The sequence below is a fragment of the Zootoca vivipara genome, chromosome 9 (genome assembly GCF_963506605.1).
Source record: "Zootoca vivipara chromosome 9, rZooViv1.1, whole genome shotgun sequence".
Lineage (NCBI taxonomy): Eukaryota > Metazoa > Chordata > Lepidosauria > Squamata > Lacertidae > Zootoca > Zootoca vivipara.
The window spans coordinates 59,982,365-60,054,453 of NC_083284.1; the positions used below are offsets into that span (position 1 = coordinate 59,982,365).

The 72,089-nt window shown below is 42.2% G+C and overlaps 1 protein-coding gene across 1 annotated transcript; it reads right to left on the reverse strand.

The window, feature by feature from the left end:
• Window positions 1-6,322: 6,322 nt before the first annotated feature.
• KCTD8 (potassium channel tetramerization domain containing 8) lies at window positions 6,323-53,951 on the reverse strand. Its single transcript, XM_035112412.2, has 2 exons — window positions 53,054-53,951; window positions 6,323-7,518 (listed from the first exon to the last, which is right to left on the reverse strand). Exons 1-2 carry the CDS (start codon window positions 53,949-53,951, stop codon window positions 7,058-7,060), a joined length of 1,359 nt encoding a protein of 452 aa, XP_034968303.1. The 3' UTR covers window positions 6,323-7,057.
• Window positions 53,952-72,089: the final 18,138 nt, after the last annotated feature.

Below are 72,089 nucleotides of genomic sequence, written 5' to 3' on the forward strand. Positions count from 1 at the left end.
GCTATAACCGCAGGAGGCAATGGCCTTGCGCAGGACCATGGCGAATTGGTGGCGGGTAAGCCTAGCCTTGTCCAAATGAATAAGCAGGGGACCCAGGCCAGCCGGACGCAGGTAGAGGAACCTCCTGGTATCTTTTACTGGACATGGACCTGCAGTGCCTGTTGCCGGGAGGCGTATAATAATGCCTTTTCCTTTCTGGTCAGTCTTAGAGCATCGGATGTGCACCATAGCTTGGGAGTCGGACAGTGGCACATCCCCTATTATAATGCCCCGTGTGATGCCATCAGGGTGGTCCTCGCAGACCACTTCACCTACTCTGAGCGCCCTAAAGTAGGCTATCGAGAACGCTGCTGAAAATAAACGCGCTTTGAACTTTGTCCAGCAAAGGGTCCTCAGCTGCTTGTGTATCTGAACCAACATGTCAAACGTAATAGGCCGCCTAGTATCACTGGCAGGTGGCTGGAGCCGACGCCAGCCCTCCATAGCACTGCGTAAGTGGAAGTTATCACGCGGGTCTGTGAAATAGAGTGATTTAGAGAAAAAGGTTATGGCTGCTGGGTGGATGTTAAGGGTCTTTGCGGCTCGCCCAAGATTCCTTAAATGCACTATGTATTGCATGACCTCTTCCTGAGTAGGCAGGCCAGGGACGAGTCAGCAGCTCCTTTTTTCTGAAGTTAGTGAAATCCGACCAAGCCCGTTTATAAGAGCTAAGGGTGGAAGGGGCAACCGACGCAAATACTCCCTTTAGGATTTCATGCTCCCAAGGCTCCATAGGTGTTCCAGGAACGGCTCTGGCCACTGGCGCGCCTCTGGTGCCAACAAGCGGAAGTGGTCCATCTGGAAGCGAGACAAAGCATCTGCGATGTTATTATTAAACCCCAGCACAAATTTGGTCGAAAAATGCATGTTGAATTGCAAGCTCAGTAAGACAAAATGGCGTAAGAGGGTGACACTCTTGCAGATCTTGAAGATTGCAGAGTTAGGACGCTGACCACCGCTCGATTGTCGGTTCTGAAGCAGACTCGTTGATTCCTGAATTCCTCGGACCACAAATGCACGGTTACCACTATAGGGAAGAATTCTAAGAATGTTAAGTCGCGTGTAATGTCTGTACCCTCCTAGCTGGCCGGCCAACGCTGTGCACACCATTTTTCTTTGAAATAGACTCCAAAACCCAACGTACTTGCCGCGTCCGACTGCACCTGAAAGTCGGAACGCAAGACCACGTTGTCCTGCCACAGAGATACCCCATTGTAATTTGCCAGGATTCTAGGTCGGCCTTTACCCCGTGAGGGAGTCGCTTCCTGTGGAACGGTTTAGTTAGACCTACCGTGAGTCTGGCTAATCGCAGGCAGAAAGGGCGGCCCAGTGATATTACCCTACAAGCGAAATTCAGGTGACCCAGGAGTGATTGGATTTGTCTAAGGGTGAGTTTTTTACAGGGGATGAGCTGTCTAATAGTCTCCTTGAGGCCGTTAAGTTTGTCCACAGGCAAACGTCAGCACATGCTCCAGGAAGCCATACTAGCCATCAACACTTCATTGTTTTGGAACATCGTATGGTAGTAGCAGCCAGGCTCTATTTTTTTTTTTTTTTTTGGAACTCAAATGTTTCCTGATTAATCTGGTATGCATGTGCATGAAATGGCATACAGGCATTCTAGCCATCAACTGGGTGCCATAAGAATGATGCATAATAGCCTACTATGCTAACCTAATCAGGGATCTCATACTGATAAGCTGGAGAGGTCGTACCGTATAACCGAGGCCAATACCTGACTCTTTCAGGAAACCCCAGAGATTGAAAATACCTAAGAGTTGAAGTATTATTATAATTATTATAGCAGTTATTATCATTATAGTTAATATTATACTTGTTGTATATATTATTCTTATTATTGCTATTATTATTAGTGTGGGGGGGGGAAATAAAGCCCCCTGCCACCTTGAAAGGACTGCTTACCCCTGAAACAAGAGGACGCCGGATGGTTCCCTAAATGCTTCTCACAATCATGCACATTCTGATATACTATACAAGATAAATTTCATACCTCAATAAGCTGCTAGTGGTACCGGAACCTTTATAACTGATACCTCTGGTCACCTAGCTTTTGAAGCAGCATGAAATATGATGTCCCAGTTACAAATATATACTGTTAGAGAGCACTTAGAAACAAAAGGCATAGCTTGGAAACAAAAAACAAAAAACATTAGACCCCCTAGGATATGCAGCTGCCCCGCATGGGGATCAAATTGCAACCTTGGCATTATAGGCACCATGCAACAGAGCATTCAAGATGGGGGGGGGGTCTGGTACAGTACAGTGTACACTGGCCTAGGCAAGCCTGACTGAGGGCCTTCTCGGTAGTGGCACCCGCCCTGTGGAACGCCCTCGCAGCAGATGTCAAGGCAATAAGCAATTATTATACTTTTGGAGTGGAAGACAGGAGTGCCTGGCGCGCTATGGTCCATGGGGTCACGAAGAGTCGGACACGACTAAACGACTAAACAACAACAACATACTTTTGGAAGACAACTGAAGGCGGCCCTGTTTAGGGAAGTTTGTAATGTTTGATGCTGTACTGTTTTTAATATTTGGTCGGAAGCCGCCCAGAGTGGCTGGGGAAACCCGGACAGATGGGCGGGGTATAAATAATAAATTATTAATATTATTATTATATAAATTATGCAAATATTACCACAATAGCAATGCATTAAAGGGCGGCGCCCTAACTCAGTATTGTTTATACTGAACCGCAGCCGAAAATAGGGAAGCGTACATATAAGCAAAAGAGAACGTATGATTAAAATTAATGCCATTAGGACAATTAAGCTAAAGTGAATTTCATTTAAATATTCATTTATTATTATTATTATATGTCAATATGGATAGTAGTGGATCCGAAAATGTATCCCACAGGAGCAACAAACGCTTAAATAAATTCAGTTATTTTAAAGAAAGCGACACTAATGAATGCAATGAGAGTGTCAGGCTTAATGCTAAAACAGGCCGAAACAGTTAATGCAATTAGGACAATTTAAACTAGAGTGAGTTTTATTTAAGTATTCATTCATTTATTTTATTTTATTATTATTGTTATTATTGTTGTTGTTATTATTATTATTATTATTATTATTATTATTATTATTATGTCAGGAACAATATAGGTAGTAGTGGATCCGAAAAATGTATCCCACCGAAGCAATGAAAGCTTAAATTCAGTTATTTGAAAAAGCAAATAAATAGCCTTCAACTGAACGTAATGAATTCCATGTAAATTAAGTTGTGGAAAATTGGTTCCACCAGCCCCTTTCAAAATGTCTATTAACTTATAGTAACTGCAGAAAAATCAAACGGAATAATGCCCACTGTGTGAACAGGCAACACCAATTAGCCAAAACATAATTGAAGTAATAAAGGTATTTATCCCAAGGTCATGAGTTCGGATAGGCAGCAGGTGAACAGGATGACTCAAGATTAAATGGCATGGTCACCAGTAGAATAGAATATTTTACTCACGCACCTCCTGCGCTGGCTAGGCTAGCCCTTAAGTGTTAAAAATTAAAAAACCCTGACCCTGTACCATTAAATTCTTTCACCAAAAATATATTTCTTTAATTACAAAGAGGACAATACAGACCTCCAGCATAGTTCAGTATTGTTTATATTCCCTATAATCAGGACTGAAATGATTTCAGAGTGTCCTACTTAAAGACACAGTTACAGTTATTTAGTTTCCACATAAAGACAATCCAATAAATTAAATACACCTATTATAAATCTGGTTATTGTAAGATCAAATTATGTTAGTTTAATCTTAAGGTTGGCAGATCTAGGCTACATGTGCAGGTCACCGTGGTAAAGCAGCACCAATAAATGCAATATTTAAATCTTATGAAGTAAATTTGAAGGTATCCCCCCCCTTTTTTTAATGCAAGGGACAACTAAAGATAATGAATGGTTATACGTAAGGATGCTAGCTATAAATCTATAGCAGCCTGCTGTCTACGTTTCACAACCACAGCTTGCAAACTTTCAGCAACATAACACTTGTAGCAGTCACAGATAAGAGAAACACAAAGTAGCAATGAAGTAGCCTGCTGAGTTACGGGGACAATGTAACATTGTTACAACTACCGCTGCTGGCTCGGAAAATGCCCAGAGAGAAAAGGCATCCTCTGGTGCAGCAACAAGGTTGCAGCCCTCGAAAATAGAGCAATTAAAGGCTCACGAAGCCACCAGAAAGGCAGAGTGGAAAGTGCCGGTCCTAACGACCCCTCTGCCTCAAAGTTATAGCTGCAGAAAATGCGGGGGTGGGGGTTGTGAGATAAGTGTAAAGATAGTAAAGGGGAACATGAAAATAAATCCCTTCTTACTTCCAACGGGCATGCAAAACTTGCCAATAAGCAAATGAACTGAAGGCAAAGCCCGCTTGTAGATTGCAGCTTCTTTAATTGCAATTTGTTATTAGTAATCCCCAAACAGCCCTGCAGTACTGGAGGGACAGTGCGTGCCTCTCCTAAGATGGCCGCTGCTGCCAGGCCACGTGGCCACACTTAAAATGGAGACCGGCAAGGAGTTGTAACCATGACAACGATACAAACGCCAGGAACCATGCTCCAGCGCCCGGGAGTAAATAAACTGAACGCAGGAATTAAAGGAAACGATGGGGGAATTAAGAAGAGGGCTCCCAAAGAGGCTGAAAGGCAGCAGCGGATGAATGAGTTGGGGGGAAAGGTGGGTTAGGAAGGGAAGCTATGGGCAGCAAGCACAGGCAGGAGCTAGCTGCAGCGCTCAGTAATGCTGAAAAAATATAAACCAAGCATTAAAGATAATCAAGCACAATCATGCAATTAAAGGGAGCTTGGGGGGAGGGAAAGAAGCTGAAATCTCAGCAGCCCAGTCAGACACTCTGCAGGAAAGGGAAGGGGAGCACTGTCGGAGGGGATTAACAGCCGATCGGAAAGGTTAGATAAGAGAACGAGCCTGTAAACAACAGAACTTTTACCCGAGCACTGCAATATAAAAAAGGGGCAGCCACCAAGCCTGCACACCCACAGAGGGGAGAGCTCTGAAATTCGCCCCCCACGCACGCTCCATGCAGAACACGCTCCCCTACAGTAACGAGCACCCGCCTCCCAGCTGATTGGGGGTAACCATCGCGGCCCTTTTAAAAACCCAGCAAAAATGCCCCTTTTCCAAAACTTTGCAACCCGTTTCCCAGGTGGGCAGTGGAGAGCGCACAGCCACATAACAATACGATACCGCGAATTGTTCGCTCCGGCGAAGAGGGACGAAAGAGGGAGCTTTTCCCGCCTGCAGAGTGCTTAAAGTTGGTGGCCCCGCCCCGACCGACCTCATTGGCTGGTCGGGGGGTGACGCAGTCGGGAACCTACCATTGCGTAGGGGCTGAGCTTGCAGCCCCTACGCGATGGTACAGTCGGGCAGCCCACAACCCCACCTCCGTCGCAGGCGCGGAAGTGGCTAAACAATTCATTGACCAACAAACATGTTCCTGAAATAAGCACATGGGAGTCACTGTGATGTGTGAACTGACCCAAATAGAAACAGCATGCTTTGAAACAAGTTTATTCAGTGAACGAATCGAGCTACAAGATTTGAATGCCTGAATATTATTCAGTATAGACGTGGGGCACCAAGCAATCCTTACAGATGTGATCCACTTTGTCAAATTAGCTGAGATGCTGTTACTACTGTAAAGAAAAGCATCAGACAAAAGAAGACAAATTGCTGGTGTGTATAAAAATCTAATAATCAACAATATTTCATAAGTCTCTGCAAATTCTTCATTCATCTCAAGCGTGCCTGTTTTTGATCAGATTATTTTTGTGTCATTACGGATGAATATTAGCTTTTGTGTACTGGGAAAATAGTTCCTTTGGTCTGGTGTACCTTGTTAACGACATCTTAAATTTAGTATTTTAACAGTAATTTCACAACAGTTGTCAGAAGTATTATTTTCCTTGTCAACTCAAATTCTCATTGTGCGCTCTTGGCTGAGATTTTATCGCTACTGTACTGAGTAGTAATCAATAACATTGTTCTCCCCCCCCCCCAATCACATTGAATCTCTATTGAACATTTTAATTAAAACTCCCATACCCCAAGCATTATTCATTTTCAGCTGGAATGTGTTGCTTGCAATTTGGAAGCAGAGTAGGAGCATAATGAGAACACTGCAGAAGCTCTCCTTAAAATTACTAGAAGATGCAGACAAAAGACTAATAATAATGTAAGAGCAATAAATAAATAAAAAATCTTAACAGTAGGCCCCTTTTAATAAATATGTTTAGGTCTTTTTTATTTTTCCAGCTTTGTTGGCTAACATGAAAACAGAAACTTTTCAGACTATGAAACCAGTTTTCACAATCTGGTGTTGCATTTCACAGAAATAGTCCTGACAAACATTAATAGATGAGTGTTGGTGCAATCATAAAACAGTATAAGGCATATTTACACCATCCTTACAAAACGAACACACAGCCACACACAAATCCTCACAAAGTTCAATTCCAAAGACATTTTACATTGATTGTCTTGGCATTGAACAAAATATTTATCCAAGCAGACAAACCTCTTGCTCTTTTGTGATCTACTTGTCAACTATTGTGCTCATGCAAAATAGACATTTGCTTTATTGCATTAACATTTTAAATAGTGTTCATGTTTAATTCTGTTATCATAAGCCCCATCCAGTGGAATTTTGTATCACTGCTATTGTGGATGATGAATGATGATCTCATGATATATCTCTTTCACAAATGAGAAGTTTGAAAACCAAAATTTCCTGATCATGCACGTTTTAATCTATTAAAAAAGAATCCATAATGCTTTAGTTTCGTTTTATTACTTCCTTTTTGAAAAAGGGAAGGGAAAAAAAGGGTCAACCCATGTCCTACCCAACATCCAGTTCACAGCAAGAAATAAGCAGCAGGAATCACTCCAATGAGTAGATCAAAAAGAACTACATCAGTAGAAACTGGCAACTTAATATACATCAAATGCACCACCGACAAGTCATAAAATACTGAAAAAACTATAGCCCATATTTTTGCAACAGTTCAGATTGCCATGGGCGTTTCCGTTCAGGAAAATAATCCGGAATATGGATTTCTTTAAAATCCTGAATACACTTTTTCATCTCTTCTTCAACACTTAGCTTCTCACATACCTTCCTTTTGGACAGGTTTGTTTCTCTGGACTTGCTAATGAGGGTCTGAAAAAGTTCGCTGTTCCTGCGTTTGTCTGGTGGAGGCATCCACTGTGCTGGGCCTTTCTTAGAGGGCCGATCCAATGTTAGAGTATTTGGCTGGTGCCCTGTAGATTGCTGAGCGCTGGCAGCATTTTCTTGGGGAGTGCTGCCCCCAGAGTGGCTGTCGCAACTAGAGGTGGACAACTCATTGCAGGAAGTCCCACTCTCACTTCCTTTGTCCGCAGCTTTTTCGTGCTTCTTATCTTCGTGGTCTTGTTTGGGAGACGCTGTCCTCTGTGGTGGTCCTAATAAAAGGAGGGGCGGGGAGAGAAAAAGTATGAGTAGGCAATGAATTAACTAAATAAATAATCCATAAACAACAGGACTGTTTACAGACTGATTTGTGTTTTCTTACTGTGAGCTAATTTGTAGGCTTGTTAGGCCAAAAAGAAGGGTGAAAATTTATGGGGGGGGACCCATACCTTCCAACTCCCGGTTAGAAAAATCCGGGATCAGCAGCGCTGGCACCAGAAGTCGCTTCCAGACATGGGTAGAAGCAACTTCCGGTGCCGGCGCTGCCCGATTTCTGGTGCCCAGACATGGGCAGAGCGGCACCGGAAGTCGCTTCTACGCATGTCCAGACATGCTCAGAAGCGGCTTCCGGTGCCGCTGTGCCCAATTTCTGGTGCCCAGATATGGGCAGAGAACCCGAAATTGGTTCTGCGCATGTCCAGATTTTTTCCAATCCAGGCTGCCAGCGAGAAATGGTTTAAAATACGGGGGTTTCCCGCGAAAAACGGGAGACTTGGCAGCTATGGGGAAAACCATACTCCTTAATATTACAGTACATTGAGCAGTATTCACAGTATACCCACTGAAATTCATGGGCCTAACTCAGCCAGTTGATTAATTTCGATCTGTCTACTCTGGGTAAAATGTAACGTTGACTACCCATTATATATTTTTAAAAATTCCTGCCTTTAGCCAAAGAGTTCAGAGTGAACACTGTTCTCCTTCCAATCAGGGATTTTTTTTCCAGCCAGAAATCACCGGAACAGAGTTCCGGCACCTCTCAGGTGGGCGCCATTGCCATTATAAGAGAACAAGAGAGGTGTTCGTGGTGAGTTCCGGCACCTATTTTTCTAGAAAAATGGCACTGCTCCCAATGTTACTTTTATAGCAACTCTGAAAGTGTTTAGTCACCCATTGAGCTCTGTGACCGTGAGGCTTTGAATATTCATCTCTCTGGTCCTTCCTTGAACTAATACCTCTCTCTGGTAACAAGTTCTACAGGTCCTCAGTGCATCAAGGCCCCTTTGGCTCTGAATTTAGGCCTGAAGTCAGACTGAAATGGGTCCAGATAATCATTTTCCTCCAACAACATCTGAAACGGACCACTAGCTACTAGGGATGTGTGATAAATCACCATATTGTTGAATACTGCTATTGAAATAGCATCCTTATACAGCTTCCCAGGGGGTAGCTCAGTGGAACCGATACTTTACAGGTAATTTGCAGGTAATTTGCAGGCACTGTATTTCCAGCTTTGTTTGCTCTCACCCTCCTCCCTCCTAACCAATAAGAAATCATGATAAGCCCTAGCACAGGGGTCCCCAAACTACGGCCCCCGGGCCGGATGCGGCCCAATCGGCCTTCCAATCCGGCCCGCGACGACCCCCGCCGCCCGCTGCCGCCGCCCGCTCTCACGGCGCGCGGCGCAGCGGCGATCTGAAAAATCGGCAAAAAATCGCCGAAAATCCTTTGTGCGCATGCGTACGGGCCTCTCCCGACCCGGAAGAGGTCATTTCTGGTGCACTTCCGGGTCGGGGGAGGCCCATACGCATGCGCACAAGCGATTTTCGCCGATTTTTTCCGCCCGTGTGCGTGTGCGCATGCGCACGGGTGCGCACTCCCCCGCCCTCCGGCCCGCTGCGCGCGCACTCCCCTGCAGTCCGGCCCACCGCGCGGTCGGCGCGGCGGGCACCGGCCCGCCGCTCGGTAAGTCTGGGGACCCCTGCCCTAGCACAAACCAGCACACTCTTTCAGTTTCACCAGTATCTTTCCACTTAGAGCCTGCTAACAATCCAGGAGGATAGGGAAGCAAAGAAAAGTAAACAAAGTGGAAAGCACTTCTTTCTTTCCTCTCACACACACCCCCCCACCAGTGAAAAAAGAGGGGGAAGAGTTTTTGTTTTTGTTTTCAGGTGGTGTTTATGTTGTTGGTTCCCCCTAAATACCTTTCCTCCATATCAAAAAAGAAGGGTGGGTTGTTTGGTTATTTATTTGAGACTATCTTTTTGCTTGCTTGCTTGCCCTTGCTCCCTCGCTTTGATAAAAAGGGAGAGACTGGTGGGATGAAGGCTTTGCTTGGGGGGGGGGGGGGTTGGAGGTGAGAAGACTTGCTGGCTACCTTATGCTGAAATGGGAGGTTGGGTACTATGTGAGAATGATGGGAAGGGTGTTTTTTTGGTAAGCAGTGCAAGCAAATGCATGTATACTCACAAGCAAGCCCTACTGAAGTCAACGAAGCTTACTCCCAGGAAAGTAGAAGTACAGTACTAAGTTTAGTACTTAGTACAGTACTAAGTTTAGTTGAACTTTATGCATGCACAGATTCCGTTTAGACCTCTGGGTGGGGAAGCAGATGCAACTTGACTAGTAAATCACTTAAACTACTCTTAAATTAGTTGAAAATATATTAAATATATTATATGGAAGTTTATTTAATATTTTTATTAAATCTACTACTTCCTTACATTTTAAGGCCCTCTCCACTGCCACAGGGACAAGGCCCTATGCTGCAGTGGGGAAGTGCTGCACACCCTCCACCGCCACGGGGAGTTATGGCAGGACCCTCTGCCACTGCAGGGAGACCCAGCAAGGCCCTCCACCGCAGATATATATCATGATATATCAAGATATCCAAGATATGATATTTAGCTAGTGATATATCATGATGTTGAAAACCAGATCTCGCCCAGCCCTACTAGCTACTACTGACTCAAAGGCGTTACAAAAATGGTTTTGTAAATGTATAGTTCTGTGTGTCTGTAGTTCACATACAGGGAATGCACCTTCCATCCATTGTGCTGTTGCAAAACAATGCATTTAATAACTGACAAGACACAGCTAATCCATTTTTTGTTGTTCTGGAATAAGGTTCCATGCGATTAGGAAGTTTTCTGGCAATACTCTGAGTTGCTATGCCTTTATTGAATTGTGTTCCTTGTTTTGATGGATTTGTTGTTGCCTGCTTTATTTATATGCTGTTGTGTGTAATATTATAGCGATTGCAATGTTTGCTGTTATTAATGCTATTGTGATTATTGCAAGCCGCTTTGAGCAGTGGTTGGAAAAGTGTACAAATATTATATCTTGAATCAAATCAAGATCACTGCACCACAATGACTGACTGAGACAGGATTGTACATAGACATGATCTCATGTAATCCAAATTATGCAAATAGTATAAGCATTTAGTGTAATAATTAAGCAAACAATGAGGACATAAACCTGCTTCTTTACACAAGCACAACACCCACAGAGATCCCTATAAGGCTCAAAAGAGGCCAGTTTCTTCTCTCTCCCTACCTCAGCCTGTGCAGAAGCATCGTGAGGAAGAACATTCCAGGAACTGGAAGGTCTACGCATGCTTTCTGTATTTCCACCCAGTCTGCCTTCTCTGTAGGAGAAGTGCAGAGCTGCTGCGATCTAGATCTTGAGCAACTTGAGCAACACAGAGGGGGAGAGCTGGATGAGGACATGGGTGGCCAGTACAGACCTCCTGTTACCTGCCAAGTCCTTCTGCGTGATTTGACTGGAGAGTGGGAAGAAGTGGCAGTACACGGAGCCCTATGGAGATGGATTCAAACTACAAGAAAGAAGATTCCACCTAAACATTAGGAAGAACTACCTGACAGTAAGAGCTGTTCGGCAGTGGAATTTGCTGCCAAGAAGTGTGGTGGAGTCTCCTTCTTTGAAGGTCTTTAAGCAGAGGCTTGACAGCCATATGTCAAGAATGCTTTGATGGTGTTTCCTGCTCGGCAGCGGGTTGGACTAGATGGCCCTTGTGGTCTCTTCCAACTCTACGATTCTATGATTCTATGATCCTTCTACAGGGAACAAGAGTGTCCTAAATACCTGGGCATTCGCTACATCTTTGAAACATGTTCAACTCTGGATGAACATGCAGGTGTTTCCACTCGGAAGGCCTATGGCTGAAAGAGGATTGCACAGAATAACTGGGAGTTGTAAGAGAAACCTCAAAGTAACCCTATCTATAATGTAGGTCACAAGACAAATGTTGCTGTAGTGATAATTAGCTCTTTAATAGGTTTGAGAACAAAAACAAAGGGAAACTGAGAAAACATAGTGATGAGTCTGTCCAGGCAGGGCTGACAAAGGCAAAATACTGTCTTGATTTATTTCATTAGGTTTGACTACAAATAATGTTAAGTGGGCAACAAACAAACAAACAAACAAAAGCTGTTTCTCAGAATAATTACAGTTCTCTGGTGGTATTAGCACTGGTGGTGGTGCCGTCTCACTTGCTTGAGTGGAAAACAGATGACTTTCATAATTAGATTTGGCAGTTTTGTGTAAATGCTAAAGTTTTTCAGGCACATGATTATGTTCTTGGGATTGTGGGCATTTTAAAATGAGGGCCAGCTGTGTGATTGCAGTTGAAACTGGAAGATGCATTTGATTTTAAATTCTACTTGGGGATAAAAGGACGTTGCTGTGCAGAATTCTGTTGTGGTGAGTGCAATTCCCATAAGGGAAATTACTCTTTAATAGCATTGAGCTCAATGGTGTGTGACTGGTTATGTAGTGACTTGAAATGAATGAAGCAATTTATCATTCAGAACAGGACTCCATGTCTCTAAGTGATAAGCCATTCAACTAAAGCAATGCTTCCAAACTTCTGGGAGTCGTGGATTCTTCCTGGTTTAACAAGGGAACTGAGCTAGACTAACCCACACAACTTTTATGATAAGTGAGAGGAATTTCCCAGTTGTGGTGCAGTGATTACAGTTTTAGACTTAGACTTGAGAGACTAGGGACCTTTCCAGACTGGTGTTTTATTGTGGATGTACAGTATTCTGCCACAATAATAGTGCATTTGTGGTGGATTTATTCTGCTTTATTTTCTGTGATGCTTCCCAATGCTACTACATGATTGCTGTCTGGAGGGGCTCTAATAGTAATACAATAAAAGCAGGACAAAAATAAATCAGAACATTTGTGGCATAAAAAGTTACGGAATTCCAGCAGGAAGTTGCAGGATATGAACTGATTGGGAGTGAAGCTGTGTGACCACCCCAAAACCTTTGCAGGTCCAAATGGTAGGATCACATATGACTGCACAAACAGTATAATAAGCAGAAATCACCACAAATGTCGGTGTGTGTGTGTGTGTCTGTGGGAGCCCTAGAGTTCAAATTATCACTCAGCCACAAAGGCTGAGCTTCATTCAGCCTCAACCACGAAAATGCCTCACAGGGCTCTGAAGGGCAAGGAGAATAATGTGACCCTGAGCTCTTTGGAGGAAGAGATAAAAATATAATAAATGAGCACTCCTTTTTGGCATTCCACATGGTGGTCATCACCAATCTTGGTTACAAATCAAATGAAGTATGTTCCCAATTTGAAGAACGCAGCTTTAAATCAGGCTTTAATCCATCAGCTCGACCCCCTCCCCCAATTTACTGTATCATAGCTCTGCTGTAAAGGTAAAGAGAACCCTGACCATTAGGTCCAGTTGTGACCGGCTCTGGGGTTGCACGCTCATCTCACATTATTGGCCGAGGGAGCCGGCATATAGCTTCCGGGTCATGTGGCCAGGATGACAAAGCCGCTTCCGGCAAACCAGAGCAGCACATGGAAACGCTGTTTACCTTCCTGCTGTAGCGGTTCCTATTTATCTACTTGCATTTTGACGTGCTTTCGAACCGCTAGGTTGGCAGGAGCTGGGACCAAGCAACGGGAGCTCACCCCGTCACAGGGATTCGAACCGCCGACCTTCTGATCAGCAAGCCCTAGGCTCAGTGGTTTAACCACAGTGCCACCTGGGTCTATATTATGTATAGCTCTGCTGTACATAATATAAACCCTGTTCACATATATATGTGGGGATTTCAGTGCCCGGATGTAGGAGTAGAATCATGAACGCTGTCACTACCCCCAACTGCATCACCAAAGGTCTGAACAGAACTCATATCCATACAGCAGGCTCCTAGACACCAGGGTCACTAATACTGTAATATCAGGAAGTAAAATCTACCATGCCTTTTGGAGTATTGCTTGTCTCTTTGTCTGATCTCTATGCATTTGGGCACCTCTTGTGATACCATAAACAATTTTTGCATGCTGGCTTCTGAGATGAAGGAGCAGGTTCCTGTCTATCTTTGGATACTACTGGACACCATTCCGAATCAAAATGGTGGGTTGAACCTTTCAAAACTGCATGGATTTTAACCGCAGTTTTCAAAAACTGCACTGATTTTTTTTGTTTTGTAGAATTCCTGAGCAACACCAGACACTTTCTGCTAGTGACAGAAGTAAAGAATGCTAAGCGAAAATAGGATTGTTGTGTTTGTTTGTTTTTTAAAAAAGATACCGTACTAAGCCATTATATTGTGCTGTGGCAAATAAAGAGAAAGGAAACTGAGTTGAAATTGTGATGAAAATGCCTTCATGAGGTTAAAGGAGCAATTGAGCTAGTAAATATAAATGTGGACCTGAGTGATTTGACTTGGGCACACCTGGTCTATGAAGTTAATGCTCTACTGTGGGCTCAAAATGAAGGGCTAAGCACAGCTATCGCTGGCAAGTTGTGATAAGGAGGGGGACAGTTGGTTGAGAGAATGTTTTGCACAGCAGCAGTTCTGAATAACCTTGTAAATAAATCTCTATTGCTTTCAGCATAAGACATCCCCTTTGCTCCTGAATTTCTCCTCTCCCTATCTACACAACAGCACTCACCTACTGACACAACTTACACCATAAGAATTCAATAGAAACTCTTACTATGGAGAAAAATCCCTAGTTTCTCTTCACTTCCTATTTATCAGTTTTCCGGATAGGAGCCCGGTCCAAGGATTGGAGCACACATTATAGCCCCTGTAGAGACATTGGCACTGGAAACTATCTCTCCATGGTGACTGATCACCACCCAGGCCATCGTGTTCAGAAGCATTTACTGCATGGCAGTCAACCATCACTTCATGTGTCTCCAAACTCTCATTCCACATTCCTCGCAGCTGCTCACTCATGGCAAACTCAAAAGCAGATCCACTGCCTTGAGGGGAGGCGGTGGAAGAGGGCTTGGACTTGCAACTTAAAATGGCAGAATAAAGCTCTTTTCAGCAATGGACTAGCTCCAGAAGGCATGGGCAATATTCGTTGTGGCGTCTCTTCCAACATCACAGGGAGAAAGCAAATACCCTTTGGCTGTCCCAGAACAAAACTATTAATTGGAGCACTAATCAGGGATGTGATCCTGACAGCGTTAGCTCCCCCCCCACACACACACTCAAGATGTAGCCTAGAAAACACACCCTTGGAGACACATTCTAGTTGATTTAACAGCAGCATGCTCAAGTGAACCACATTAAGCTCAATATGGGGCACATTTCATATTCAACATGAGCACTGAACACATAATCAGATATAAATAAGGGTGGGGTGGGGTAGGAACTGGTTCAGCCTGAGGTGCAGTCACTCAGCACCTGAAAACACAGTTGCGTAAAAATAAAAAAATTCTCCTTTTTATAAAAAAAGGGTTTGTGAATGTTTGTTTTCCCATGAGCTGAAAAAAAAATCAGATGTATAATTGTGCATGAGAAGGCACAGATATAGCATTATTTATAGTAGCAGATTCCATGGGCATTGGATGAAAATAACAGGCCAAAATAGGGGAAGCAGCGGAAATCCAATCCTTAAAGAACACAGCACATTCCAATAGAACTTGTATATGAGTATCTCAGAACTCCATACACAAAGAGAACCAGCTTTTTTCTCCCTCCAACAACCACATTTAATCCTTGAAACTACTGAAAACAGATTGAATGGTTATTGCTACTGCTTTAATTATCCCAAGCAAATTTGACTAAAAGAAACAGGCAAAAACTGACTTCACTCTAGTTTTGTTAAGTCAGATTCCATTTACTTGGCCTTATTTTCCTCTCACAGCTTGGACAGTCACACTGGAGGTCAGGCCAGTGGAAAGTTATAATTGCCTGGGAATACTGCCACAGATATACTGCCAGGGCAGTAAACCAGCACTCCTCAGCTGAGTACTTCTAAGCAGCCATTTAGAATTAATGGAAACTCATTCAGGAAAACATTACTTCTTCTCGAAAGGATCTTCATTCCATACCATTTGGGTATGATTTTTTTTCTTCCTTTTTAAGTTTTAGCTCTACAATAAACTGAAAATTCTAAATAAAAAAAAAATCCTTCCAGTAGCACCTTAGAGACCAACTAAGTTTGTCATAGGTATGAGCTTTCGTGTGCATGCACACTTCTTCAGATACACTGGGTCTGATGACTTCTGTTTCAGTGTATCTGAAGAAGTGTGCATGCACACAAAGCTCATACCTATGACAAACTTAGCTGGTCTCTAAGGTGCTACTGGAAGGATTTTTTTAATTTAATTTTGTTTTGTTTTGACTATGTCAGACCAACATGGCTACCTACCTGAAAATTCTAAAACAGCCTGAAGATGTAAACAATTGTCATTGAGAAAAAGTAACCTTATCTTGATTTTAAAATAGTGAAGAATACTGGTGTTGCCATAAGGTACAGAGATACCAAGAATATTTGTATTTAACCATATATGGAGAAAAGCTGGCTGTAAAGACAACCACCCTGATTCAGCAAAGGACAAGTGAATGGCAAACTCCGTAAGTGCATTATGTTGCTGCTACTGACATGTTCTCCATATTCGGTCTCAAGTCTACTCTTGTTGGTGAACCAAGGACCATGCCATTGTGAGGTCTCTTGTGATTTTCTTCTGATCTAATTGAAAGAAGGAAGTTTGCCTCCTTTCTACTTCCTCCTTTCTACTTCCTGAATAATCTGTTCACCCTTAATTTTGATGTATTAGAGAAACAAAGTGGGTATCATCATCAGCATACTAATAACATTGGGTTTTTTAATCACCTAATGGCCACTCGCACTGGATTCATATAGAAGTTCTTCAAAGTTTCAGACATGTTGTGCCAGCTATAGCAAAAGTCAAATTATCTTAAAATTGCCATCTGAACTCATATAAACAAAGATGGAGTAGGCAATTAAAGCTGTTTCAAGTTCCAATACTTGTCTTTAGCCTGATCTAGCCACACGGGTGATCACATAGTCAAATTAATTTGGGACAGCATGACTGGTGCTGTATGCTTGAGTGATCCTCCTTTGAAACAAAGGGGCAGGCAGATACTGAAATATAGGCCAATCAGGAAGGATATGTTCAAACTCTCCTCATTGATACCTTGTTTTCTACATAGTGGAACGCTGAGTAATATATCCTTCACGTGTAATGTGAAGTGGTGCAGACCAGGTTTTTGTCCGGGTGTACAAAGTCCATGATGGTGACCAACCGACGGCCCATCAATAGTTCAGTGGGTGACTTGCCCGTGACAGTGCAGGGCGTGGCATGCTGCAAAAATAGCATCCAGGCAATTCGGGCTGCCCAGTCCCCCTCCAGCAGGCGAGCGATAGCCTCTTTTGCCGTCCATACCATCCGCTCTGCCTGTCCATTAGACAATGGGTGGAACGGTGCCGACGTTGCTCCCCTAATGAAGTTGTCTGCCAGGAATGCCTTAAACTCCTGAGACACAAACTCCTGAGTCAAGTATAACAAGAACAGTCTTCTTTATTGCAGTAGGAATCTTGACTGACTGGAGGGAAAGGGTGAGCTCCTTTTATACTCTCAGGAGCAGGGGTTGGGGAAAGGATACATTTAGATTTCGGTGGGAACCTATCAGAGTGAGGATCCAAATTGTGTTAACAAGTTAACCAATAGCAACTGTCACCGCACCCATTTGAATCGCCCAAGAGCGGGAAAGGTAGTTACAGGACTAGCAGAGAAACTCATGTACACAAATTAAACCAATACATAACACTTAGCATTTACTAGACCTATATTTTAAATCTGGGATATCCAGAGTGGTAGTTTTCAGATGGCTATTCCTGTCAGCCCCTCCCTGCATGTCTAGTGGACAAGGATGAGGGGAGTTGTAGTCTAACAACATCTGGAGGGAACCACATTGGCAAACCCTGCCTTTAAATGCTTCACATGTCCAACATCTCGTTCTAAGGTTAAATATTCCTTCTTTTATGCATGCTTTCCCTGCCTCCCTGCCCCCCTCTCTCTCCAAACCACACACACACACACAAAATACCGGAGAAAACTTCATCCATCCAATATGGTAAAGTGATTTTAAAAAGTGAAGCTAACAGGATAATGAGATGAGGAACACAGTCTAATTGGTGATAAAACATCAATATCCCAATAAACGTGTACCAGAAGTCCATTTGATTTAATAGGCTCCCTCCCTCTCTCCCAGCCATAAATCAGGAAAGAGACAAATTGCAATGGAAATCATCTGATTGATGTGAAACAAATACATTGCTGGAGGCAGGGTGGGGTGCTATCTCCAGAAGGTGTTAGACCCAAAGTCTCATCAGCACCAGTCAGCATGATTCCCAATTAATCAGTGAATAACACATTCAGGAGATGTATAGGAAACATACGAAGCATCTTCATTTGATGGAATAGTTATATGTAATACTACGTGTGATTGTTTAGTTAAACTGCCCAGTTCTTATTAGTTCAATGATAATGTGAATTGAGTTTTTAGATATGATTTCATTTAGTAAGGCTTCTGGAAAACAATATTAAATTGCTTTTGAAGAGAAACTGAACTCAAAAGTGGAAAATGAACTAGTATATTAGATTGGTAATGTCCCAATGTGAGCTGTTTTTCATGATACAGTAAGCCAAACTATGGCTTAGCAAGAACAGAAAAACACATGGGCTGCTAAAGAGAAGTTGCTACTGGCCTTTTGCTTAACCTGGAAAATACCTGGCTTAACCAGAGAGACTTTGGAGGGTCTGCCCAGGCTTGGCTCCAATGAGCCCCAAATACCAGTCATCCAATAAGCAGGACATTTAGGAATACACTCTGAAATCCTTTTCGTTTAGTTGCAAGCTTCAAGCCACATCTTGAACTATCCTGCACCTGATGCCAGGCCAGGGAAAGGTTAGTCCACAATGGGTGGATCAATCTCGAAGACCTGGCAGACCTTATTAAACTCATGGGCCAAAGGTTCCCCACTCCTACTTAGGTCTATCTATTGATTAAAGCTTGCAGTACACATATTCTATTTCATTTATGTAGCGGACAGGGAATCAAACTGTTATATTTTAAAGCTTGAATTATATGGCCTTGATTATAGGTACAACAAAGTGTGTTAAAGGCCTTTAGATACTGTAAAAGCTGAACAGCACACACAATGATGTTCACCCATTCACTTAAACCTCTTTGGTACCACTTCCCCCACACTCAACAGTAAGTAGAAACAGGGACAAGTAGCGTATCATATTCCTTTGCTAAACACTCATGAGTCCACAATATCACTGAGAACAAATTGCACTTTATGGTAGAAGTCAGAAGTGATTCAAACCACTCTTACTCTCTGCTGCTAGAGAGGTGTTAAAAGCATTTTAAAGAGGCTGTGCAGAATTCAGTAGATGGTAGACTGTCTCAAGACTAAGGATAGGAAGCAGCTCTGTGCAACAACCAGCAGGAGAAGCAAAAATGGAGCTTTACACTTATCTTCATTTCGGACTGCTGAGAGCCTGGGGCGGGGGGGAACACCAGCCTCAAGAGTCATCAAAGCATTTTTATTTATGATAGACCCCACTATGAGTACAGGCACATTGTATAAAGCCAGTCCAAACCAACTTCATATTAAGACAAGGAAATGCCTATTAGAGCCTTACATTTTGCATCTTATGGCCTTTGAAAGAAAGGAAGATGCTTAAAAGGGCATATGAAAGTACCGTAATTCTACCTTTTAAACATATGGGATGGAATTCAGCCTAGAGCTAAGGAGCACATCAGCACCAGCATTTTGGCTTGCCCAATGGAATGATCTCCCCTCCCTGCCCCCTGTGCTGTTCTGCTGCTCCTACCCATGTAATTACTAAATTAATAAACTAAATTAAATAAACTAAAATTAACATATTAAGCATATATGAAGATCCCCTTTTCCTGGCATGATTCCAAAGCTTTTAACAGCTGTGTGAAACAGTTTCGAAATTTATTTCTAAAAGTATCCCAGTTCTAAATGTCTTTCTGGTATCCTGTTGTTAAAGGTTCATAAGCCTTATGAGAAAAAAAGGTGACAACTTTGATTCCAATATTATTATTATTATTTATTTCACAAAATGTACGGTAGATACCATCTGAATGAAATAAAACTTCCAGGCAAAATATTTCCAAGCAGCATACGTAATTTTAGTGAAAGAAATCTGGGAGTTGCTGTTGATAAATTTGTGTACCAATGCAATGGACAACAACAACAAACAACAACAACATCTTTTTAAAGTACAAAGTACCCACTGGATTCATCAGTTGCACTGTACTAAGAACTAGGCTACTGCAAGCAGATATTTATATAGATGTTCCTTCTGATAAAGAACCATTTCTTCTTTATTCCAAAGGCATGGGAGCTCTGTGTAGTTGCAGTTCTATACAGTATGTACATGTCTTTTCAGAAGTCAGTCCCACTAAGTTCAGTGGGGCTTACTTCCAAGTAAATATGCATATGATTGCACATTGAATAGGAATAATGTTTTATCTGACGATACTACTGGGGAGAGGCAAGCCTTCCTCCAAACATAAAAACCTTCTAAGGAAACAACTGCTCTAAATGAATAATATTTGTTTTCAAGCCTAAGAATGAATATACTGTAACCCATAGCCATATGCACAGAAAACAATGGGGGATTACAATATAACACTCCCCCCCCCCAAAAAATACCACTTCTTGCTTTAAAACATCTGTATTTCTGATGAATATTTCTCACTAATACTATGAATTACACTACCCTTTTACACCCCCTTGCAGGAGACTGGAGAACCTAATACTTTTTAAACTTACAAATACTGCAGATATATTACACTGAGTTTTGGTCTAAGCATACAAGTGAAATTTCTGGACTTGAAAATGAAATTAAATATTTCAGTTTCAAATGCTCACCTATATACGAAAGTCTCAGAGGCTAGGGAACCTTTTTACCAGTCTAGAACAAATTCCCCATTAAATCAGTAAGCTGAACCACAAACATTTCATTTCCTGAATGTAAAAGAATGTATTGCTTGTGCTGGAATGTCGAAAGAGTATTTTCAGCAGAGCAGATCAAGAGAAAAAGGCATCTTGATTGTAGAAACAGCTGACATATAAAAGCTTATAGAAGTTTATATTAATAGAGTTCCTTTGCATTTTACAAAGGAAAATGTATGAATTGCCCTTGAAAAATCAGAATTATTTTGAGCCAGCCTATGTCGCTATCTACGGAAAACAAAATTGGTTATAGAAGCCTAATTGCAAAGGAGGGACAAGTCTTGACATGTACAATGAAAATCAGGGAGACAAGAAGCAGATGGCCTGAAATGGAATCTCTTAAGCCTTAAAATGAAATGAAAATGTAGCCTCTAAAAGGATTCTGCCTTTGGTGTTGATGTTCTTTAAATGTGTTAAGTACTTATCAATGATTCATTGATACACACACACACACACACATGTATTTATGTATGTATGTATGTACGGTATGTATGTATGTTGTATGAGACAGTGTGGTATAGTGGTTAAGAGCGGTAGTCTCATAAGCTGGTGAACCGGGTTCGAGTCTCCGCTCCTCCACATGCAGCTGCTGGGTGACCTTGGGCTAGTCACACTTCTCTGAAGTCTCTCAGCCTCACAGTGTTTGTTATGGGGGAGGAGGGGAAAGGAGAATGTTAGCCACTTTGAGACTCCTTAGGGTAGTGATAAAGCGGGATATCAAATCCAAACTCTTCTTCTTCTATGTAGGACAAAAACAGAAAGTAGAATTCAAGGTAGTGCTAAATGGCATATTCATATGGGGAACGAGGTCTGCTAGCACAATGAGACTTTCCTCACCCCACATGCCCTCTAAACCTGTTCTCTGTTTCCCCCCAACTCTCCAGAACAGATTTAGTGAGTGTAGGTGGAAGAGAGTGAGGGGTGGGTCCCATTGAGCAAGTGAGCCTCATTCTGTGCATGAATCTTAGTTGAATCTCACCCATAGTTCCACATAATAATTATAAAGGTTGATACTCCTTTGCATCCTTTGTGGGACCCAGGTGGCGCTGTGGTTAAACCACTGAGCCTAGGGCTTGCTGATCAGAAGGTCGGCGGTTCGAATCCCTGTGACGAGGTGAGCTCCCGTTGCTTGGTCCCAGCTCCTGCCAACCTAGCAGTTCGAAAGCACATCAAAATGCAAGTAGATAAATAGGAACCGCTACAGCGGGAAGGTAAACGGCGTTTCCATGTGCTGCTCTGGATTGCCAGAAGCGGCTTTGTCATGCTGGCCACATGACCTGGAAGCTATACGCCGGCTCCCTCGGCCAATAATGCGAGATGAGCGCGCAACCCCAGAGTCGGTCACGACTGGACCTAATGGTCAGGGGTCCCTTTACCTTTACCTTACTCCTTTGCATCACACTCAGGATATACCCACTGAAATTATTGGGCTTAAATTACTTAGTTGTAGGAGGTGATAGGATTGCTCCTCTAGTCTTAATTCCCATCTGGTGATAGTGGGGCTGAATGGAGCAGTGGGTGGGCCACCTCCACCTCCAAAGTTCTGCTCCTCATGCTGGCCAGGGTGGAAAGTGGTTATTCTCCCTTGTGGATCAGTCACACTGCCAGTAGCTGGATCCCATGGATCCTTGGCTGGCCAGCTCCACCTCTGCTGCAGAGCCAAATGGAAGGAGATCTCTGCCACAAAGAGAGAAGCATGGCAGACTGGGCGTATGGATTGCTCTGCAATAGGCAGTTCCCGGTGAAAGTTCTCCCTTGTTTCCAGTGTTGCATACCTACCACACATGTGCAGAGGGCATGTAGGTGTGGATTTTGAGTTACAGTGGTACTTCAGGCTACAAACACCTCGGGTTACAAACACTTCGGGTTACAGACTCCGCTAACCCGGAAGTAGTACCTCGGGTTAAGAACTTTACCTCAGGATGAGAAGAGAAATTGCACGGCGGCCGCAGCGCGAGGCCCCATTAGCTAAAGTGGTACCTCAGGTTAAGAACGGACCTCTGGAACGAATTAAGTTCATAACCAGAGGTACCACTGTATAGCATTGCAGACCAAATTGAAGCCTATGGGATGGAGATTCCTTACTGCTATGCTTCAGGCTTGCAGGACTCAAGTTTAGAATAATCTTTGCCCTGTTTGGGGACAACAATAACTTTGACCTCTTCTTATGTTTTACGGAACACATTTTGATAAATGTCATCTTTTTTAATAGTGAGGAAGCTACAGAGTAAAATATGATTGTATAATTAATTTTAATCCGTAAATACTTCCAAGACCTGGAGTTTTATTGTCCTTTTTTCTTTTCTTTTTTAGCTAATTCAGTGTTTGTTCCATTGCTATCAGAGCTTCAAGACTCTCAGCTTTGTCCTTCAATGAATGAGGTAAATATACCTTCTGCATAAAAGATTCAATACTTTCCTCACAAGCGCTCTCAGATGAATAAAGTTTAATGAAAATCTTTTTGAATTCACTTACTGTATCTCTTGGGTGTACAACTATAATCTACGTACCTCACGAAATGTTGCAGTTGCTTCTTTCTTAATTATGCTGCTAATAATCTATCCAGTTTGTTGCCTTTTTCAACTACACACAGTTTTAGAAAACATAAGAGTTGTTGTTTTTTACCTGGAAGCAATTTAGATATATCTAATTGGTTCCACACTGCTTCCAATTTTCTATATACAGCCTTTTAGCATATCCTTTTATGTTCTTCCTCCAACTGGCCTATTTGCAAAGTAATATCTTTCACCTTTTTCTTTCTGTTCTTCCTTAATAAAGAAGTCTATTGTATTAATACCTCTTTGATCACAGCCTTCAATGCTCCCTAGATTAATTAAAATTTGGAGAATTATTGTACTGAAAGTATTAATCTATATTTATTGTTATATTGTACTAATTCTTCAAAGGCTTACATTTCTTTGAATTTTTGATGGCTCCTGTAATTCTGTTATTGACTATTCTTTTCATTTTTTGTGAAAGAGTCCTTCTGTTTCCACCATACTCTTCCAGCCATGTCTTCACCAAGTAACAATTTCTTGTCTAGATTGGATTTTAAAATTTCATCTATTTTTTGACGGGTGAGAATGAAAGCACAATTCCTTAAAACGACCAAACTCAGAGAGTTTGGTTTATTCAAACTGAAGTTAGTTTAAGCTGATGTTTCCCAGACTTTGGATCTCCAGCTGTTTTTGGACTACAATTCCCATCATCCCTGACCACTGGTCCTGCTAGTTAGAGATGATGGGAGTTGTACTCCAGCAACAGCTGGAAACCCAAGTTTGGGAAACCCTGGTTTAAGCAAAGCAGTGTCGTAAAATACACTTTGATCCTGGTTTGTTTATATTAACTTTCCCATGTAATCACATCATTGCAACCCATCACTCCCGGGGGAATTGCAGTTCCACTTTCAATTATCATGGCAGCGATCGATGTTTTCTACCCACTTCCTACCAATCTGGCTTTGATCCGATTCTTCAGTTATGTGGTTATATCCAGGGCTTGACTGTAGACAGTGGAATTTGTGATGTTTCTGGGTGGAAGCTGGAAGCACGTAGTTATGATTACCTTCCAGCAACTGCATCCATTCAGATTCACCAGACAGAGACTCACACTTAAAAGAAATTACATCAAGCATTCTTTAGATTACTATACTTACCCAACAAAGTGGAGAAAACCAGAAGGAAAGGCCCATAACAATGTACTACAAGGACAGCACTAGATAAGAAAAGGACAGCACTAGATAAGAAAAGGACAGGCCACTCTCACTTAAAACCATATCCTCTATTATCTACAGTCCATCCTGGACAAAGACACTTCTCTCTGCACTTGCTTACAGACACACACACACACACACAAACCCAACAAGGATACAGGCACAGGGAATAGACCCTGGAGCAGGCCCAGATGCTAACTCTGTCCCCATATTTACTCTGACAGCAGTATTACAGGACTTAAAAATGCCATCCAAAGCATCCGGGGTTCATTCACGTCCTTCCAATGTGATATATGTCATCATCAACCAACAATACACATTTCTCAAGGTGCCCCTATGCCACCACCCGCTATTAATGCCCTCTGCATTCTACATAGGGCAAACAGGTCAGTCACAACTCTGGCAACATAGAGAAGCTATAGATAAATGTTTCACCCTCCAAGAACTTAAAGCTGCCATCCTTAAACAAAGGAACTTCAAAGGGAGCATGCACTCTGAAACCACTGAATTAGAATATATGCAGAGGTTCAATACAGGTTGAATTGGCACAATGGATTTTATCACACTGCATGTGTTAATTGGCTTTATCGATAGCAGCAAGTCTGTGTCATGGAATATTCTGGTCTGAGGGAATAATCACATGCCGAACTTTTCTGCATTTTGTTTCCAACCGGCCTCACTGTTTGCCCACCCACCCACAAAAATAACAATTAACTCAAAAGCTTATGCCATAATAATTTGTCAGTGGTTAACATGCCACAAGACTGTTACTTTTACAAGAAACAAAAAGTTTTGAAACAACAACAACAACCTGCAAACAGAATGCACGAATGCAAAGTAAAATTAATGAGTGGAGTAAGGTGGAAACAAAATTTTACTTGGTTCAGGCAGCCCCCTCCCCCCAATTTTAGGTCTTTCTTGGAGGGGGGCATACAAGAAAGAAAGCATTATTAACATCATCTAACTTTTTCCTAATTCTATAAAATCTGGTTTTACAGCAGACAGGAGATGAATTTTTTTATCAGATTCTACACTTCACTTGACTTCACGTGGTGAGATTCTTATTTTCAGGGGAATAATCCAGATAGTTTGGTTTGAAACCCATCAGCGTTAAGAGTTCTAGCTGATCTGAGCTGCATTTACCAATTTGCATTATGCTTCTCCATGCTCAGCAGTTTTGAAACAGTATTACAAATTAATTCATAGGGGAAAGTGAAGGAAATCCACCCAGAAAAATTTAAATAGATTACGTATGACATAAAACAATGCATGATATAAAGAACAGCAGGGTTTAAGCAGAGCAAACTAAGAAATAAAAACAGGCAAAAGCAAATTTATGATGACTCAAGAATGCCTAGAATATGTTATTTTGTAGTATTAGCTTGCAGTGAAAGAAAGGACCATGAAGGAACATGAAAATGGTAAAAACAGTTGACAGAGTAATTTAATCAGTCTACACTGCATTGCTGTTTGCTTTGTGGTTTTTGTTCTTGTTTTTATCATGTATTTTTATATTGTATTTGATGTTGTGATGTGAACTGCCCTAAGATCTACAGATGAAGGGCAGTATACAAGAAAGGAGCAACGCATGTTGTTGATTCCTCTCCAGGAGCCCATACATTTCTGTAGTTAGAGAAAGCTAGAGTTTGGCTTACTGTGCTGTGCAAACTAGGAATGACCAATTTCATACCTAATGCTTAACCATGGTTTAGCATAGTGTGCATGAGCCTCCATGAGCCCAAGCAGTGCCAGCTCACCCCCACTTCTGCCTCCTTTCATCTTGGAGAGAGAGGACCTCTTGCAAGTTCAGTTTTGCTTTTAACCATGACAATTCTTTCAAGGAACTTTTTTTTGTTAATATTTTTAGTTTGAAATAGCAGTATTTCCTACATGTTTTTTAAAGGCTAAAATTTTATGACTTGGGAGTCTGCATCAGTTCAAGAGACTAATCTCACAATTATAAATCTCTTCTTTAAGTCTACTTCAATAAGGAGATGTTTAGACTTTAAAATTCCATTAATTTAAATGGGCATGTTAAGCATGTGCATAACTGTCTCCAGACTTGCTTAACTCTGTATTTCATCTCTGGATAATGTGTTATACACATAAAAAGTATAAAAGTTATCATGTGAAATGTGAATTCGTGTGAAATTATATATTAATCTTGCCTGATTTATCTTTTTTTCACTTTTCAGCTTTGAGGCAACTAGTAAATAGGTCTATGGAAAGAACTAACTTTACACCAGACAGAATTTGCAAATTAAATTCATTGTTGTGGAGCCTTAGAATTGAAAATTCACATTCTGTACCTGCATAGGAATGAATAACAAGATCATCATGAATTGTTTATATAATACTGCTGAAACTGGGAAAATTTAGGTACATGTAACACCTGATGAGGCATCTGGAAGTTTGCCACTGACATCCAAGGTTAAATTTTCAAATACTTACACCAAAAATAAATATATTATTATCCTAAAAGAAAATTACGAGCAGTATGAATTTTTCATATGCACTGAAATTACTAATGCTTAGTTTTTATTCTTCAAGGTCTTGTTTGCGGGTGGGTAAGACACTTTCTTGTGCTGCTGCTTATGCACAAGTTCCTATGGAAAAAATATGCAGAGTGTATATTAAAATATACAGAACAAATGAATTTATCAGAAGTTTCCGGTTCTGTCTATATCCCAGGTGGTTTCATTTTTACATTGCTCTATCCGTAGAGTTCAAAACAAAAGGATGTGGGCGATTCATGCCATTCCTCTCTGAACTAATTGCTGGACAAGGCAGGGGGCAAGGGTGGGTGTGTATAGTTCATCATCGTCATCAAACCTTTTATTGGCATCACATACAAACATCCAAAACAAATCAATACAGAATTACCACTTCCCCAGTGGCACAAAACATTTGCTAAAAGAAAGGAGGCAGAGAGGTCTATCGTCACATCTCTAGGTCTCCAGGGAGATCAGACATCTGCAGTGTATTTCGATGACAAAAAACCAAATAAGGTAGAGATATTTAGCCACTAACTTGGTGAGCTTCTGATCATTCCCCAGTAATAGAAAATGTATGACCTCCAACTCTGGTTTCCATTTGGGGATGCAGAGTTGATCTAGAAATTGTTGATTAAGGGTTTCCACCAGGTGGTCTTCACATGGGCTTCCACCATACTCTGGTTTCACCTCAGATCGTGTGTATAGTTGCTGCGCATGTATGCATGATTGTGGGGTGTGTGCATGGTTACAGTGCCCACAACAGTTTCACCAAGTTGCAAATGTGTCAACAGGTCCCAAAAGCTTGGTGGCCCCTGATCTAGTGAATCCACTTTAGGCATAGAAAGGAAGAAGTGTATGCAACATTGCTCACTTCACTTGGGAGGCATGATGATGCCTCTGGAGTAGCCAGGATTACTATAACTCATACAAGGTTGGCTTTCTGCCCTTGTCTGATCCACAGAGATGTGCTATGCTTCAAGTTTCAACATAGCCTTTATTTGGGCTCCAGCTAAGATACCTCTCTAGCTCCGATTCCTTCCAGCTCAATATATCTGCTGTGGAATGAACTCAGGGACACTAGGTAAGAGAACAGAACCTCCAGGGTTCTGGCAAAAACAAACTGGTCATTGGCCACTGTCTCATAGCTTTTGAGGCTATCCTGCTGCCTTGTGAGTGAATCTGGTAAACTGTGCATTGCCATCTAATCACACAAAATTTACTGAAGTATGTTAGTCAGTATACCTGAAGGAGCGTCTCCACCTCCAACGCTCTGAGGTCCAGTGCCGAGGGCCTTCTGGCGGCTCCCTCACTGCGAGAAGCCAAGTTACAGGGAACCAGGCAGAGGGCCTTCTTGGTAGTGGCGCCCACCCTATGGAACGCCCTCCCACCAGATGTCAAAAAGAAAATTAAGTACCAGACTTTTAGAGGACATCTGAAGGCAGCCCTGTTTAGGGAAGCTTTTAATCTTTAAGAAGTTAGTGTATTCTGATATTTCTGTTGGAGGCTGCCTAGAGTGGCTGGGGAAACCCAGCCAGATGGGCGGGGTATAAATAATATATTATTATTATTATTATTATTATTATTATTATTATTATTATTATTGTCTAAGTTATCATCATGTAGCTCTTGCACATATTATTAGTCTTGTGGGCAAGCTGACTTGAACAAGTGAGAAGGATTTAAAATGGAAGCTTGCCATGTGTCTAGGGGAAGGTGTCGGGGAGCTGTTAATGGCTCCCTGATTCACTGTCTTCCACAATTCCAAGCAATGTCCATAGTTTTGACTCATGCTGCAACAACCTGAAACCCCCAATGAGCTAAACGCCAGCTTGGAACTGGCAGAGCAACCTTAGTGTTGCTTTTTAAATTTCTGGCACACTCTCACGACACATGGGAGGCACTGAAATGAATAACTAACTAGCCCACCAACAGACGCAAACATCCCAATGGGGAAATTATTTTTACACTCTCATTAGTCCATGAATACTCTCAATTTTTATTTTATTTTTAAAAAAACCTCAATTCCACGCAGTGACTACAGCTCAAACATACACTGTATAGAAGTCTTATACATTCTTTTCCATGACCACATATTATAAAATGCTGAATATAAACCTTATTGTTCTGGATCCAATACATAAAGCTGTTGGATATTAATATTTCTCTACCTTTGCTTTCAGCTACCTAAAACTGTCAGTGTTTTTCAACCAGAAGGTTTCTAGCTGCAAGAAAGAAAGCTATAAATAATTGATTCACAACAGTTTATTTCCTATTTTATCCTCACTTCTTCCATTCTGTCTTTTATTTCAGTTGTGGGATTCCTCACGCTGCCTCAGTTGTTTCTTTTTCGTGTGAATACAGTTTTAGCCAGCATTTTTTTAAAAATAGTATTATTTCTGTGTTTTAGCTGTAGCAAATTGTCAAGGGTGTGAGGCTATTTTGTGCTGAAAACTGGATGCAGAAAGTCTGGCTCGAGTTTAGGCAGCTTCTACAGTGAAGTGTTGCTTCACTGAATGAAATTACTGAATGAAATTAAGCCATTCACAGTTGCATTTCTGTACCACACATCACATTCAGAGTGATTTCCAACCACATAAAAAGCATTCAATGTTTTGCAAACATTAATAATAAAAAACACCCTGGTTTGAGGGAAATTGTTCCTGGATGGCACTAGTTATCTGTATCCACTTCAGTCTGGGTTCAGGCCTGGTTTCGGGACTGAAATAGCTTTAGTCGCCCTGATGGAGGACCTATATCAGGAGACAAAAGGGGGAGTGTGACGCTGCTTCTACTACAGAATCTCTCAGTGACTTTCCCCCCCAAAAAATAATTTTTATTGATTTTACAAATAAACACAACAATTTAAACACTACAAACAGAAATAACAATAAAAAACAATAAAAAATCAAAATACCATAATCGTTTTCCATTAACATTGTAAAAGGGGGACTTCCTCGAGATCCCCCTATCTGCGGTTCATTTCTCATTCATCTTTAGCAATTTCCAATTCATTGTTTAAAACTCCTTCCTATTTCAAATCTCACATACATCAATTTATTTAACATAATTCTCATATCCGCAGTTTCTATGAACTTCTAGATCTAAACTCAATATGCAATTTTACCATATATATTTTTAATAAACTTTAAAATCTTTCCAATCTTCTTCTGTCGCTTCTTCTCCCCGGTCACATAGTCTCCTGGTCATTTCAGCTAGTTCCATGTACTCCATCATTTTCATTTGCCAATCTTCCATTGTTGGTAATTCTTGAGTCTTCCAGTTCTTAGCTAATAATACTCTTGCCGCCGTTGTAGCATACAGAAAAAAAAGTTACGGTACATCTTTCTTGGGAATCAGAATCTCTCAGTGACTTTTGACACCATAGAGCATGGTATCCTTCAAAGTTAACTGTGTGGGATGGTATTGGAAGCATTGTACTGCATCCTGCCTGCATGGTCCAGAGAACAGCACTGGGAGAGTGATCTTTGACTCCCTTGCACCTATGCTATGGCGTTCAGAAGAGCTGATATACAAAGCCCTGAACATTTTGGGTCCAGGATATCTTAAGGACCACCTGAGCTTTAATATCCCAGCTTATATCATATGGAGGAATGTTGTTAGTTGTCCCTTTGTAACCAAGGCCCAACTGACCTCAGCCAGAAGTTTGGCATTTAGTGCTACTGCTCCAAAGTTGTGGAACATTTCCAGCAAAGATCTGGAAGGCACCCTTGCTTTTGACTTTCACGAGACTTCTTTTTGTGAACAGGCCTATGCAGTTGTATAAAATGTCTCCAGTCATTTCAACTATTTTTTAAAAATTGCTTTTAAATGTTTTATGTACGGTACATTGCCCTGAAGTTTTGCAAGAGGGTGGTATGCAAATCAATCAATCAATAAATAAAAAAAATCTATTGCTAAGATCTAACAATGACAGAAATGTTTCCTAGCTTGCTATGGAAAGATCCGTAGCTACTTTTTCTTTGAGAACAAAATTTGATAAGCTAGGATTTAGGTAACAACAAATCGCCAAATAGGAGAGTAAAGCACTGCTGAGTGGAACAGGAATGTGGAAACCAGAAGTTTCTTATGCTGTTTTGCCACTGTAAATATGCTATCTGTATGCCACGGTTGTATTATTGCTTTTTCTGTTTTATGTAAACTTCTATGGCAATTTCTTTTTCCAAGAGTGGAATAACAATCCTTAAATTAAATAAATAATTGAAAATTGTTCTTGATTATTAAACGATGTCCAAAAGAGTACATATTTCAATACACTTGAGAGTTATTTATAACACTGGAATATTTTGTAAATTTCTAAACCTCTTTGCACTAAACATGGCTCCCCAAAACCACTCTCTAGTTATGTTGTCAACTATAGCTACTACAGTCGTACCTTGGTTGTTGAATGCCCTGGGACTTGGACGTTTTGGCTCCCAAACACCTCAAACCCGGAAGTGATTGTTCCAGTTTGCAAACATTCTTCCGTGGCTTCTGACTGGCTGCAGGAGCTTCCTAAGATCTAACAATGACAGCAGAAATCTCAATGCCCCTCAGCTGCTGAATTGCTTGTTTCTAGGTAGGTTGAGTCTGTATCTATGGATGGAGTATTACCTATGCTTACTGCTTAAAACCACATAGCCCTACTCTATTCCGCCAGAAGTAGAAAACTTTATACAGCAACTAAGGTAAAGGTAAAGGGACCCCTGACCATTAGGTCCAGTCGTGACCGACTCTGGGGTTGCGGTGCTCATCTCGCATTATTGGCCGAGGGAGCCGGCGTACAGCTTCCAGGTCATGTGGCCAGCATGACAAAGCCGCTTCTGGAGAACCAGAGCAGCACACGGAAACGCTGTTTACCTTCCCGCTATTTATCTACTTGCACTTTGACATGCTTTCGAACTGCTAGGTTGGCAGGAGCAGGGACCGAGCAACGAAAGCTCACCCCGTCACGGGGATTTGAACCGCCGACCTTCTGATCAACAAGCCCTAGGCTCTGTGGTTTAACCCACAGCGCCACCCGCGTCCCTATACAGCAAATAGGCTGGGGTAATTTTATAATTTTACTTATTATATAGAATATGCATCACACCCTTTCTCTAAGGAGTATCTGGAGTGTATCTGATCTTATTCATTTCTTCCCCCACCCCCAATCCCCACATAACCCTGCAGGGTGAGAGAAATAAAGGAACTGTCCCGAAGCCTCCAGAGTCCAAATCCGGCATTCTAACCACTTTGAGAACATAACTCTCATCCTGCCCTGCCAAACTTTCCTGATAAAACCAAAACCCAAGAACTTGGATTCAGAGGGCAACATTTCAGATGGCAATTTACCAATATATACATGTAATCAACTGCTCATCTGTATCGTACTGCCGATTGGCGAGGAATATTTTCTTGGCCTTCCTTCCTTGTTGCTTTTCCAACATAATTTCTCCATGCCAAAAAAAGAGGAAGTTTGCTTCTGCTTCCTGAATGTAGTCATCTCCTTAACGTATAGAATTTATTATACAAGGAGCAACATCAATTCAGGACAACTGCTCAGGACTTTCAACTTGTGTGCCAGTATCATTTTATAGCACCCATTAATACTTAGCTGAGGAAGGCATCTTGTAAAAAGGTGTGAAATCAAAAAGCTCATGCTTCTTCTTGTGCACTGCAAAGTGAAGTTTTTCTGCATGGCATTCTGAAATACACTTCCTTATCCATTTCCTACAGAATTACTTTACAGTAATAATTTAAATTCACTTTGCTCCAAAAGACCCCAGGCAAGCAAGCAAAATTTCCAAGATAGTAGCAAAAGAGACTTTTTGTTACTAACACACCGCTGCAGTCCTAATTCTGGATACAAATGAAAGCTAGCAGCTGCTTTTAAAAAACAAGTTCAGGAATGAGGAAAGATGAAAAGTTTTCTCAACAAAATAATTTTTACCATATATATAAATTAAAAGGTGGGCATGGTCCAGTTTACAAATATTTTGAATGAATATTTACACTCTCACTGTTCGATCTTGATAGAAGGAAAGTTGTAGCTTTCTCCTTCAGTTTTAATGAAAACAGGTTCCCATTAATTACAAATTTGTGTAACTGTTGCATATTGTAACCCCAGTTTTTTTGTGGGCGGACAAAACAGTATCAAATTAGAAAAGAGAATAGTACTACCACGCAGAGTTAAAAGATGCAACTTGAATTTTCCTAGTCTTAGATTATATTATCACATCAATTGTTTACCCTGGATTATAGAGTGGGTTGATGAATCACTTAAAACTGGGTGTTACAAAAAGTTCGAACATTGTACTTCAAAAGTTACAAGACATTTTATGACTAAATAATAAAGGTAGAAAGAAGAATTATAAGGCCCCAAATTTTATGAAATCATTGCTAGAAAGATATAAGGAAAGAATAAATCTGAGTAAATCACCTAGAGGGTCTGTAAAAGGTGATCCAGAATTTTATTTAAATAATATATAGGAGCACTTTAGTCATGCAAACCAGTGCTTTTTCATACTTATTAAGTATTGTTAAGCCATGAACATTTTGTTTAACTTTAGATCTAAAAATATTGCCAGATAACATTAGTCTTTCATGATCTGAATATGTAATCAAACTAAAGCATCAGGGTTTTCAAGTGAGAGTTTTGAAAAGTTTTACTTGTCCAATGTAAGAGAATAGTATGTGTTAAGAATTAACATTCTGTGAGTATTTTTTGTGAAGAAAAATGAAGTACATGCTGAAATGGGGGCATTTGTTTTTATATTCAAAATGAATAGTTAGATGCAACTCTATACAGGTTGGCCCAAAAGTAAGTCCTATTAAATTACATGGGGCATATTCCCAGATTACATTGCAAGTACAAAGTAAGTACGTAGTAGTGAAAGAATGTGTGTGCCTGAACGAGAGATTGCATGGCCTTCTTGGACAGGAGCAGTTTCCTACTCAGGTACCTAAATCTCATTTAAGGGCACTTGCTACTTGCCCAAGCCAAACACCCAGTTGCAAGACTGACTTAGAATGACAAGAAACACACCCCTCAAACTATGAGACATGCTCTGCAAGCACCCCTCAAATTCTGAGAGAAGAACACATGCTCTGCAAGCAAAAGATCCAGGGTTCAACCCTTGGTGTTTGCAGGCAGAGCTGGGACAGATACTTGCATGAAACCTGAAGAGCCATTGCTGCCCCGTGTCGACAGTACTGACCCAGATGGGCCAATGGCCTCACCCATGGGTCAGCAAACAAAGGTCTGCAGGCCGGATCAGGCCCAACTGCCTTCTGGATCTGGCCCGCGGATGGTCCGGGAATCGCACTGTGGATCGCCAGTGCATGTGTTCTTTCCCTCTCCCTCACACGGCACTGGCGCCTCCTCCTGGCTTCTCCCTGCCCTGCCTAGAGGAGGAAGGGGGCTGGGCTTTGCTGGTGTCAGCAGCAGCAGCAGCACTTGAGCAGCTGCCATTATAAGCAGCCCCTCTCCAGAGCCCTTTTATGTGCTGCTCATTGTCCCTCCGCCGCTGTCGCTGCCACCGCCAGCCCCTGCCACTCGCAAGACACAGGTAAGCAGCCACTGGGCCTTGTGGTGCTCTTGCATCATCATCCCCCCAGCCCCCCACAAGGTCTGAGGGACAGTGGACTGGCCCCCTGCTGAAAAAGTTTGCTGACCCCTGGATGAAAAGCACCTTCTTATGCTCCTGTGATTCTGCAGTTGTTTTGGTCCTGACTACTCATTGTGATTGCCCAATTCCTACTCCAAGTGACACTGCTGTTTAAATTTAAATGCCTATATGCAAATCACACTTAAAAGGAAAAGGTATACAATAGTTAATAATAAAAATATTAATCTATGCATATAACCCTGTATTTTTAACTCATTATTTCTCTTCTTTCTCCTATTAAAATTCAGGGCCGTTGCTCTAAGAAAAATATTTGACATCTTATAGCTTGAAGACGCAGAATACCTCAACTGTACTACATGCAGTCAAATGCTTTTCTTCATATAGTTAAAAATAATTAGACCAATACTTTTGTAGACGGAAATACACCATTACAATCTCAGTGGGGTGCAACCTTGGCCTTTAGCTTGAGAGAGAGAGAGAAATCACCAAGTTACTTTCCTAATAAACAATGCAATATTAATAAGCACAGTTGGGGTCCAGTGTTCTGAAAACTCACAGCAGGTATTGAAATTGTTGCTTGATTTAGCTTGGAAATTCACTATTCTTTATAAATGGACAATGCTGATTGCAAGTAACAGAAGGGCAAATGTAGAGCATAATCAATTAAAGGATTAAAAAAAGAAAAAGAAACCACCAGTAGTTTTGAAGTAATAATTCTACTCTATTCTGTGCTGGTCAAATCATATTTGGAGAAATGTACTGAGCTCTGTTAACCATATTGTAAGGAGGACATTGTATATATGTGCAAATAAACCATATATCATAAAGACACCACAGTCTCCACTGTGCCTGAAGGAAACGTGAAGCCTGGGATAGCGTCTGGAACCCCTGGAATCTCACACCACTCAAGAGATTGGGGTGGTATGCAACGGTATGATTTCAAATCCATTAGGAGTTTAAAAGGCGCACAAATTACAAGGCTAGAATAAGTGAAATGCATAAACTGTAGGCATTTATTTATGACCAGAAATTGAGAAACCCTTCAAGTATAAACTGATGGCACTTGCTGTGTGCCAGGTCCAAGCAATTGGGATATTTTTCAGTTTATGGCAGACACTAGATTAAAAGTGCCATCTGAGAAACATGGCCACTAATTGCCAAGGCATCATGGGATTCATCCCAGAATTATGTAAGATACTTTGCCAACACAGATGGTAAGGTTATCGAGAGGCCAAATTATATGTGAGACCAAGTTCCTCAACAGTGTTGTTGTTTGACTGAAAAGCAGCCTGAGAAGGCTACAATCCTGCCTAACATATGTATATTTGTTCTCATGCAGTGAAAATCAGCTTGTGTGTAACTTCAACCTTTCCCAGCCAATTTCTCATTTTAAAAATGTCTAATTTAGCCCTGTAGCTCAATGAGTTAAAAACATATTTACTCTTAAGGGTCAAAGAAAGTAATGCGAACTAGTAGACAGTATTTTAAAATGTGGTCTTATTTCAGGAAGGCCCTTCAGTTTGTTCGTCCTCAGTAAAATAGATTAGTGGTGACAATCCTTTCAAGAAGTTCTAAGCTTTGGGTCAAATCTTTGAACAACCACATGGAAAGTTCTAGAAATCTTTTGCTTTCAGGTTACTCGTTACATGGATGAGGATGATCACATGGAGAGTTTCAGCATAAACACTTGCAGCCACTGATGCAGAAGTTCTCCACATGATTCTCCACTTTGTGAGAAACTTGGATGTATTTGCCCCTCCCCCTTCTCTCTCTCTCCCCCATCCACCCCCACATATTTCTATTGGACTTTCTGTAGTGGCTGTAATATTTGAGTCAGTTAGGGTTGCCAGACTCAATAGTGGACAGGACTTCTGTGCCTTTAATTGCCCTGCTCTCTTTTGAGTCTGGAAACCTTAAAGAGAAACCAGCAGACCCTTTGTTTAATTTCCAAGCAAAGGGTCTGCTGGTTTCTCTTTAAGGTTTCCAGACTCAAAAGAGAGCAGGGCAATTAAAGGCACAGAAGTCCTGTCCTCTATTGAGTCTGGCAACTCTAGAGTTAGTTGCAAGTTTCAACTTCTATGCAACCTATGGTAAGTAGCTTTTGAGGTTCAGAACTGCATCTAATGAATAATGAAACTTCCAGAGCAGAGAGCATTTAAAACATTTCTGTTTCTTAAAGTAAAACACACAATGTTCTTCCAAATCTTTCCAGTAAAGATAAGCTGGTTTAGATACAATAGCACCAAAGCATGAAACAATTATTGCTATTTGCTTATTAGGAAATGAGCAAATTGCACAAGCTGAATGTTGTCTGGGCTTCTGAGAAAGAAAAGAAAGAAGAATCACAATCTTCATGGGGCCAGGCTCCCCCCCCCCAAGCAATATGGTAAGCCAGAGGCTTCTGACCCAGGGATGAGCTGGCTATAGGTCAGAGAGGTGAGTCAAGTACAATTCCAAAATACATTTCCCTGGAAGTGGGGGGATGGGGGACGAGTGCATAAAGATGCTTAATGAAGGGGAACCAGGGAAAGAATGCCATGGTGAGAGAGTAAAGCAGGAATAGGTATGGGGAAAGTCTAAAGATGTGAAGCTAAAGATGTCAAGAGAGCTCCCAGAGAAGGAGGATACCAGACTAAACGGACCCTTGGTTTGATGTAGAAGAGAAGTTGAGAAGGGAAAGCGTGAAAAATGCACTACTCGAATTCCCGTGAATTGGTGTTTGGCAGGAAAAAAGAGAGTAATCGAGTCTGCATAGAGTCTCTCCGGAAGGTATGTGGCTAGTTCTCATAAGCATGAGAGAGAAAGATCATCTGCAGTTCTTCCGTTCTCTGCATATGCAAAGGAAAACAGTAAATGAGATTATCTCTCCCTTAACCTTGAGAAAGCTGGTTATTAAACCATTCTAGATTACCAAACCATCCTACTGGTGTACTGCCATCTAGTGTAGATCAAAACCACTCTGTAAAACTACTCAGGAAAAAGAACGACTAAAGAAAAATCTGAGCCCGAAAGTAGCAGAATGGCAGCTCGACCACTTCTGTGAACTGTGTGCACTCTGCATTGTAAAGGTATTTCTAGGACTCAGGTCTCTTCCTGATGGCCTAGCTTTCTAGGTGCACTGGGTTTTTTACAATGGGTTAATCAATCAAATACAGGGTGATGTACAATCAAAGGGCTTAAATGGCACAATCCTGACAAGAGTTTAACCACCTTTGTTTCCTAGCTTGCTATGGAAAGATCCGTAGCTACTTTTTCTTTGAGAACAAAATTTGATAAGCTAGGATTTAGGTAACAACAAATCGCCAAATAGGAGAGTAAAGCACTGCTGAGTGGAACAGGAATGTGGAAACCAGAAGTTTCTTATGCTGTTTTGCCACTGTAAATATGCTATCTGTATGCCACGGTTGTATTATTGCTTTTTCTGTTTTATGTAAACTTCTATGGCAATTTCTTTTTCCAAGAGTGGAATAACAATCCTTAAATTAAATAAATAATTGAAAATTGTTCTTGATTATTAAACGATGTCCAAAAGAGTACATATTTCAATACACTTGAGAGTTATTTATAACACTGGAATATTTTGTAAATTTCTAAACCTCTTTGCACTAAACATGGCTCCCCAAAACCACTCTCTAGTTATGTTGTCAACTATAGCTACTACAGTCGTACCTTGGTTGTCGAATGCCCTGGGACTTGGACGTTTTGGCTCCCAAACACCTCAAACCCGGAAGTGATTGTTCCAGTTTGCAAACATTCTTCCGTGGCTTCTGACTGGCTGCAGGAGCTTCCTGCAGCCAGTCAGAAGCTGCAATGCAATTTGGTTTTCAAAGTCAAATGGACTTCCAAAACGGATTCCATTCGATTTCCAAGGTACGACGGTATAATAGCTTCTCCAGTCTCAAAAAAGAAAAAAAGAAAAAGAAAGGCTAAGTGAACTACATGTACAAGTTTGGATCTTGTTTAACTGATTTTCAGAAAATTCCCTTTCTAAAAAATGAGATGAAAGAAGAAAAATTAGCTTTTTATTTTGTATTGTAATCCAATCCAAAAAGCTAACTGTCATTCCCTCCAATACCAAACTCAGATGGGCCAAGTGGGATATCCAAAAACAAGGTATGGTTTATAGTTCCACATACTTGAGGAAATGCATGAATTTAAATTCATTTTAAATATTAAAAAAAAGCCAAATGGACTGGCATGGACCTACATACCTATATAACCTAGGTATTGAAAGCATAGAAAGACAGGAAGGCACCTTACAACAAGTCAAACCATGGTCTACCTAGATCTCTATGCTTCACATAGTCGCTCTCTGCAGTTTCATGCAGGAGTATTTCCCAACCCTACCTGGTGTCAGGGAGCTGAAAAGGAGAACAGCTCATTCGCAGATCAGAGAAAGTCAGGGAAACACCAGCTAACTTGCAGTTGAGTTTATTTAGTATAAGGAAGAACAGAGCAGAGAACATACAGAGACCTCGGAGGTATGCTCCCACCTTGACCTTCGCAATTGCTTGGTCTTGCTTGTACCTCCCACTTCACTCCATTCCCTCTGTCTACAGGGAGCCCTAAGGGACCCTTCTCTGTTTCTGCCTGGCTCTCTGCTCTGTGATATGAATAAAATGCCTTGGGTTTTTGGTGTGTGGGGGGGGGGAGGCTTGCATTCTGTCAGCAGAAAAACTGTAATGGTGGCTCTGTGGTGAAGCTGCTGATTCCCGTCTTCGCTCTGTGCTGGGGCACCTGCCTGCTTCCTCCTTTTCCTCATCCTCCAAGCTCCCAATCTCCAGTACTTCCCAGCTCTTCCCCTCCTCTAGGGTGTGTCCATTTGTCCACCAAGAGCTGGGATTCAAATCCTCTCCCTCTTCTTTCCCTGGGGGGCGGGCTCTTTGTCCTACAGTTTCCACCACTTCTTTTTAAAAAAAAAAAATTATTGAAAATAATAAAAAAAATAAAAAAATTTTTTTTACAAATCATAAATTTACAAACCTTAATAGATAATAGGTAAAATTATAGATATACTCTATTACACAACTCCAGCTTGCTCTATCATACCACTCCATTATCCTTTTCTATCTAATCATTTTTCAGACTAGATCGAATTAAACCATCATATGATAAATGAACATACTATACAAAGCAAAATAAAACAAATAAAATTGTCCTCTCCTCCCATACGACTTCCACTTATCTTCATCCCAGGTTAACTAAATTAAACTAGTTACAGGTAGGTAGCCGTATTGGTCTGAGTCGAAGCAAAATAAAACACCATTACACCATTATCAGCCCATCACCCCCATTCCCACCCACCACCACCACCTCTGTATATACATAAGGGTCTGGCTCTTCTGTTTCAAGTGTATCTGAAGAAGTATGCATGCACACGAAAGCTCATACCAAAATAAAAACTTAGTTGGTCTTTAAGATGCTACTGAAGGATTTTTTTTTAATTAAACTAGTTACTGCTTCCATTAACTTAATATACTTCCCTGATTGTTCCTCTTATGAACATAATTTTGTGAACAATACAGGTTATTAGAAACCTACGGTTTCCAACACTTCTTATCTAGCCAGTTTCTGACACCCAGGGAGCTGCCAGGGAATTTATCTGGGATTCTTGCATACAAAGTATATGCTCTCCCCCCTGAGTTTCAGCCCAGTTTATCCATGGAATGTTATGGTGCAAATTAGGGCAGAAGGAGACAGAGAAGGAATTACCTGTGTTCAAGCTCCCTAACCTTGTCCTGGAAAGGGTGGTGAGGTGGGAATGCTGTGAAGCTAAAAAATTGTGTCTCGGCACTATTCCGCAACGTTATCAGGAGGGAGCGACTGAGAGTGAGTTGCTTGTGTAAGGCTACCTAGCGACTTCATGGCAAAAGACTGATTAGGGCAGATTATTCTGCAGTATTGTCAGGAATTAGTCCCCAGGCACAAACCAGCTGCATGCATCATAGGCTGCCTTCATTAAGATTCATACTATTCAGAGCTTCACAACAGCCAACAAGTAACTGCTCAAAGTTCTCCAAGAAGCTACACTGGTAACTCATGGAAAAAAAATATTGCTTTCCAACAACGCTGCTGCTTTCCTTCAGTCTCTTTTGCCACTGATTGGGAACAGCCAAGCGCTACAAAGTTTGCAAAATTCTTCTGGACCCACCTGCTAATATTAAACAAGCAAAACCTTTGTCATTGGGGGGGGGGGGAGGCTGGAATTCGACTTGCAATCTGATCCAAGTAACAATATAGTTCATACATTTCAAACATCTTTTGCATTTCCTCAATTGAGTCACTGCAGCTTTTTATCAACAGATTCCCCATGAAGTGATCAAAGGGGAGGGGGGATCTTTAAGGTGCCAGGAGGTAAGAGTAGTATCAGTTACTGAATTTCCAGCAATGGAACCTTATTACTATGCATGATGTTTATTCTGCAGCATCTGTTTCTTGTTGAGCAAAGACCTCTTTTACAATGATGATATAAGCCCTGTAGCTTTTCCACTAAAGGAAACATCACAGCATAAATTCAGACATCTTTATAGAGCAGTATCAATAAGTATATCCCATCTATTCAGAACATTCTAAAGAGCTCATTACTATGGTGCTAAAATCCCCCTCCTGGTCCTCTAGGTTACTTTTTTTTTGGCAGTAGTGCATAGAGTCAGGTTATATTCTGTTAAGCATAGTACAATTTTTTAAAAATAAGATTTAGGTCTATAGATATATTTATTACCGTGAAAGTTTTCAGGCTAGGAACAGAATAGGCAGTAAAACATTTTACTAAGACAATGTTGCCAAATATGTATATTAATTCAAATATATGTAGGGCAATTAGATGGTAATTACAAGTCCGGCTGCGTCACTCCTTATAAGTGTACTTGGAACTGAAATTTTTACACACATAAAAGGCACCAGATTTCATGTGTTGATGGTTGCACTTTGTATAGTTCCAGGCAAGCTTCGCACCTGAAGTTGGCATGGCTGCCCAAACACCATTCTGAACTACATACAGTGGAACCTCGGTTTATGAACACCTCGGTTTACAAATGCCGCAGACCCATCTGGAACGGATTAATTCACTTTCCATTACTGTCAATGGGAAAGTTCACTTTAGTTTATGAATGCTTCAGGTTAAGTACGGACTTCCGGAACCAATTACACCCATGCTTCGGGTTAAGTACGCTTCAGGTTGAGTACTCCGTGGACCCGTCTGGAACGGATTAATCCACTTTCCATTACTTTCAATGGGAAAGTTCGCTTCAGTTTATGAACGCTTCAGTTTAAATACTCCGCGGACCTTCTGGAACAGATTAATCCACTTTCCATTACTTTCAATGGGAAAGTTCGCTTCAGTTTATGAACGCTTCAGTTTATGAACAGACTTCCAGAACCAATTGTGTTCATAAACCGATGTACCACTGTAATTGTTGTGACACCTGTGGTATACTCCAACTTCCCAGCAGCAAGCAAGCGCGGCTAGCCCCTATTGCCTATACGAAATGGGAGAGAAAGTGTAGAACAAATATAGCACAAGCTACAGACAATTCCATCCTGTGTTTGCTCTACACTGCCAGGATCAGCTGCCACCACTTATCTTTAACTCCCTCTCACAACAGCTCTCCTCTTCCTTGCTGCCCACTCGGTATATAAGATAGGAGAGTCAGATGGCAGTGAGAAGATGGGAGAGAAAAACTGATGCTGACATTTTTAAAAAGTTGTGAGCAGCACCAAGAATGGCAACACTAGCACCATTTTCACTCACTCAGGAAGAGTCTCCATCATGAATTATGTCAACGAAGTGTCAACGAAGAGCAGGCAACCACACAGAATTGCTGCTGCATGCTTTACCTTGTTTTCTGCGTTCATCTTTTCTTGAGGAAGCAGCCAAGATAAGTAATAAGTTCACACACATTTGCTGGATGTGAGGCATTCTTTCATCCTTGGAAGTCTAAAAAGCCCAGTATGCATGTGGGGAAAAAAATATTATAGGGCTACACTTGTGGTCCTGTGTTAAGGGTAGTAAGCAGAACTGCATTCTGCCATTATCATGAGAAATTGGGGTGGGGGTGGGGGCAGAAGTCGGTCCTATAGCTTATACCTAGAAAATGTTTGATATGAAACTTGGCAGTGTAGGAGAGGCAAGGTTGAAGATCTGGGTTAGGTCCACCACTCTGTCACTGACAGCCATCCATCTTCCGAGGTAGTAGTGAAGCTGGAACTAACCACAGGATAGGATACCATACCATAATATCTATATTGCCTAAATAACATGTCTGTTAAAGGTGTCATCTTTAACAGCTGTAATTTTGCAGCATTTTGGAGCTTGACTGAACATGAAAAGCTATTAACACGACATGTTAAACTGAAAGTTTTATTAATTGATTTGCATTTTAGCTCTAATGAAAATAATCCATATATGTTGCCATCTAAGTAAGGGGCACCTCGCCTTCTTAACATGTGGAGTATTAAAACAAGACCGCTTCTGAGCATGGGTAGAATGTATGTTCCCAACAAAGCAATAATAATAATAATCACATCCAACCATGTGTTTTAAATGATGGGAGGAATATAGTTTCCACATCAATGATTATCTAACTCGTACCAAAATAAGCTGGTAGTTAATGTATTTTCAAGATCCACATTGGGCAAAATCTATGTTTTAAATGTCATTTAAGATCATTAGAAGATCAATTAGCATTTGAAATCAAGGGGGCTTTAAAAGGATGAAAATTATGGTCAAATTACTTTCTTTGATGTAAATATTGCTACACTATTATTATTATTATTATTATTATTATTATTATTATTATTATTATTACATATTTTCTATGTCATAGTCAATAGAAACATTTGTCTTGGGGCACAACTCAAACCCTGACCACTGCAGAGTGGAGAATAAGGCAAACAGATGTGTCCCAGGAGAGTAATTCAAGTATTCAGCCATCGGCTCTCATTTGACTCCCCTCATTAATTCAAAGAAAGCTGTCCCACAATGAAACATCTACCCTGAAAATTATGTAAAACTCTTTGTTAACATTTAACCATTTTATTTTGTCACTCTGAAAGCAACAATAAAATGTTTTTGGATAAGCTCTGCCTAGCCACACTAGCATTATTTGAAAACAAAACTAGTTTCCAGCACTTTTTTTTTTAAAAAAAGTTAAATTTCTTGATATTATTTTGAGAATTTGAATTTAATATTTGTGGCTTGCTTCCATCTACTAGGCTTCTCTCACGCACTCTTCAAGATTGCTACATGGGATATATTAAGTGAAAAGGCTGTAATTGCCAGAAAAAGGTGTGTATTTCCAACAAACCTAATCACAGTAATTTTCAGGATTGAAAAGGGGGAACAGTGACACCTAGGTATTTGAAATACTTTTTTTATCCAGCACTAGAAATGTGCATGATATTTTACCCTGCAGATAATTCTGAAAAGATGCACTAAAATTTTACTTTGGTTTCACTTCTAAACTGTAGTGGCAACAGTTACAGTATTCAGCTTTACTTCCTCCTCTGTGCAAAACCAGAAGTGATAAACCCATGGCAACGTTTTGCTGTCTGAAAGTACAGTCATACCTCGGTTTACAACCGCCTCGGTTTACAAACACCTTGGTTTACAAACACCGCGGACCCATCTGGAATGGATTAATTCACTTTACATTACTTTCAATGGGAAAGTTTGCTTCAGGTTAAGTACGCTTCAGGTTAAGTACAGACTTCCAGAACCAATTACACTCATACTTCGGGTTAAGTATGCTTCAGGTTGAGTACTCCACGGACCCGTCTGAAACGGATTAATCCACTTTCCATTACTTTCAATGGGAAAGTTTGCTTCAGGTTAAGTATGCTTCAGGTTAAGTACGGACTTCCGGAACCAACTACACTCATACCTTGGGTTAAGTACGCTTCAGGTTAAGTACAGACTTCCCGGAACCAATTGTGGTTGTAAACTGAGGTACCACTGTATCCAGTACTGTACAGTCATACCTTGGGTTCCGAATGCTGCAGGTTATGTGTTTGCAGGTTGCGCTCTGCGCCGAACCCAGAAGTACCGGAATGGGTTACTTCTGGGTTTCTGCGCTCGCGCATGCGCAGAAACACAAAATAACGTCATGTGCATGCGCAGAGGCGCTGAATCGCGTCACACGCATGCGCAGACACTGTGGGTTGTGAACGCGCCTCCTGCATGGATCACGTTTGTGACCCGAGGTATGACAGTATTAACAGTGGATTAGTTATGGGGTCAACACCACCCTTGTCATGTCAAATGATTTGTTGCCCTCTGGCAGAGGGTGATGAGAGAAGCCCCATGTTCTTCTGTGGCTTGGAGCCAAGAAGTAAGACTTCGTTTGTGCTGTTATAGTGACATATTGTTACCCAAGGTTTAATTGTATTAGTAAGTAGAATAGTTTTGCCTTATCCAGGAGAACCAATATTGGGTTTTATAGCTTTGAGTTTACTGATAACTGGTAGCTATTAACTTTGAACGCTCAAGGTAAACCTAAATAAATAAATCTGGCTATTCCCTGATGCATAGTGTATGTACATGAAAAAATATGCATCACAAGAAGGTATTTACCTGCACACACTTGTTCACTAGCATACAGGTGACACTATCACTAAAATTAAAAACAACAACACCATTTGGAAACAACATGCTCCACCCCACCCCCCAAAAAGGATGCTAATTGTTGGATAACGTTGCGTGTATTTATTTGGAAACCTATATGTTATTGATATGAATTGACTTTTGACAGTCAAAATATAAACCATAAAACAAAACTGGAAACTTTGACAAAATGCTGCACTGTTGTATGAAGAGTTAGGTAGAACTAATGCTTTACTCCATAGCAACAGAGCAACAAAAACAACAGAATAGTAAAAGGCAAACTTTATTGCCTCCATTTTTGCACACATTAGTCAACAAACAAACCTCCCCATCTTTACTTGTCTATAGTCACCTTAGGTGAGGGCTGTAAGTATATGCATTAGAATGTGCATTGTGCTCATACAAACCCCTGAACTGAATCAAGCCACTTCAGAGAGATTTGGGGGGGGGTCTTCCGAGGTGCTACGCAGGTGTGCACTGAGGCACCCCAAACAAAATAAGGCTGCTTTTTGTCTAACAACTCTAGTTTCCAAGGAGACTCAAAACTATTTTCATTCGCCATAACTCCCTAATCGCAGTGCCTATCCCCTCAGGAAGGCAATTTGTATACAAATTACACACACGACAAAGGCATCCCTAGGTAAATAACGTGCAAAACTGGTCCACCCAATTTGGGCAGTTAGAATCCCTGATTTGAAGGAACACATGGTTCAATACATGGTTCGTGAGTTGAGACGCCATTTTGCATCTGGCTCTCCCTCCTTCAAGACTGTTTTGCACCTGGCTTCTAGTGAAAAAGTAGATCCTGCAAGCCTGAAGAATGACCATGAATGTCTAGAACACTGGTTTTAAACAAGTGGATCAGGAATACAACATGGACATGATGCAACCTAGGGGAGTTTCATGTTCGCTTCCCCACTCCCCGGGGAGTTGCCAAAAAAGGAAAGAGAAAGAAAGGATACAGAGGGAGGAGAGAGTAGGAAAGAACAGAATAAGAGAGCAGAGGAACTGAGGGCTCACCTAGACTTTGCTTGCCTCACAAGTTCTATCAGAACAAACATCAAGCGGGTTTTATCTGGATTGGCATGTGCCCTGATTTAAAGCTAATGAGTGCACTTTTCATGCCTAGAAAGTGTGGGTCCAGCAGAAAACCACTCACACCTATGCTTTCTAGGCATGAGGCAAGTGGAAGTGTGTCTGAGCCCTGAGACAAGTACTGTATGGTACAAAATAGTTCCCATGCTGCATGTTTTGTCTTAGGGAAGGTTCCTGGTCTGAACAAGTTGAAGACTCCTGTTCTAGAATGAATGCAAGAGCGGTCCAAACAGTTGAATACTTTTTTCACAAAACATACTGTAAGAAAGCAACTCCCCTAAGTAGTAAGATGCAAAGGATAGAGCAGAGTTCAGATATGTATCTTCAGAACTTATTACGATTAACTATTAGCTTCAGTCATACACACCCTGGTTGCATCCATGCTAGATTCCTATAATACTTTAGACCACGACAGTCAATTTGAAAACTTCCACTGGTATAGATTGCAGCAGCCAAGATGATGCTTGTGGCAGATGAGAGTTTGAACTATGTGATACTAATGTACCAGTTGCGACAGTTCTGTGTTTGCTTCTGGGCCCACTTTCAACTGCTAGTTTAGTTCTTAATGGCCTTATATAGTTGGGGTCCAGAAGGATTGCCTCCAGCACAGACCTGGAGATGAACTCAGAGGTTCTGTCCCCAGTGCCATCAGGTTGGCAGGTACCATGGACAAGGACTTTTCAGTAGTGGCCTCATAGTTCCCTGGAGAGGGAGTTCTCATGGCACTCTCGCGAATGACTTTTAATTGGATTGTAAACACTCTTTTATTTGATTTGGCATTTGACTTCTGGCTTTATGCTGGCTTTCATGTTTTAATTGATGCTGTTTTATTTAATTTCTTATTTTGATAATTTATATACAGCTTGACTGCAGTTGTCTCTAAGCTATGCACAAGTAACTTGTTTTACAACTTGTTTGCAGGTTACTTGAACTTGTTTTTATATATATATATATGGTTGTTTGATTATATTTTTGCTGGCCACCTTCAGAGGGTTTGTCCCTCAATATCAGGTTATAAAAAACAAACAAACTTTGTGATTACAGAACAGTTTTGATGCTACCATTTGGCAAAGGTAGACTTATGAAAAGTCTGTCCTGACACTTTCCCTTTTAATTTTTTTTTTAAAAAAACTTTAAGTTACATCTAATAATCAATATGATAACAATGCCTTTCGCTTCTTCAGGATATTCAGTGGTATTATAAAGTCAACAGATTCAGAAAGAAAATATTTCATCACTTCCAGTGATGCATTTATGTTTGTAGTCTGCCCTCCAACAGTTTCGAGACAGGTGTCACGTGTTTTATAGGTATATATTAAGAAAAGAATATGATGAGCTCATGTCCCAAAAGGGCTGATGATAAAATACTTTTGCTTGGCTGTGACAATTTCCACAACCACCAATGCAGAGGGAGCACAGACTTGTAATTCCAGATGGAAAACTAAGCAACATTATAGGGACAGATTTTTTTTAAAAAAGTTATATTTTGAATACATTTATTGCAAGAATAAACCTAAGCTTAGCACAGTAGCACAGAATAGATAGCCCCAGAATCTTTCACGTGTTAAATGTGAAATCCATTAAGATCCACTGGGTTTTTCAAACGAAGGAGGACATTAGCAGCCATGTGCAAACAATATTTTATGGAGAAGCAAACTGAATTTGAGCACCCCTTTTACCATTAAAAAAAAGGAACCCTGACCTTGTAAACACATTAGCCGAAGAGCTGTCTCAACGACTGTGAGAACGGGATGCCGAATTAGGTGGGGCATTGGCAGCAAGCTGACACATTAATACAAAGCATGTAGCTCAGATAATGGTTTCACTGCACATAAGGCAGGCCTGCAACTGAAACTAAGCAAGTCTGATTCAGTAAGCGGCCTCCATGTTAGAAATGCCCCCCCTGCCCCGGCAGACTCCAGCATAGCACCTAAAAGGTTGCTAGTCATAGACAGAGGCTCTTCCCATGAAACGCAGAGTGGTATCCAAAGGCACTATAGTTTTTGGGAGAATTTTATTTATTAAAGCCATTTCTATCCCAAACCTCTGCCTCGATATGAGACACTCAAGGTGGTTCACAAGTCTGAGACAAGCCCAAAGTACAAAAATAATCAAAGAAACAAAAAGCAAACACATGCAAATATTACAGCAAAAGGACCTTGGGTACACAACGTAATATTAGGGTCAGCAAAGCCACATATCCAAAGCCCTGTTGGATTTTTTTATTTATTTTTAAAGTCTCCAGCGCAGAACAGAATGCCATAAGCAGAAACATAAGACCAATCTGTTGGGGAAGGGTAACCCAGAGCTAGGGCACCACAACAAAGGTGGCTATGTCCAATGTCCCCACCAAGAGAGCCTCTGATATCAATGAGCTTACCTAGCATGTATTTATTTAAAAAGACTTACAGAGCACCCCCGCCCCCAACTCAAAGTGCTATACAAAATAAAACTGAACCATTTTAGTAAATAGAACAGTAGCCACGAATTTGAAAATGAATAGAAATTACCAACAAAACACAGATAAAATCAGTAGAACGCTCTTATAACAGAGTGCACTTCAGTAATCCGGTCTTGGAGTTACCAATGTCTGAATTACTGTGATTAACCTTTCCTGGTTCAGGAATGATTACAGCTCTGGTACCAACTGAAGCTAGTAAACCAGCCTCACTGAAATCTCCTGGGCCTCCAATTACAAAGCTGGATCGAGGAGCAAACCCAGGCTGCCTGCCTACTCCTTCAGAGTGAGTACAATTCCCTCCAGGGCAGGCTGTTGGCCAAGTTCTCAGATGCAAGAACCAATCACCCACAGAGTCTCTGCCTTGCCAGGATTTACAAGTAGCTTAATATGGCAGGTAGAAGTCCTTGTAAATATTTCTAGTTACCAGTTGGGAGCCGTGTTGGTCTGCCATAGTCAAAATAAAAATTTTAAAATCCTTCCAGTAGCATCTTAGAGACCAACTAAGTATGTTATTGGTATGAACTTTCATGTGCATGCACACTTCTTCAGATACTAAAGTGTATCTCCACCCCCATCATTCTGAGGTCCAGTACCGAGGGCCTTCTGACGGTTCCCTCGTTGTGAGAAGCCAAGTTGCAGGGAACCAGGCAGAGGGCCTTCTCGGTGGTGGTGCCTGCCATGTGGAACGCCCTCCCATCAGATGTCAAAGAGAAAAACAGCTACCAGATATTTAGACATAGCTGCCAAGTTCTCCCTTTTTTAAGGGAAATTCCCTTATGCTGAATAGGCTTCCTCATGAGAAAAGGGAAAACTTGGCAGCTATGTTTTTAGAAGACATATGAAGCCTCCTATTTAGGGAGGCTTTTAATGTTTAATTGTTTTATTTCATTTTTCTGTTGTAAGCCGCCCAGAGTGGCTGAGGAAACCCAGCCAGATGGGCGGGGTATAAATAATAAATTATTATTATTATATCTGAAGAATACTACTGCAAAGTGTATCTGAAGAAGTGTGCATGCACATGAAAGCTCGTACTAATAACAAACTTAGTTGGTCTCTAAGGTGCTACTGGAAAGAATTTTTTTATCTTGTAAAAATTGTTCCTGATACAGGAGGTAGTAAGAGAGTAATTAAGTCTAGATAGTATGTTAGAGCAGAAGTCAAAGTTGAGAAAAAAAATTAGTAGTTGCACACTCAGTGTTCAACAGGACTCTGAAACACAAACATTATTCCGATAGTTATTTTTACACCTATAAAAAAGCTGGAATAATAGATTTGGAGACTTATTTGTAAGCATGCAGATTTTGAGAACAAGTGGCAAAAAACAAATGGCACCATCATGCCACCATCTTCCATTGGCCTACCCCTCTGGAGCTGTTTTCATGAGACACAAACCAAACTGAAAATAATTGGAGGTACCAGGGAGAGTCTGCTCATTTAATGTTTGCAGCCCATATTTGCAGAGAAACCTTTGGACATCAAGGAGATGGAACCAGATAGGTGGAGGGCAGAAAGCAGCCCAGGATTTGACCGGGGACATCAAAGTGGAAGAAATGGGGTTAAAGGTCAAAATGAACCACAAGGAGGGGCACAGACTAGAGGTGTAAAAGTGGGGTGGGATAGGGAGGACACTGACAGGAAAAGAAGGGTGAGGGGGTGCAGAATGGAATGAGCTGTGAGCTGCATGACGAAGTGGTACGCTTAGTGCTGGACTGGCAGAAATTGAGGCTTCTCTTCCAGTACAAGTAGCAGCTGGGGGTATTTTGTGGGACCCGTGAAAGGGTTAAACTCTCCCTGTCCACTCCCTGTGGTTCCAATGCTACCTCAAGTTCCCTGTGACTGCTGTTTACATACTAGTATTCTAAAGTGTGTGTTAACTATATTCATAAAATTAGGTTTGTGTCTAGTTTGGCCCTCAACGTCGATCCACGTGACCACCAAGCTCAAGGAGGTCTCTTTAAATCACTGCAACCAGCAGCTGCCGCCATATGAAATGTGGGAAGCCTTTTCAATATCACTGCAAAAAAGGGTCAGATGTGTAATGGCCTGCAACATGTTTTCTCCAGCACATGGTCACAGGTAGGAAGCTGGCACATGCAGCAATTTCAAAAAAAATAATGGGTGCTTGAGTTGTCCTCAGCTGCTGCTTAATATGCCAATCAGTGAAAATCTATAAATGACTTCCCATTATATTTTGTTTGATTTGTTTAAAAGTGCTAAATTGCAGTCATTTCCAAGTCACTAGAGTGCTCCAATTTCCTCTATCCATATCTCTCTCCTTTGCAAAAGCATAAACACACAGGCTCCTCCACAAAAGCAAGTGAATAGGAAAAATTACACTCACTCTCTCTCTCTCATATACAGGACTTAACTCAAACCCTTTCAAACATTTTTAAAAAGACCTAAAGCTTACTGAGCCTTGGGAAGGAAAAGTCTGCCAAACAGACATTCCCATCTGGAATCCAGTTATGCTTTTCTTTAGTTCAAATCACTTCCTATTTATCGTTCAACACGACATGTACTTTGTGAGATTTAAGGATGCTGTCTAGCAGTATGCAGCTACAGTTTATTTTTTTCATTTGTAAATGTCTTGAAGTTTCAACAGTACACTTATGCACACTGAACCTAAGAGAGAGTTTTATTTAAAGAATTTTTCCTACTGAGAAGCTTCTTGCTTCTTCTTTTTGAGGTTTATCTTTACAGTAGCCTTTGGAAAACTGAGACTCTTCTTGCTGTTCTGTCCTCCACTGAAATGTGTCCAGATGGAGTCTGTTTACTTTGTAGTTAATGAGAATGGAAGGAAATGTAGTGATGAAATATTAAAAACCCTTCCTTACTTCTAGCATTGCCAGCTTTAATCTTGTGCAAAGCTTCCTTCAACAAACCTGTGAAATCTTCAAAGTCTCAAACAGCATCTCTCTCTAAACCTTTCTTTTAAAGGTTTTTTTGGGCTTCAAATAGTTTCGCTAGGCAGGGACGGGGAGCTCCAAACTTTGTGCATGGAAAAATATTAAAACCTTAAATATAAGAACCCGTCCACCAATTTCCAAAGACTGACAATTGCAACAACCATAATATTCATAAGCTGTTAGTGACTTGGTGCCACCACAGTAAGTTTAAACTTGATCCTCTTGATTTAAGTTACTGGTTCAAAGTAAAATGATCAAGAACAACTTGCATCAGGTCAAGACAACTTATTGGAGTACTAAAAATACGGGTTGAGTTCCACTTCACACGTGCATATTCACACACTCAAGTACAAAGTGATGATATACATCACCACATATGGACCTTTTTCAGATCATCCAGTTTCAAGTTAAGGAATACTTTCCTAGGAAAACAGTTCACATATTTGGCTTTGAGTTATCAAGAATAGTGAGCTGGTGGGCGATGAACATGGATATGCCTTGGGATGAGACAATGCCAGGAGTCCTTAAACTCATCTGGGAAGAGCTTTCCCATCCTGAAAAAGTCAAATTTGCCCTCCTACTGGTATTTCACTGCACAGGTGCCCAATGTATAAATGGTATGCAAATCTCGATGAATTTGTTCAAAAAGTGTTAATAATAATAATTTTATTATTTATACCCCGTCTGGCTAGGTTTCCAGGACTATGTTCTGTTTCAAGTCAAAATAGAATACACATTAGAGACTGAGGGCTTAGGGGCTCTCTTTTTTCCTGCCACACACATTTAAATGCTATAGGGATAAAGATTTGTAGTATACTTGGTGCAGTAGTAGCTAATGGATAAGTTGTAACTTATTTAGCTACTTTCCACATGGAAATTTCTCTTCCTCTGCAGTATAGATGAGCCTAAGTGGGCTTTACAAGGAAAAGATCCTTTGCAATGAGACATTTCTACGCATAAGTGCCCGCAGCACTGGGCAAATTAATGCAGAATTCTAAAAGGGACCAACTAAATCTTTGAAGCGATGAAATGAAAGAAAATATTTTCAATTACCTAGCAACCCCTAACCAGCACTAAAGCCAGCACTGTCAGGGATTGAGCCTGACCTCATACACAGGGTTTTGGGGGTTCCCAGCAGCATCTGGTTGGAAACTCTTCGAAAGAGAATGCAGGAGTGCATGGAAAGCTTCCAGGTTTTCCCTGTTCTTTCATCCTTGCCCCTTGTCCTTTAGGAGGGAGACTAAAATGCACTCTGCACATGTTTAGAGACCGATTTAGCTCCGTATCTCACTATGGAGCCTTCAAAAAAAAAGTTTATAAATCACTTTTGTGAGCCCTGGAGTGGCTGAGGAAACCCAGCCAGATGGGCAGGGTAGAAACAGAATCATATAATTGTAGAGTTGGAAGGGGCTTTGAGCATCATCTAGTCCGACCCCCTGCAATGCCGGACTATGCGGCTGCCCCATAAGGGGATCAAAACTGCAACCTTGGCTTTATCAGCACCATGCTCTAACACCAACTGAGCTCTCCAGGCAAGTCTTAATAATAATAAGCATTAAGCCTCCACCTTCAGCTTCTCACCGCAGGGGAAGGAAGAGGGGAGAGACTTACTGTAAAAGATGTACTCGGTGTAGCTGCTCCAGATCTTGTCCTCTCGGTACTGGTTGATGAAGGCGGCGGTGCCGGTGGAGTTACAAGCCACCATGTGGAAGCCGGCTTCGGAGAGGCGGTCGAAGGCCTGCTCCAGGTAGGTGAACTTCAGGTAGAAGCGCGACGTGTACTTCTCGGGCGGGCGGTCCGGGTCGCGGCTCTCGTTGAGCGTCTCGCCGAAGATCTCCTTGGCCAGGGCGATGCGGCCGCACACCATGATGCGCGCCACGCGGCGGAACTTGGCGTCGGCCTGGTTCTCGCGCACCGTGGTGTACGAGCCGCGGTAGCCCACGGTGATGAAGCCGGCGCGCTTCTCTCCGGCGCTTCCGGCGCTGCGCTGGTGGGGCGCCACCAGGAGCTCCCCGCTGCCGGGCGAGTTGGCGTCCTCCAGGTCGCTCTGGCAGCCCTCGTCGTTGAGCGAGCTCTGCTTGGCCACCTTGGGCGACAGCAGCTTGACCAGCTCGGCCAGCTGGAAGAACTCTGCTTCGCGGAGCAGGCGCTCCTTCTCTGGGAAGTGCTCGGGCAGCGCCAGCTGCTTGTCGCGCAGGTAATCCAGCACGTACCTGAAGAGGAAGCCGTCGCGGTCGATGAAGAAGCGCGCGCGGCTGTCCCGGGGCAGCTCCCGCGGGGCGCTCCGCCGGGGCGAGAACATGCGCGCCAAGGTGCTGTCCGGCACGCTCAGCAGCGTCGCGTGCTTGGTCACGTACACCTGCCCGCCCACGTTCAGCTCCACCACCTCAGGGAAGGCACAGACCCCCGGCGCCGACGGAGAGGAGCACGACGACACCATGTCGCTGATGGGCAGGATAGTGGCGCCGCCGCCGCTCACCCCTCCGCCGCCGGCGTCCTTGAGGGCCATGGCTGAGGCCGCCGCTTTGCCTCCGCGAGCCGCGCGCAGAGCGGGAAGGGACAGCGGCGCCCGCCGCCGCCGCTCAACGAGTGCCTCCGGACGAAGCACGCGCAGCAGCCGCGGAAGGCGGGCGGGCTCGCCCAACCCACTCGCCTTCCTCCGTGGCCACGTGCGCGCTCGTCGCCCCCTTCCCGCGCCCGAGCTGCTTTCTCAATTGGCCAAGAAGCAACTCTGTGGCACAACCCCGATTGCGCGCGCGCGCCTCCCCCTGCTCTCTCTAGGCGCCTCGTCCGATTCCCTCTGACGAAAGGGGCTTCTCGAGCGCTCCTCCGCTTATCCCGCCTTTTTGCTCCTCACAGGGCGTTTTTCCCCCCCGCCGCCTGCCGCGGGACGCCTTTCTTGGAGAAGCGGTTTCTTCCTTTCTGGGAGAAGCGGGTTCATTCGTTTTCTCCCCACAAGACACGTCCCGTTTCATTCAGCACTGGAGGAGTGGTGGTGGTGGAGAATGAAGACCGCTTTGAGGGTTCAAATCTTCTCTGGAGGGAGCGCCTTACTCCTGGACATCCCGCGCCCAGGTGTCCCCTCTTGTCGGCGTCTCGGCTCCCTTTGAGGAGGAGCAGGAGGAGGAAGACTCCTCCCGCTCCTCTGCCGTGAGCTAAATGCACCACTCCGCGGGTTCTGGCGCAGCGGCGTGCCACCAGCGGCGCCTTCCGGACCGAGCAGCAGCCCGAGGTTGGGTGGGAGGGGGGGAGCGCAGCGAAGGAATCAGCTTCTGGTGAGGCAACAGCGTCGCTCTCTCTCTCTCTGAGCCTCAGCAACTCCCAACCCGCCGCGACGGCAACTCGAGAAAGGCGCGCTGACGTCAAGCCCAGCCTGCCAAAAAAAAAAAAAAAACCGAAAGAAGCGGCTGGGACGTTGTGAACAGAACAGCTGTTGTGTTTCTTGGGAAGCGCGGGGTGGCGGGCAGACTGGGCAGGCGCACTTCGGTGCTGGGATGAGGGAGCGGGGTGCTGCTGCTGGGAAGGGGGTCTTGTTGTTTTGGGTCCTCCATCCACCTCTCGGTTTATGAGTGAGGGAATATTGGAGAGGTGAAGTAGAAACACATTGAGGAGCTGCTCCTCTAGATCAGGAGCCGGGCCCAGGAGGGTTCACCTGCCACCCGAATCTAAGCAGTTTTACACGGAAATATAAGGTCCGCTAAGTCCCATGAGAGTAAGAATGCAAGGTTTAGGACGGCAACCTCTTAAAGCGCATGCGCGCTCGCCGGGGTTTTTGTTTTTACTTTGCCCATGCCTGGGACATAGCTGCCAAGTTATCCCTTTTTTTAAGGGATTTTCCCTTATGCTGAATAGGCTTCCTCGCGAGAAAAGGGAAAACTTGGCAGCTATGGCCTGGGACCAGCGTTTAGCTGGGGGAAGTGTTTCAGGGCGGGAAAGTGGCTGGCGAGGGAAGGGTTAAACGCACCTCTTCAGATGCAACTACTGTAGTATATTTGGAGGAAGAACAGCTATTAAAGGTTCCCTACGCAGAGCTCGGGCTCAAGTGGTATTTAACCCTTCAATGGAGCTGTTGGGTGCAATTCTGTGCAGGTACTTGCCCCCATCCCCAGTAGTCATGCAGTGTTGGCATTTGCTAGTTTTGGGGAGGGGGAAATCCCATTCAGTTATTAGCAGGAAATTTGAACTGAAATTGAAATATTAATTCCTTCAGCCACAATGGAATTTTGCCAGTGTCTAGGAGATGACAATGACGATGACATCATGGAAGAACATTGGAGGAGCACTGTGCAAAGTACAAATGCATCTTTGAGAAAGTGATACATATTAGTCCTATAAATATTAGATTCTCAGCAAATGTATAGCCCTTCAAGTGCAGGGCTCATACTTGCAGACAGGGGAACAGTTTCTGTCCATGGAATAAAAAGTTGCCTTCCGTTTGGTTATGTTAATGAACGAATCAGTATATAAATCTGAATGGCCAGAACTAGCTGATGCATGAGAACCAAGTGGCTGAAGATGGATGCATTGCCTTCTGGAAGTTCAATGATAGAGTTGGGCACAGTTGCAACACAAAACCAATAAGGATGCAGAGGTAGCTAAGTTTTATTACTGTGGCAATTAAAGTATAGGCTAAATCTCATATAATAATATTACACCGATTTTTGCATATTTTACCCACACTGAAAAATAGAGGCAGGGAGTTGCTAGAGGAATGATGTCAGACTTTCATTTGATTATGTTGCAATTATATACATTGGAAGTTTCCCTGGTATTTTTCAATGTTCAAGGGAAAGTACTGTTTTAAAATGTTTTACAGTTTTCCTGATCCAAAGGTATGATTGACATGATATCCAAACTTGAAGTGAAAACTTTTATACTGACTTCACTGCAACTTTAATTCTGATAGCTCATTCATCAAGGCAGATATCACACTGTGGTATCTTCTGCATTTTCCTCACCCTTCTTTTAAATATAGGTGTGGAGGTCAAGCTGAAGGTGGAACTGCAAACCAAAAAACTGTTGTAGAAGTGTACATCAAATTTAATTGCAATATATCAATACTCAAGGGAGATATTGCATTACTGGGTGCTTTTATATATATCATGGGCCCTTTGTGGTGGTGTAGAACCATTGCTTTTAGAACTTTAAGTTCCAGTTTATCTTGAGTTTGCACATAGTAGAACTTGTATCTTCGATGGCTTCCAAGTATCAACATAGCCCCATTCGAAACCTTTTCTTTCCTCAAAAAAATATCATTCAAGTTGTATATTTCTCCACAGGGGGCCATACTTGCAGAATCTATTATCATATCTTCCACAAAGCTGCATTATATAGCTCTCCCAGCCATCTATCTGCCTTGGCTCTGGGTGCACTGCATTTACAGCTGCATTCTAAAACAGAAATAATTTACTCTTTTCAGTACTGTCCACACTCCATGCAACAATGGAGCACAAATTATTCCCATTCACTTATGGGCAAGATAAGGTATTATACGGCTGCTGTTATTGCAAGAGTCAGCTATATCGGTGTAAAGTTTTATAGGTAAAAACCAGCACTTTGAATTGGCCCGGGGAACTAATTGGCAACCAAAGCAGTTAGGCCAGGATTGCTGTAATATGCACAGACCATCTTGTGCTGCTGAGCAACCTGGCCACCAACCTGGTCACCTAGCAGAAGTTTACAAACTATCTTCAGAGGCAGCCCTACATACAATGCATTGCAGTAATCTAACCTAGAGGTTTGCCAGAACATAGACAACAGAAGTTAGGCTATCCATTTCCAGATAGGGGCACAATGTGGCCACCAATCAGAGCTGGTGGAAGCCTCAAGTGAGAGCAAAGGATCTAGATGAACCCCCAAGCTATGCACCCGCTCCTTCAGAGGGAGTGCAACCTCATCAGAAGCAGGCAACCTTCCATCCATCCAGTTTAGGGAACCAGCCACTAACAGTGCCTTCATTCTTATCTGGATTGAACTTCAGTTTGTTGGCTCTCATCCAGTCCAAGGGGGCTGTGTGTCGTCAGCATATTGCTGACAGTGCACCGCAAAACTCCTGAGGAACTCCACATTGAAGGCTCCGTGGGGTTGAAAAGCACTCCCCCCCCCCAGCATCACCCTCTGGAAACGATAATCCAAGTAGAATCAAAGCAGTGCCACCCACCCCCAATTCAGATAGCTGCCCCAGGAGGAGACCACGGGTGATGGTATTGAAAGCATCTAAGAGGTCTAGGAGAATTAACAGGGACACATTTCTCCTCTCTCCTGGCAGAGGTCATCGTACAGGGCGACCAAAGCAGTTTCTGTACCAAAACTGGGCCTCTACACCAATTGAAATGGATTTACAAAAGCCGTTTCCTCCCAGAGCGCCTGGATCTAGCCCCTGATCACCCAGTCAAGACCCTTGCCCAAGAAGGTGAAATTGGCAACTGTCCACCAGACTGCTTCATAGTGAAATGCTACTGTTAGGAAGACTCCATTATCAAGAATAAAACTGGTTAGAACTGTCCTTTAGAAGATTATGTGTATTTATATGTATTATGTGTATTATGTATTTATATGTATTTACATATATTTATATGTATTTATATGTATTTATATGTATACTCACTTTCTCTCTCTTGTACACACACACAGAGAGAGAAATGTTTTGTAAAAAAAAGGGTATTATAATAAACACAATAGGTTTTGCCGAAGTACAGTTATGTATGAAAAGGAATCATAAGCAAGGACTACTCCCCCCCCCCCAACATCATAATACTACAGTGAAGCAATGTAATCAGAATGTAAACTTCGTCTTGCAAGGTGCTGCATTTAAAAGCAGCAGTCTCCCAAATGCATCATAAGGATAAATTAATGTTAGTGCTGCAATACATGAATAAGGTTAAAGGTGACAAGCTCTACAGAGCAGCTTAATAAGCTAACATATGTAAATGCAGAATTCAGTGGCGTCTTTCTCATAATAATGCACATCTACTGTAACTTTACCATCAAGTCCATGGCTGAGGAAACTGGCATCAGAAACATGACAGGAAAATGCAATACAGAGAAATTTGCAAGAGGAGATTTACCCCACAGTCTTGTGAACATGACACTCAGAATGAGTCAAACTATTGGTCAATTTAGCTCAATAATAACTTGCAATTGCACCTCAGGATCTTTTGTCTTTTCCTGAGATTCTTAACTCAGTGGTGGGGAACCTGTCACTATTCAGATGTTGTGGACTCCAGCTTCCATAGGTCACAACCAGCATTGCCAATGGTCAGCGATGATGGGAGTTGCAGTCTTGTGATATCTAGAAGGTCATGGATTCCTCACTCCCCGATTCAACTGGAGATGCCAGTGATAGAACCTAGTGCCTTCTGTCTGCATGTATGTGTCCTCCCTTGGGATCAATGGTCCTCCTGGCATAGGGAGGAGGTGAAAGAAGCTTGTTAGGTCGCACATTCCAGCTTTAGTCCCTAACATCTTAAGTTGGGAGGAGTTGGTGGCATCTGCCGTGTCTCAAGAGACTATGGAGTGCGGCTCTGGAGGTGGAGTCAAACCGCTACACATTAAAGTGTCACACCGAATATAACTGATCCGTAGAAAGGACTTTATGATCTGAAAATAGAGGCGATGTATGTACTTTTGTAACTCAAGAAAAATCTTATGTTAGTAAAATTAATTCGCACCAAAGTGAGACCTCTGCCGGAATGCAGGCCTGGTCAGCATGTATGGACATCATGGGCTGGGGACTGACACTTAAAGCACATGTCTTCCCCAGGCCGGATTTAGGTTTGATGAGGCCCTAAGGTAATGGGGTCCTTTATATGTCCAGCTGTCCTTTGTCAACAACAAATTGTCAGTTTTTTGTGTTGAATATATGATATGATAGGAAGATCAAACTTATCCATTCTGAAGGAAATCAGCCCTGAGTGCTCACTGGAAGGACAGATCCTGAAGCTGAGGCTCCAGTACTTTGGCCACCTCATGAGAAGAGAAGACTCCCTGGAAAAGACCCTGATGTTGGGAAAGATGGAGGGCACAAGGGGACGACAGAGGACAAGATGACTGGACAGTGTTCTTGAAGCTACAAACATGAGTTTGACCAAACTGCGGGAGGCAGTGGAAGACAAGAGTGCCTGGCGTGTTATGGTCCATGGGGTCACGAAGAGTCGGACACGACCGACTAAACAACAACAATTTATGAACCTAATAGGCTAGCAGGCGGGGCCCATGACTTACATAATAAGAGCCTACACAACACACAACACTATTGCTGTATGTAGGTTTTATTTTATTTGTTTTTTATCTTACATTTTGGAAATGTATATCCAGTTTTTTCCCCTTTATTTTTTTTGGGGGGGGAAGCCCCCAAGAGAGTAGGGCCCTAAGCGATAGCTTGTTTAGCCTATACGTAATTCTGGCACTGGTCTTCCCCCAAGGAATCATGAGTACTGATTTCAAAGGATTTTTTTTTAAAAAAAAAAGTAGTGGGAAACCATTCATAGGTGAGGATAAAATATGCTAGAAACACTTCAAATCACCCAACAATGCTCTCTATGCTCTGTGTTCTGAATGACGACTTTGATTCTTGCCAACCCTTCAAAGTTTGGCATGTTTAGTGGGGGGAAATGTATTTTTAGAACCCACATCAATCAATGAGCGGCTCAGCGTTTTTCCTGCACTATGAGATCACGTCATTTTTAGAAAGCTAACTTGCTCTATGATAAATAAGGCTGTTTACCTATGTATTGGCATAGTAGGACTCCCCCACCCACCCACCCAAGGATCCTCAAATCTTTATGGAGTGGCATCTCTATAAATAGATACATAAAAATAATGGAAATGTAAAAGAGCTTGTGAAGGAGACATTAAAAGGAAATGCAATCTTAAAAGTGAAAACGTGCCGTATAATTGATTCATATGGGGTTTATAAACATTAATATCCAAGATTCTAAGCTCTATAACAGAACACTGTTAAAATGCTACATAAAAAATGAAAAGAAGTTGCTGCTGATTTGTTATAAAAAGAAAAGTAGTATGGTTATAACTTTAAACCTGCTAGAAGATTACATAAATTCGGCTATTAAATGATAAAGGGTCTGTGCAAGATCAGATTATAGCCAAAAATACAGAAAGAGATTATAGATGAGTTTAGTCATTAGATACTGGGAGTGGCTGTATATACTGTAGAACAAGAAATCCCATTTGTTTGGATTGAGTAGACTAGACTAGTCATAATATCAACCACATCATTTCACTTACTGGAATTATTATTATTATCAATGTTTAGAGTAGGCAAGGCGAAAGAAATAACACATACACATTACCTCAGCAATGATGCTTTGGAGGCGGAAAATAATGTTATGAGTGAGGTGGATGTGAAATAATGTTCTGAATGAAGTCAGAATAGCACAAGACAAAGTCGTGTTGGCAAAAGCTATAAGTAACAATCCTAATGAAATGAGACAAGTGCAAAAGGTCATTTGACAATATGTCTCAAGGAAAAGTGGGATAAATTTAGTAAACTAAAAAAAGCAGGGTGGGGGGCGAAGGGTTGGACAAATTAGATGAATAATTAAAATGCTGATGGTATAGTGAGGAAAAAATATTTAGGGAATCGTAGCTCAGTGAAAGGATCAGATCAACTGTTTGATGGATAAAGCAAGCAGGCAATGTGCCATCTTGGCCATACATGCTCCTAAGGGCAAGAACGTCTCTTGTTGGGTTGGACACAGTTGGGTAACCTTTCTGTGGCTCCTGTTGCCAGTGGCACCCAAGGTTCTTCGATGCCTCCTATGTGGTCCTTTCCCTGGATTACCACTTCCCTCAGTGAGGAGAAGAGCCATCCTCCTTTCCTGAACCATGGGTGATATTTAACTAAGTTTTACTCAGAACAGACCCATTGAAATACAAGGCTAGGCACTGAACAATTCTAAGTTAGGTCCATTAATTTCAATAGATCTATTCTGAATAAGACTTAGTGAAATCCCACCCTGTTGGGCAGCTTCCAACAGGATATTAAAAACACAATAAAATATCAAACATTAAAAACTTCCCTAAACAGGGCTGCCTTCAGATGTCTGCAAAAAGTCAGATAGTTGTCAATTTCCTTGACATCTGACGGGAGGGCGTTCTACAGGGCGGATGCCACTGCCGAGAAGGCCCGCCGCCCGATTCCCTATAACCTCACTTCTCACAGTGAGGGAACCGCCAGAAGGCCCTTGGTGCTGGACCTCAGTGCAGGGCCGGCTCTAGGTATAGTTCCGGTGGCGCGGGGTGCCAGGGCGCCAGGCCGGCAGGCGGGGCACCACGTGGCAAAGCTGCACGGAAGCCATGCTGCGCTCTGTGAGGGGGGGGAGCGCCGGAGCGATCGCCGCACCTCAGCGCCAGGGCGCCCGACCTGCTCGAGACTGCCCTGCCTCAGTGTCTGGGCAGAATGATGGGGGTGGAGACGCTCCTTTAGGTGTACTTGGCCAAGGCTGTTTAGGGCTTTAAAAGTCAGCCCCAACACTTTGAATTGGGGCTGAAACATATTGGGAGCCAATGTAGATCTTTCAGGACCAGTGTTATGTGGTCTCAGTGGCCAGTCCCAGTCACCAGTTATTAAGAATGTCAGTGCTCTGATCAAGTATCCCTCAGGAACCTATACTGATAGAGACCTCATTCACATTCAGAAATCTTAAAGTCAGTGATGGGAAGGATCCCACACTGAGAGCCAGTGTGGTGTAGTGGTTAAGAGCAGTGGACTCGTAATCTGGGGAACTGGGTTCGTTTTCCCACTCCTCCACATGCAGCTGCTGGGTGACCTTGGGCTAGTCACACTTCTTTGAAGTCTCTCAGCCCCACTCACCTCACAGAGTGTTTGTTGTGGGGGAGGAAGGGAAGGCGAATGTTAGTTGCTTTGAGACTCCTTCGGGTAGTAATAAAGCGGAATATCAAATCCAAACTCTTCTTCTTCCAAGGAGGTCATCCAGAGCAACCAACTTCAAACTCACAGCACTCTTGAGATTGATATTTGGTGAAAATGCACTATGGTAGCACATTTTCAAGCTTTTAACACCTGACGGTCAATCAAGACTTCTCTGGATGTGCTGCAGCCACAACTATCTGACTTTTAGAAGACATCTGAAAGCAGCCCTGTTTGGGGAAGTTTTTAATGTTTGATATTTTATCGTGTTTTTAATATTCTGTTGGGAGCCACCCAGGGTGCTGGGGAAACCTAGCCAGATGAGCGGGGTATAAATAAAATTATTATTGTTATTATTATTACATGTGGGATGCACCCAACCACCCATACATATTCAGGGGCATCCATAACACAGCTGAGCAGTGTCACAAGCAGCCCCCCACTGAACGTGGTGGTATTTGAGCAACAGGTATGACTATATCTTGGACCTAATCACATTGATTCCTTGCTCTTTGCTAGGGAAGACAGTAGAGAAAGTGATCATTGCTGATTCGGTAATGGAACGGATTTGAAAGGGACTTCGTGGCATGGGAGCATTTTGTATCCCGCCTTCTTCAAAGAGAGCAGCTGAACTGTGAAATGAGTGCATAAATGAGAAAGGCATATGAAAAGGTCGGAGGTGTCACAGCAGTAAATGGGAGCATTTCTTAGCCTGGTGATGGATGTGGTAGTATTAACTGGCAAGACTGAAGCTGGCTCCGTGTGGCTGCACACAGATATGGCGCGGAGCTGCATTTCGGCTCAGGTTCCATCCTAATCTGAGCAAGAGTAATTGTCGAGTGAGCGGCAAACCCCCTACAAACAAAACATGCATGGAGGGCAGAATGCAGAGATTGCTTCGGTCTAAGGTTTCAGACGGGAGAAATAAATTAGGATGGAAGATCCACAATTAAAAAGCAACCAGTCAAATGGGGCGATCAAATGGAAGGATGGATATCGTGGAGAGTGAAATCCAGTTGAAGATGATAAGCCGGTAAATGGCTGCAAATAAAGGAAGCCCCAAACGACATGAGTTACAGTGTCCTGATTTTGCTGTTCCCTCAACGGATTTACGATGCTAGCTATTGGCCTTGACAAAACTTTGGGCTACATGCAAATATGCTGACGAGCTGCAGAATGACAGACCACCTTGACCGATAAAAGCCACTTCCAATTACTGGGATCAGCAGCAGAGAGGAGGCAGATGGGAGGGAGGGCCTCACCATTTCCCAGCCTGTTATTTCCCCACTCCAAATTGCTGCCCACACATGCACCCATAATATTTTAAATCTGACTGCATATTGCATTTTGGACTCTGTGAGGGGGGGGGGAAGGGTGTGCCAAGGAGAGAAGGTGTTGTGGCCTCTTCCCACAATTCCTCCATTTCAAATTTCATGCTCTGGCAACAGTTTTTCCATTCAAAAGAGTCTACCAGCCCCACCATTACATACATTCGCATGTACCCTATAGTTTGGACCTAAGATGAGCTCCTTATTCCTTCCCACCTAGGGTTGCCAGACTCAATAGAGGACAGGACTTCTGTGCCTTTAATTGCCCTGCTCTCTTCTGAGTCTGGAAACCTTAAAGAGAAACCAGCAGACCCTTTGTTTAATTTCCAAGCAAAGGGTCTGCTGGTTTCTCTTTAAGGTTTCCAGACTCAAAAGAGAGCAGGGCAATTAAAGGCACAGAAGTCCTGTCCTCTATTGAATCTGGCAACCCTATTCCCACCGCATAGAGCAAACAGTACTGTAAACACTTAAAGACAAGAATGACCCACATGGCATGGACCTTAGTGTGGGTGGTTTTTAATCTAAATGACAAGCATTACAATAGAGGTTTCACACACATTTGTGTGAATAAAGATTTGTGCCTCTTCGCGTTAGTTTTAGGTCAGAAACATGAGACGTAAACAGATTACCATGAAGAGAGAAAGACAAAGATAGGATAAGCTTGTGTTTCACTGCTTCCAATGACCCGCATCAGAATTCTTGTATAGCCAAGGCCACATAGGACTTTAAATGGGCTCTTGAGCAGAAAATGTATCTGAACCCATATATAAAAGGTGCCGCAGAAGCACAAAAGATGTAGATATTGAGAGGAAGAGGGGAAGAGAAAACAGCCTTTCAGAGTCTCCTGATGACTTGCTGCCACATATTGACTGAAATACAAAAGGAATACTGAGAAAAGAAAGTGGCATGTATTCACAAGAGAGAAACAAATGAAAACCCCACCTGCAAAACACCCCAGCTTTGTAGAAATCAACTCTGCTGGAAGAGTTTGAAATAATCAGTCCTGCCTTGGAAAAACAGGGATTGTTGAAATGCTGCATACAGTGATAAGTGGGAACAAGGTGTAGGCTTTAAGCTACCCTTAAGACCACAAATACTACAATATTGTTGTGAAAGGTACAAAACCATGCGCACACACTCGTCATAAGTCTAGAGTACAAACTACTACTAATGTCAAGATTTCGTCAGAGTTCAACATTTCTGCATCACACTCACAAGTACGTTAGAAAAGCAAGTCCAACACTTAAAAGGAGTCAGATGCAGTTTAAGTGTGCTTCAGATTGCAGCCTTACAACCCGCGTTTCCTAAGAAGTAAATCAAATTGACTTCAGTGGAACTTACTCACTTATTTACTCCCACTTTGTACGCCACTCAGTTCACAATGTCTTCTGGGCAATGAACGATAAAAGCCTTAAAAAAAAAAAAAAAACCAAACCAACGAACCCCATAAAAACAATCAACAAAAGTTCAAAAAAACAAAACCCAGAATAAAACCAACCGCAGTACAAAACTAAATAAATATATAAAGCCAAAATAATCACCGGAAATATTTAAATAGTCTTGAAACGTCAGGGGGAAGGTTCCTCACCTGATGCTGAAAAGATCACAATATAAACTTACTACCAAGTAGGTGTCTGTGGGATTGAAGAGTTTGGATTTGATATCCCGCTTTATCACTACCCAAAGGAGTCTCAAAGCGGCTAACATTCTCCTTTCCCTTCCTCCCCCACAACAAACACTCTGTGAGGTGAGTGAGGTTGAGAGACTTCAGAGAAGTGTGACTAGCCGAAGGTCACCCAGCAGCTGCATGTGGAGGAGCGGAGACACGAACCCGGTTCCCCAGATTACGAGTCTACCACTCTTAACCACTACACCACACTGGCTCTCTTGCACACTTACCCTACCTTTCCTCAGTGAGATGCTCAAGGTAGCTACCAACTATAGAATTCCAGAATTCCTCAGATCCAGCTGTGAACCTGAGTCCTCGCAGGGAGTGCTATCCCATCTGAGAAAGGTGGAACCTTTGTTGAATCCAGTGGGGCTCAAAGTTACCGAATGATGCGCATTAAGTAATGGTTTGCTCTTCTGTATTTGTTTTCTTTTATAGAGCGTAACATGTTCCCCTCATAGTTCAGTGAACACCCCGCTGTTGACTATCATCTGTGCTTCTAAAATAATGGCATTGTTTCTATGGTCTGTTGCAAATATGTTCTCACACGGAAGTGGTTTGCCTAAGATGGGCTTCATTTGAATTCAAATGAGCAAGTTATGATTCACTTTTAAGAGATCCTTTGGTAGCACTGAATAGTCTGATTAGAGATGTATCATTATGCTGTATTATGGCATCGGTGGTCTTTTATGATCCAGAGTTCAGACAGCCGCCAGCATTCGTCTTTTGTGACGTCTGGAAGCTGATTATGGTGCCAACCTTGGTCATCATGCAAAGATTTGGAAGTTAAGGCATCATTTTCATTTCTTATAAACAACCCAGCTGGGAGTGCAGCTGCTTAATAAGGGGGAAACGATCAAGCTTCCTTCTACCTGGAAGGCTCTCATTATTCAGCCACCTAGATAGTCTCTCAAAAGAGCAAATAAACAAGCTTGAGCTGAACAAAGAAATAGCCCTGAACCCTGGAAGCTATGGCATCTGAAACAGCTTCCAACTGGGGATACTTTATACACTGATATCAACCCAAAGATCTGCTAAATGAAACTGAAGTAATGAGTTTCCAGGGATATGTAATCTGAGAGTCCTAATTGGCCCACTTTGCCTGAGCTCTTCAGCTAGAGCTGCCTTAAAAAGCCATCCTTTCACATGAATGTCATGGCATCTGCACAAAACAAAAGAGGGGACATCTTCATACAATTACCCAGAACTTGCTACCTTGAGCGCAGACCCAGGAGAACAGGTAACAAAGGACACTCTGGCTACACAGTAAAATCCTACTCTTAGCGAGTTTAAATGAGGTGATAAATTAGTGAAGCACTTTTAAGTTAGAAGGAAAATGGGCTTTTCAATAGCAATTGGCAATTGGCTGTGAAAACTTCATTATAATTTGAACTTGCTTAAGATTAAGATGAGTTGATGTTACAGTAAAAGTGTTCTTGTCCATAGCAAATATCATTATTATTATTATTATTATTATTATTATTATTATTATTATTACAGGTGAAACTCAAAAAATTAGAATATCGTTGAAAAGTGCATTTATTTCAGTAATGCAACTTATTATTATTTATTTTTCTTTCCATTTTTACAAATGCTTTTTTTTGGAAATTCCAGTTATAAAACAAATAGTTACAATAATACAAAAATAAACATCGCTATTACATTTCATTAATTACATTCCATTTATAATTGACCAGCCTAATGACAAATAATTACAGTTACAACAAATAAAGGCTTGACATATCTTACTTTGCATGTCATGCATCTATCTCATATATTGGTTTCACCTTTTAAGTTGCATTACTGAAATAAATGCACTTTTCGATGATATTCTAATTTTCTGAGTTTCACCTGTAATTAAATTTTATATACTGATCTCAGGGTGGTTCACAGAATAAAATAAGATAAAAAACACAAGTAAATAATTAAAACAATAACAGACATATTTAAAAAGCTCTAGAACAGGCATCCCTAAACTGCGGCCCTCCAGATGTTTTGACCTACATCTCCCATGATCCCTAGCTAACAGGACCAGTGGTTGGGGAAGATGGGAATTGTAGTCCAAAACATCTGGAGGGCCAAAGTCTAGAATATTAATCAGCCAAAGGCCTGGTTGAAATGGAATGTTTCATTATATATTTCATAATATATTTTTAAGCCCCAGGCAAACCTCCCTAGGGAGAGTATTCCACAAATGGGGAGCCACTACAGAAAAAGCCTGTCCTTGTGTTGCTACCCTCCTGACCTTTGAATTCCTCCTGCTCCCCCCCAAAAAACTAAATAGGAAAGTTTGTTTTCTTTTGTTTGACACAACTGCTTGATCCACGAATTCACAGCCTGAAAACCTTGTCACTTCACACATTAGGTTAAACATAAATTTTCTTAGAAGGCAATGTGTCATGTTTGCAGCAATCTTCATTCTCACCATTAAAAGGTTGCATTAGTCATCCCAGTTTGCGCATCTCTCTGTTTGCACACATCCTTTTCAAGTCAGCTTGGAGAAATGAGGGGAGGGCAACATACAGACCTTTTGTCCATGACAAAGGCAGAATCAGGTCCATATGCATTTCACATGGCCTTACAGCCATGCCAGGACCTTCAAGGTAGCTATATAGTTTAAAATGGTTAAGTCCAGTCAAAGACGACTATGGGGTTGTGATGCTCATCTTGCTTCAGGCCGAGGAAGGTGGCGTTTGTCCACAGACAGCTTCCTGGGTCATGTGGCCAGCATGACTAAACCGCTTCTGGCGCAACGGAACACTGTGACGGAAACCAGAGCGCACGGAAACTCCATTTACCTTCCCACCGCAGCAGTACCTATTTATCTACTTGCACTGGTGTACTTTCAAACTGCTAGGTTGGCAGGAGCTGGGACAGAGCAACAGGAGCTCACCCTGTTGCGGGGATTCAAACCGCCAACCTTCCGATCAGCAAGCCCAAGAGGCCCAGTGGTTTAGACCACAGCACCACCCACTATATATAAGGCATCTGTTGTTAGGAAATAGGATCAAGCAAGCACTTCCAAGAGTGAGCCAGAAGTTCAGGACCATGGATAGCACACTGAGAAGCTGCATGAAGGGTTGAGAATTGCAATCAAGCTGCCTTTTAAAGTCCCAGTCAGGGGTTTCTGAGATCTGGAATACTGCTGTTGACAGTTCATGGACAGTTCAGACTCTGGAACCACATACTTGGGTGACCCAACCTGGTGGCCTCCTTAGACACTTCCAAGAGCAGTTTCCCAAGACCATATTGTGAACCCCATGAGTCACCCTATTTTTTTATTATTATTATTTTATGCATGCCCTTTTCTGTTGAGCCATTTATTTTCATTATTTTCTTTTTAGCTGTGTAAATGGTTTCTTTTTAACAAAAGAAGATCAATGCATGGAGCAACCATTTTAAAACTACAAGATGGCAGAGGGTCTCTACTCTAATTTGCTTCACAGTAGTATATCTGTTCATCGCCAAAAACTGAAGTTAGCTAACAGAGGTGTATTGCAGATGGAGTGGATCCTCACCACTCTCCCATGGCTTGCTATTCCATTGCTTCCAGTATTTAAGTGCTGTGCACCTGAATGCTAGAGAGAGAACCTGTGCTGTATATAATATAGAGTAATAGGGAACTGCACAAGAACACTTGCCAGAAAGTCTTGAAGCTGACAGCTTCTTAGTAAAAAAAAACAACAACGAAAAAGCTTCATGTAAAATTTGCAATCAATGACTCAATAACTTGCATAATATTTTCTGAAAGGAAACATGTTGCCTGCCAGCATTTTGCCTGAGGTTGAAAGGATTTCTTCCAGTCTTTTCAGTTCGGGAAAGCAAAATGATTGACCTAATTCATAGTGATTGGAAAACTGGGGAAAGGCGGAAGGAGATCAAAAGAGCTATGTTCAGAGGCACAGCTGCGACTCTGTTGATACAATATAGTTGCAGGGTAGGTTGTTTTGTAATCGTGCTAGAAATATTAATACTGGGAAATGAGGTTTGCCATAGGAGGAGGAAGGCGTGGTGATTCTGCTCAGGGTGTGAACTCAGTAAGAACTGAGCTTATTAAGTTTAAACTTAATAAATATTGCAACCCCTGGGAGCTCGTGACCAGGACATTGTGAACAGGACTTGTAAACAGCGGGGTTTGTAAGGGTGATGGCGAGGGAGCTGCTGCAGTGACCTGCAACACCTGCGCCATGCTTGAGAATGCGCAAAGCTGCACCTGGAGCTTCAGATTTGACTTGGGCTGATATTTACTCTAGAGCTCCTCCAGCCTGTTCTCTGAAGGCCAGGCTAGATGGGACATCATTGGCATGAATGGAACTCGTGTGTATGTTTCTCTTAGGTCAATAGAAGCCACAGCACATGAGCAACAGCAAGATGCTTCCAGCAGAGGCTTTCATCCAACAGCGGAAAGTTTACTAAAATGAAGCCACACTCCTGACATTGGCATCACTGCAACTTACCTCCGGATAAGGCTGGTGCATCCACAGAGCTCCGATCGCAGCACCGCTCTGTTCCCTGCCCCCCCCCCCAAGTCCCATCTAGGTGAGCTGCAGCAATGTCAGGAAGGCAGTTCTGTGGCTCTTCCCTACCACAGTGTTGCTTCCTTGCCAATGCTAATAGCAACTTGGGGAGGGGTGGTTTCCATCAGGACCATGGAAGGAGTAGCAGGATTACGGGTCCCCCTTGGCTGCTACTTACCTCACGAAAAATGCACAGGAGTTCATTGTGTTTGTACAATTAACATCAAATCCAGTTTTGTCCAGAGAATGAGTTATTTGCCCCAGGCTATTTAGAAGAAGAAGAGTTTGGATTTGATATCCCGCTTTATCACTACCCTAAGGAGTCTCAAAGCGGCTAACATTCTCCTTTCCCTTCCTCCCCCACAACAAACACTCTGTGAGGTGGGTGGGGCTGAGAGACTTCAAAGAAGTGTGAGTAGCCCAAGGTCACCCAGGAGCTGCATGTGGAGGAGCGGAGACACGAACCCGGTTCCCCAGATTGCGAGTCCTTTCTCAGTTCACATAAAGCTGCAGTCCAATAATGGAGGGCTGAGGAGGGGACCATTTTCAGCCAAAAGGTTGCATTCTCTCTTGGTCAGCCTTCTGAGAAATGCATGCCAGAGGTGGGTGGGGCCAGAGGCAAAAGTAGGTGGGGCCAGATATGTCTACACCCCCTACCTCTTCATCCTTCATCCAGGCAAGCAAGAGGCATTGTCTCGGGTCACAAACACATTCCAGCCATGCAACGGGGTCCAAGGAGAACATGTAGCAGGGCCAGCGAGAGAGTGAGTAGCCTGGGGAGAAACCCAAGGGCCACCTAGAGAGGTCTGGAGGGCCTGAGGTTCTCCATGCCTTACTTGGGAATAAGCCTAATTGAAATAATGGGACTTACTTCTGAGGGGACATGTGTAAGATTGTGGTTTTACTGAGATCTATGGCTGGCGGAGGATTTCAGTCCAGTTCAAGCAGTTCTGTTAGGGAAAATCTTCTTTGCAGAGGATTTGAAGGAGTGTCCTGACTTCCCTGGGGATGATGACAAGGTCTACTGAAACTCAGCTTTGCTTTATGTGAACTGAGAACGGACTCCACATTCACCTGTCACTGCACATAACAAGGAAATATTGATTGCTAACTGTAGGTTTGGTTGTCTTCAAGGGAAATCTATATGTCATCACTAATTTATCTATATACTTTAAAAATGTATGCCCTGCCATTCGGGATCCGGGCCCCAAAGATGGCAGATCACTGATATTCCCATTGAAGAATCACCAGTGATCTTGGAAAAGCAGGGTTCCTTGGGGGACAAATACGCCAGCTCTATTTTACCAACTGAGGGCACCCAAATACCAATTATTAAAGACCTCTGCAATACAAGATACTGTTTCAAGGACATTATAACGTGGGCAACAAAGTTATGTTTCCCTTTTCCCAACATTTAAAAACAAAGCATTCCTGTTTATTGTAGGAATAATTCACAATTGTCAATGCAGTAAGCTAAAAGCATATACCCTGACTTTGGAAGCAATTGCATGATACTAGATATTAGAGCACTGTTGAGGTGGTACATATAATTTTATGAATTTATAGAAAAAGCTTTGTGGGGTTTTTCCTTAGCTGTATCTGTTTTGATCGAATATAACTCTGTTGTGACATAAATTGATTCCCTGCATGATTAATCTGCTTAACTTACCCCCCTTTGCCTTTATGAGCTGTGATTAAAACACACACACACACACACACACAAATGCATATTGTTAAAAGTCACGTAAGGCTGAGAATATAGCAAAAATGGGGGGAGACTAAACACAAAACATACTTAAGTTCAAGCTAAATTTTGCCTGCAACATATTTTGCAGTTTATTTAAATACTCAATTTCCTTTCTTTGAGTTTATCCAGCTTAAAATAGTGTCTTCCCATGCTAGCATGTCACGTGTTTGCCTATAATTACTGCAATCATTTTTTTTTTTGCAAAACAACTGTCTAGCCCATTTAAAATGAAAAAAGCTAACATCAATCTAATTATCCCTTGTGAGCCTACTTTCCATCAATTTCCATTACAAAGGTAAGTGAATTGGCCATTATTTTCCACTTCCAACTGCAGCTTCCAAAAGATATGTGCTCTGTGTGGCAGATTTCTTTAAAACCCGTAGCTTTTATTTCAGAGTGTGCATCAGGACTATTGACGACTAATAAGAATTGCATCTCAGGTTTACTTCTGCACACACTTTCAGTTTTTGTATCAGTTAATTTGCTTTCGCCACA

Excerpts from the sequence above, each read along its gene's own strand:
- KCTD8 (XM_035112412.2), bottom strand. The coding sequence starts at position 53,951 with ATGGCCCTCAAGGACGCCGGCGGCGGAGGGGTGAGCGGCGGCGGCGCC. Across the intron at positions 7,519-53,053 it reads CACCGAGTACATCTTTTACA|GACCACCACAGAGGACAGCG; the intron begins GTAAGTCTCTCC and ends TCCTTTTATTAG.